Source organism: Copidosoma floridanum, unplaced genomic scaffold (genome assembly GCF_036245765.1).
Source record: "Copidosoma floridanum isolate Cflo_tuat_1 unplaced genomic scaffold, Cflo_Japanese_pri ptg000006l, whole genome shotgun sequence".
NCBI lineage: Eukaryota > Metazoa > Arthropoda > Insecta > Hymenoptera > Encyrtidae > Copidosoma > Copidosoma floridanum.
Window position 1 is genome coordinate 13743501 of NW_028321883.1, and position 72089 is coordinate 13815589.

The window sequence follows — 72089 nt, forward strand, 5'->3', positions numbered from 1 at the left end:
CATAATGTCATTGAAGATAGGAGTGGCATATGATTCTGTTCTAAATTTGATTACATCCAAAAAACTAATATGATCCAAACTATACGAAAATAACGAAAAACTATATGATTAGAAAAAACACGTATTGTGATGTCAGGCTTAGAAGTTGCACTTTAAAATTTGTCTAAGAAATTCACTCCTCTATCTTGCAGTGTCAGATACAATGTATTTTTCAATTATGAATGTACATTTTATTCTTAACTAGCAGCCCCCCGTCTCGGCTTCGCCCGAGACTTACTAAATAAAACACCGTAGTGTGTTGACATGTAATGTGAAACATTTTTAGTTAGAAAATTTTACACATATTCCCGATACATCTTAGAACAAAAATCTTCTTATTAAAATCATATTTTTTCGGAATCCATATAGTTCATTTGGTCAAATAATAAGGTGTAAGAATTCAAAAAAATAATTATGCTGAAAAGTACCGTGCGTTCTTTATGCCATAAAATAATCGATGGCTATAAAAAGTTGTTGATTTACAGTTTCTTCTGTGTATTTCACGAAAAGGGCTATTTTTTAAAGCTGTTAAGATTTTAAACCCCCAAAAAATTTATATTAAAAAAAAAATTTTTTTTCTCATATCTCACAATTTTATTACCAGAGCAACAAAGTCCTGGACCTTAAACCCAACATTTTTATTGCCACAAAAACAGAAATACATTTTCTACTTATTTAAAAATCTGAAGTAGGATCTTTAAAGATTTCAGAGATTGCTGTGAGGGTACAATGAAAAGCTGATCTCTCACGTAATGGACTCTTAAGTTGACGATTTTGACGCTGCTGTTTCAATCTCGATAAATTTTCTGCGTCAGTTTCTTGACGTCAAAGTAAAATTGTATTTATTAGATACATTTGAAGTTTTTCTTTCAATTCACCCTCTTGCGACTTTTGGCATGCTTTAAATTTTTGTGACCCCTAAAGGCTGTTTTATGTCAACTTTGTTAAGTTCTACTATATTTGTTGGCAAGGTAGTTCAACGTCCGATGGCCCTAAAAACGACCGGTGAGCTTCTTAAGTTAACTCTTTCTTCGGGAGAAAAATTACAAAGTCCAAAGCTTTGGGGCTAGTTGTAGTGCTCTTTCCCAACGTCTCCCGGTATAACGTCGAAGACGTTGGTGTCTAAAGCACCTTTTTTATTTCCAGATTCAGTTGTTTTGATGATCTTAGATGGGGAGAGTGGTTAGTGATACTTGTCCAGTGGAGGCTGTCCCATTGGCTCAAGTTTTTTTTCCTACATAGCTGTTATAGGTTTGCCCAGCGCAGACCTTGGAGAGGATCAGTGATTCCTGGTTGAATGCTTAGAGTCGAGAGGGTAATATAGAGTCGTCGGTCACCGGGTTTTCCAGCCTTGCGAAGAACAACTCCGCAGGTGACGTCTGCCAGTGAATAGCTGACTTGGTTTAATAGTGCCCGTCTTTAGTTAATATAGTCTTTTAGTCGACGAATCGCTTCCGGAAATGGTAATAAAAATGTATTTGTTGGCAAGGTAGTTTACACTTAGGTGGCCCCTAAAAAGAACCGATGAAATTGATGGTTAAGTAGGGAACGTAAATACTTATAATGGCCCTAAAAAGCGCCAGTGGTGAAACTTCCAGGCTATTCTTTATTATTATTCCTGATGATGAAGAGCTGGCTACGGGTTGCTTGATTCTTACCCTGGGAGTCTCGATGTACGGAGACTGTGATGGAGGGGGGTACGCCGCTGACCAAAGAATATCTCGTCTCGGGTCGTTCCCCGGATAACCAACTGCTCATCTTTAGACGGGAACATGTGGGTAAGCACGTTGGGGACGCGACGACCAAGAAAGTAGCCGTTGTGACTTCCCGTGCCCCTCAGAGCTGTTTTCCCTTGCTTACATATAAAGCCACAAATTCTCTAACTACACCAGGTGGGATGGTGGGACTGCCACACAACTCTGAAGATTTGGTGCAGATTGTGCTCTGGCTAGATGTGTCTCCTGGTATTCTGGCAGAGACAGCAACGGTTGGAATTAATTTTTTTTTTTTTTTATCGCACTCGGCGAGATTCAGGGTGAAGGGACACCTAGGTCCCTTCCCCTTTAGAGAAGAGTGTCGTCCGTAACCGGGATACCCAGTTGCAGGACTATCACCAGCATTCTCTGTACAGCTTGTTGAGCTGCCGAAACTCGACTATACGATAATCGATACGCTCCGGCCTATTATAACCACACTTATTTAATTATGTTGCAGGTAGCTTCGATTTTATGTCGACGCCACCTAGCGGATTTTACTGAACTAAAGTGAAAAGCTGGCGTATTTTTGCAAAACTTTGAGCTCATTTATTGCTATTGTTATTAAATTTTTTAAGATAAAAACTATACTAAAATCATCTAGGAAGTATCATGAATCAGTGTGCAAAATTTCAGCAAAATCGGTTCAGTAGTTTTCGCGGTTAGCGATTACAACGGTTTTAGCGACTTTGCTTTATATATTAGTAAAATAAGATTCAATGGTAAGAGGCGGAGGGGTTCTTAAGAACCCACAAGGAATTATTTATTAAAAAATTTTCTTACGTTTATTACTATTACAATAACATGGAAAATACTGACGGTGATAAATAAAAAAGAATAAAAAATTGTTTGCTTAGTGCAGCTTACTCTAATAGAACAAAGTGTGTAATAATTTCATGAAATTGCTTATTCCCTCTAAGCAAATACTAAAATAGTTTCTTATGTTGAGGCAAGAGATAAGAAAGGTAGTTTTAAACTTTTCTTCGTTACTAGTTGTACAATTAGAAGATTAAAAAATGTATGAGTAATGAACAAGAAACAATTACTTGTTTTATGATCCTTAAATTATACATATATTAACTGTGTACTATTGTTAACATATGCATTACCTCATACTAACAAAAAGTGATTTTTTTGGAAAACTCAAATTACCATTTCTGTCTCTTGGAGTAGCATTAAGCTAATTTATTTTACAGGAAGCGCTACTTCTACATTAGGTCCGAGCAAATAGGTGCTCATAAAGGAATTTCATCTTATCACAATAGTTTTAACAGTCCTGGGATCGTGAAAAAGAAGATTGTTGTATTTAATGTAGCGAAAATAATTTTTTAATAATAAAATTAATGCATTTGATAATTTTTAAGTACTTTTTTCTTCAAACTGTAATAATTTTCATTATTGTTATTATTATTATTATTATTATTATTATTATTGTTTTTTAATTTTAACAAGTCAGATTTTTTCCAACTCGACAGATGCTGACATATCTTTTCAAAATTTAATGTTCGTATGGTTATTTTATTATAATTTTTATAAGCCCAGCAGAATCTGTGCACTGATCGATGATATTGTAACTAGTTGTCTCAGTATAGTGTTCCTTTTCACACTATGTTAATGGATGTTATTACTTATGTTTAAGAATTTAGAGTTTTAAATTAGAAAAATTTGTTTTTATGCGAAGATAGAGTCTTAAAAAATGTTAGACTTTTTTTTAAATAAAATGTCGTTACCATGTTTTATGAACTTTTTTTTAATTGATTTAGCCGCATTTTTTAAAATAAAAACAAAGACACTTGGAAATCGGAACTGGGCTGGTTTTCGTCCGAGGCATCGATATATTACTGACACTTCTCAGAACAAAGATCTTATTAAAAACATACTTGTTCGGAATTTACACAGTTTATTTTGTTAAATAATAAGCTGTAAAAATTAAAAAAATATAGTTATGCTGAAAAGTACTGTTTGGGCCACGGCGGCGGCCCTCGGGTATGAGAGAGAGATTTGATTTTGATTTGAAAGCTCATTTATTTATGCTAAGGGCATTACACCTGAATGGCAATTTTTGAAGTACAAAGATTTTATAATATTGATATTTTCGACAGTATTAAACAAAAGTTACAGAATTTTTACAGATTTTGATTTAATTTGAACGGTGACAATTTAACATAGCAATCTATACATATATATATATATATATATATATATATATATATATATTCGTTAATTTACATTAGATTGCACTTAATTTTAGTTTCATTTACAGTATGCCCTAGATTTGAGAAAGACAAGTAATAATTAATCATAACAAAATATTTCCAGTCTTGCCATAATGACTTAGTAGAGCTTACAATCTTAAACATAAGCGTGCTTAGTAGTCAGTCCCCCTGTTTTTCTAAATACAAAGGGTAAAGAGTCGTCTTAAAGACGTTCAGCGAATCAACCTGCCTAATTCTTAGTGGGATAGTATCCCACAACCGCATAAGTCTCTGCGAAAAGGCTGATGCGTATAACGATAGTGATGCAGTGGGAATCATAAATGTCGGCCGATCCGCAAATCAGGGGAGTAAGTCGAACAAGTACGAAGGCTTATCCGAGGCCAAGAGTTTATAGGCAAACACAGCAAAAAAGTACTCCCTTCTAAAGCTTGGCCGTAACCAGAGAGAGAGAGAGAGAGAGAGAGAGAGAGAAAAGGCGCCGAGATGTACGCGCTGTGGTTGCAGCGGGACGGGCTGACTCAGTCTCGAGTCAAGAGCCATCGCACGCGCATACAAGCCAGAGGTTCTGCGAGTTGAGAGAGAGAGCGAGAGAAAGCTGTTTTCAGAACGAGAGAGAGAGAGAGAGAGAAGAGAGAGCTGCTATGTCCCAGTCGTCGGAGACCATCACCGCGAGGAGATCCAGGACAAAAGAGAGAGTGACTGCAGAACGGGGAAGAGAGAGAGAGAGAGTTAGACAATAGCTCGAGGTCCAGCAAGACGCCATACGCCTTTGTCACGAGTCAGAGAGCCGAGAGGTATCGTATTTTTTTTTTCTCCGTTTTTCGCGCGTCGTGCTAGGGCTCACAAGCGCTGGTAGGCCTTCTGGACGAGGGCCAGTTGTAGACAGAGGACAGGGAAAGAGAAAGAGAGAGAGAGAGACAGAGAGAGCGAGTGCGAGAGAAAGAGAGACAGAGAGAGCGAGTGCGAGAGAGAGAGAGAGAGAGAGAGAGAGATAGAGGACCAGGTCACGAGAAGTTGGGGGTGCATGCTCGGCAATCTTGTACGTTGCTACTCCAAGAAAATAGTCCTGCCTTTTACTCGGGCGCAACCAACCCAACCGTGCGTAACAAGGCGACATGGCTGCATCACAACGAAGGTTGAAAATATATCACAACACCGTATTATACAGGCGATCCAACTTGATGGAAAGATAACCAGAAAGACCCATGTACACCAATAACCCATAATGAGTTATATTCACATGCTTTAATCTCCTATATAGGTATATACGTATTGTCTAAGCTAGGACTTGCGTAACATAAGTTGTATGCACGAAATTCAAAATGTCGAATCCAATATGGCGGACGAAAATGTCTATATACAATGTCTAAATATTTAATTGGTTTGTAACTACAATTAAAGTTTTCTTTTTAATTGCTTATAGCGAATTTAAGGTCTGATCCATGTGTTACCATACATACGATTTAATATGGCCAAAACAATCGTAACATTGTTTGAATTTTAATACAAAATTTTAGGTTAAAGAAATGGAAGAATTACAGTTCGCTCGCGAATTTTTATCTATGTGGATTCAGATAAGAACTCAGGATCAGATATTGGATAACTTTAATCAATAACTGCCTTTCTTATTTTGCAGGCAAAATCAAAACATCTAATTATATGATAGAACATCAGTAAATTGACTTATTTTTTTTTTTTCGGTTACAGATGTAACATCCCTTTTTAAAATTAAATGTTGCATGTCCATGAAAATCTACTAAATTATATATTATCATGTATAACATACCAGTAATAGCATGAAGAGAAGTTCGCAAAATGATGAGAGCTCCTTAATAATTTTGTAAAATTTTGCTCTAGGCCAATAATAAGGTAATAGATTAAGAATCTAATAGACAGAATACTACTTAGCTGTTATCGAGTTAATCATATATTTTTCAATAAGTATTTTGAACACAAAAAAAAAGTGAGTTATATATAATCTTTAATAACATTCAACAATCTCTTTCAGCTTCAGTCTGTGAGTCAGTCATATCATCACTATATCTTTCATCATAACTTTTGTCATCGTCAACTTTCTCACTGAAACAAGAACTAATTAATACGTGATGAATTCAACGATCTTGTCTGCGAGGAATCTTCTGATATCCAAAGCTGCACAACCATTTTTCGATTTTCTCATTCTTTTGTCAATCAATATTAAAGAAATGAATGGATCACTACAGTATAGGGCTCGATTGAAAATATCTAAAAATTTTGCTTTCCTGGATATTTGTCGTGCGTGTGAGGTCTGGTTCTTACGATACAACCTGTGCCACGACTCGTTCGCGTCTTTGGAATAAAAAAGCATGGGTAGTGGAAATTGGCTTGCAATGACACAGCCATGGTTTAACAATTTGTAAACAGTAGGACTCATTCTTGCAAACGGATACGTTTTGTAGTATAAGTTATACGTTTCATGTGAAAATTATTCCAGTTCCTGCAAATTAAAATTTTTACAGCATTTAAAGGCTTATAATCTGAGAGCGATATTAATTACTATTTCCAGTAAAATTCCTAGGCATTCTGCAAACATTTCTGGATATTGAAAGCATCGTCTCACGAGTTACCAGTATTCGAAGTCCCACGACCTTGCAAAATTTGATCTATGCGAACGTGAAATTTTTCATAGATTTTTTCTTAAATGATGATACTTTCTTTTTTTAAATCGTCTGCAAAATAATGAACACACATTAAAACTTGTGGATTGCAAAACAATTTTATCTTAAGAACGGCGCAATGATAAAAATTTAATTAATATAAATTAACATTATTATGAAAATTCATTCATGGATGCTCTTTATTGTATATGTATCACACGAAATTTGTAATAATTATCTAAGGTCTTCATAATAATTAGGTAACAAAAAGATATTATAGAACAAAAACAAAGTTCATCATGAGAAAGTAAAAAAATACTTAATCTATTGTTACGATTCTTTTGACAATATTTTTTGGTCTTGCACCTTAATTGTGGACTTAGAGATAAAATTTAAGCTGTTAAGTAGTCGTTATACCTTTTTTGATTTTTGGAATGTCCCACAGTGACAGGTTCAACTGTATCCGTTCAGCCAATCTAATTAAATGCTCTAAGGATCGTATTTCGCAGTGAAATAAGCTCAACCCATATTTTAGTGACGATTCTGTTGGAGTACAATTGTCATCTAAGCTTTTAAATCCATAGCTACTGATTAAACACATTGGGCAGGATGATAATGACTTATTGCCGACTATTGAGTTGAGAGCTTTACCATCAAACATGGTTTTGAAGACAATATATGTCATTTTAACTGCTTTCCCATTTGTCAATAAAAAGATGTGTTGTTTAAGTATCTGTATCTCATTCTTCAGTCGACAATATTCCTGAACCGATGTTTCATCATCTTTTTTGATCGCCAATCCTAATGGTCTGCAAAATCTGTAACTTTGTGGGGTCGGGTTCCACCAAAAAATCTCTAGATATAAACATCAAGAAGTAAAATTGAACTTAATCTATAATACACATAATTTACATAATAGCTTGCACTTGGATAAAGTTTTAGTTTGCTCGCTTTTGTATCTAATTCTCGAAACAAGATGAAGAATAGACAAAAATAAGACAATACTCAGACGATAAAAAATGTGTTAAACTTAAAAAGTAAAGAAAATAATTTCAAGATCTTGTCAAACTTTATTTTTGTCTCAAAAGATTGCAATTGTAGAAGTGAACTTACGATATTTTAAAATATTATTAATTTTACTACTATTTTACATTATTCATGGTTTAACCAGTAATTTTATCGGAAAAAGAATTGTCAATAATGTTATGATTTATGGTTTTGTATATAAAAACATTATATTCGTCTAAATTAATACAGTTTCAAAGCTCAGAAATACCTGAATTAGTTGTACATTTTAGCTGTACAATAAGACAGCTGCTTAAAAAAAGAGAATACTGAGCTTGTAAGTTCTCATTGGAATTATTTTCAAATCTTTGATGACTGTTGTTGTAACCAGAGGAGCTATTAAAACTCAGAGTTACACGAAGCTCCTAGTTCTTCAAAGCATCTTTTGACCAATCCAAAGCCACGGAGTTACATAAACGCTCTCCAGTTTTATTAAATATGCTCTGCAACGGCGTACATATTTTTACTTCAGAAATACTGCATTCATTAGGTTTGCATGCTTTCATAGCAATGCTTAATTTATCGTAACTTGGGTAAATTTGGCTGCCATGCTCTTTAACGTCCTTCACTAATGCAAGATATTTTGTTTGCTGTAATCATGTTCGATGTAAAAAGCCAATGCAGATTAGTTTGAGTGCATGTCGTCTCTTTTTGTATCAGAAAGAATGTTTGATTCATCTTCAGACAAATTATCATTATTATGTTTTTTAGCTTGTTTTAAAGTTAACTCTAACACTGATATGTTATTCTCAGCTGACGTTGCAATTTTCAATGCACGTCGATGTACAATCATTCAAGACGCACCTTCGTTGCTTCTCCGTTTTAGACCAGTATTAATGCTTATTTTTGATTTTTTTCGAGGCCGGCTGCCTTTAACATTTGAGCTCATTGTCTGTTGTAATGTTTATTGACAATAAGACTAACTGTAGGCCTATGCGAATACCCAAAATATACGCATTTGTATTCATCTAAGCAAAAATCGTACATAAAATTTTAGAATCTGAAAGCCTAAGTCGATGTTATAAGTTTCATATCTTTTCACAGTTTAAACTATTACAGAAGCAGCAAGCCTTCCAGTTTAAACCAGCATTGAAAAAAAAAAAACGGAAAAATTTACTTGTGAAAGTAGAAACTAGTAGTAATGCATATTTTATTTGTAAAGAGTCTTTAGATTTAATTGAAGATATATTAATAAAATCCGAACTTACCAATATTTAATGCAGAGGTTGATAAATATTATTTGATTCATTTTTCGTCCTTATATTATATTATTTATTGTAAGAATATTCTGTTTGCATATCAACACGCAACGTAAGCTCATCACATAAGATTACATATTTGGTGCAAGTAAAATAAGAAACACCAAATGGTACAGTAAAACTTGCTTATTCCCACTCAAAATTTATCTCACTCTTTTTAGAATAGCAGCAAATTTTTACTAGCACTTACATTCGTTACAAGTTTATGCTGATTTTTTAATTCAGCATTTAATAAGATTCTATTAGCGTGGTGGCAGTTTGGGTACGTAGTTGTTAGAAAACAAATTTTTTTTAAATTTATTTGCTTTATGCACAGTCATATGAATTTTTTCTCTACTAATTTTTTTATGCACAATGATCTGGGCATACCAATATGCATGATTAAAATTTATAGAGAAAAAATACTTTTCACCAACAACCATGGTCATAAACTGCCACCACGCTAGTAGAATCTTATTAAATGCTGAACTTTAAATTGAGCATATGCTTGTAACGCAAGTAAGTGCTACTATATTAAAATTTACTCAATATAATTTGGGAATGTTAGTACATAGCTTTGAGATTCATCCTAACTTGTTGTACATTTCAAATAATAAAAAACCGCTTATAACTGCTTAATTTTGAAGTAAATTCTTTCGAGTTGAAAAAAGAACACTTATGAGCGCAATCAAAAATTCTATCTCAAAAAGTCAAAAAGGTAAGTTATTTCGTATAAAGCCGTTTATTCGTCATGTGATTGGCTGGGGATGCTTACATGACCATATTCAAGAGAAAGCGTGGATAAAAAAGATAATAATATAGCTAAAGTGTTTAGTTAAAGTTCTTACGACATAGTTATGTCAAAGTTCATTGTAAAAATTCGTATATTAACTCATTCTTGACTCAACAACAGGAATAAAATAGAAAATATGAATAATCCTTAACGCACCAGTAATGCAAATATATAGGTTACGTATGATGCGTGTTTTTTTAGCTACATAAATAGCCGGAGAACGTTTCAAATTTATAAAAAATATGAGGAGAACGCATAGAGCGCCTCTGGCTTGTCTAATGAGTGATAATGTGTATTTATTGATGAAAAATACATAAAATAAATTATTCATAGGATTTTGCTATATCTAACCCTAACTTTTTATCTGAATCCACATAGATAAAAGTTCGCGAGCGAACTGTAATTCTTTTATTTCTTAAACCTGAAATTTTGTATTAAAATTTAAACAATGTTACGATTGTTTTGGCCAAATTAAATCGTATACATGGTAACACATGGATCAGACCTCAAATTCGCTATAAGCAATTAAAAGAAAACCTTTGATTATAGTTACAAACCAATTATATATTTAGACATTTTATATAGACATTTTCGTCCGCCATATAAGATTGGACATTTTGAATTTCGTGCATAAAACTTATGTAACGCAAACCCTAGCTTAGACAATACGTATATATACCTATATAGGAGATTATAGCATGTGAATATAACTCATTACGTTCGTTTATTGATAAAAAAAATAAATTCATTTTAATTCAGAAAAATGCATAATTTTGTCAGCCATATTGAATCAACTATTTTTTTTGTTACTAGTCTTACCTTGAATTTGGTATAAGTAACTTAAACAATAACAACTTCAACAATTAAATTTAAATTTTTACAATATCCCCGACTCTTGTCCGCCATATTGGATCGGCCATTTTGAATTTACAAAAAACTTATCCTCAGGTTCATAATCAGAGACCATGAAAGCCTAACAATAAAAACTTCAACAAGTAAATTCAAATTTTTATAATATTCCCGGTTTTTTGCCGCCATATTGGATCGGCTATTTTAAATTTACAAAAAAACTAACCTTAGATTCGTAATTAGACACCCCAAGAACCCAACAATAACAACTTTAACAATTAAATTCAAATTTTTATGAAATTCTCGATTCTTTGCCGCCATATTGGATCGGCCATTTTTAAATTTACAAAAAGTATCCTCAGAATCGTGATCAGCGACTCCAAAAACCCTCCTGTGGTAAATTTCGAGTAAATTGTATTGAAAACAGGAATTTCATGAAGAATTTAATTTTTTTATAGTAATTTTTCCAATGTTTATGATAAATTATAATTGCTTATAACAATATTACGTGGTTGCCTATAGTTTTACTGTATACCTAGTCCAATGACCTGTAAGATAAAGAAAATCATAGTGATATCTTTATCCTATCTCGAGATTTACGATTTTGATACAAAAAAATGCGAATTCGCCCACTGTGCGCCATCTGGGTGCTGAAGCCAGCCCAAAAGCCCAACTGCATCAGCAATAACAAAGAGCCCTCCTTCAGATAATCATACACTCTACGTGCTACCAGGATATCAAACACCTTAGCCAAATGAGCCAGGTTGGCGATCGGGCGAGTGTCCGATGGTCCAACCGGGTGAGGCACTTTAGGAAGAGTCATGACCACCGACCTCTTCCAGAGCGCTGGGTAAGTGCATGTGGTAAACGACGTATTGAGAAGTTGGGTCAAAAAAGGGTTTGAAAAAGATAGTGATTTTTGAAGATATGCGAATGACAAGCCGTCGAAACTATGGCCCCTGGTTTTCCCGCAACACTGCATAATAGCCTGGTCAACCTCGACACACGATATGGGGGCAAACGAAAAATCAGTGGCATCAGGCAGCCGCAGCAGGATTTCCTGCAATTTTTGATCGCTACAGGGGGGGTGGGAACACGACACAGAGAAAAAGTACTGTGCCACCGCATCAGCAGATAGGGAACGCAGCAGCGACCTATGAGTTTGCTGCAGAAGACTATGTCTGTGCATAATCTGCCAACAACGGGCTGGACTTTTTTCTCTCTCCAAAGCTTTCGCCAAGAACCCATCGCGGGCAACACCAATGTCCTTCTTTGGATCGGCACGCAATCAGCGGTACGGTAGACGGTGATGTGGACTCCACTCCCTCATAGGCACATAAATATCAAGCGCCTCAATCACTGATCCATGAAACTCGTCAAGGCAGGAGTCAACATCCCCATCAACGCCAGCACCATGAGGCCACTCAGCTCACCCACGCCGACCATTGGCGACATATCTGTTAAATTCCGCCGCTGAAATTTTCGAAAGTCGTGGGCCATACGAGGCACAGCCCTTCAAGTGAGAAAAATGTTATAGTTAACAATCAGATAGTCATGGCCATTTATGAAAGGCGCATCAGAAGATTGCGAGGAGAAGACTTTACCATCCGTATCCGCCAAGATCACGTCCAATCAGGTGTGGGTCGTATCGCGGTGATGAGTTGCCTAAAATGGAACGAGATAAAACCAATTCTCCGCAATTAAGTTACGTAGATGAGACGAGTAATAATCCCGTCGTAACAGGTCTGAGTTCAAGTCACCGGCGACAATAATGTTTGAAAAACGAGTGGCAGCACCCTGGAGGGCAGTGAAGAAGTCCGTAAGCACGTCACCCTTCAGGCGCCGGTAGATCGAGGCGAAAAGAAGACGGCAGCCGTCCCGCACCGAAAGATCTAACACCAAATACTCAATCTCATTTATCCTTCAAATCTGTGGGGACACGACAATACGACAAGAAATATTCTCACGAACATAGCACGCAACTCCACCGCCCTGTACATACTCACGACGTCCTCCCACCGTCCTCAAACCCCTATCGTTACGGATAAGTCTATAATGAGGTATGTTAAGCAATGAGGTACATTGAGCGGGGGTCAGCCATGTCTCAGACATTGCTAGCACGTCTATATCGTAGCAATGGAGAATGTACTGAATGTCATGCAAGTGCTCGCGTATGGAATTAACATTAGAGTGAGCCACTCGTACAGGTCGATGGTCATAAACACTTGTGTGATGCGAAGAACGCAACAGTCACTGCAAGGATTCGAAGTCTGCCTCAGTGCTGATACTCTGTCAGACCGATTTTTCGTCACGCTGCACATAAAGCTCACAGCCTCGGGCCCAAACAAACTTATAATTAAGGCTTTTAGCCTTGGACTTGGCCTTCATTAGGAATGCGTGCGTTAAGCGCGGGAGAAGCTCGTAAAGCTTAATGACTTCGGAACCAGTATAATCATTATATAATTGTGAAAAACCTAATTTTCCGAAATTTTTAAAAGCCTTTAAAATATAATCGCGAGTTGCACCCGACTTTAGTATATAAGAGCTCGTGGCACCAACACCGTCACGCGCCCCACCTGCTTCTGGCGGAGTCGCTCTAGTTTTGTTAGGGAATGAGCACACCTTTAGCACGTCTGAAAGAAACCCCTGCAGCTGTAATAGAAGCAAGATTTTTTGCACAAATTTGAGCGGATTTATTTTACAATGTGTCGGCACACTCGTGATCTTAAGCTGGCAGGAAGCCGTGGGATCCCTCTGCACCTCTACCACGCGCTGAAGTGTGTCCCTGATAGGCCAATTAATCTACAAAAAAGATGAAATTAGTGTTAACAGAAAACAAAAAATACGTTGATATAGAAGAAAATAATTCAAGAAACATAGCGTTTTATTTTTTCGGTTATTCAGTGGCTGAGTTAACCTACAAAATTCGTGAAAGTTCGAAAATCACTTTTTTTGCGTTCGAAAAAAAAAATGACCTCCAATGCCAAAAAGTTATAAGACAAAGTTGTAGATCTTTAAAAAATCCATCGATTGACGCGCGTTGAATATAATTTAAATGCGTAGTTGCTGAGAAAACTTGAAAAAACCATCGAAAATCGTCTTTTTTAAATTTGTTAATAACTTTTTTTCTTTTGAGATTTTAAAGTTGGTATTCGGTCAAATTCTAAGTTTTTGGTTCACAAACCTTTAGTTGTTTTTTAAGTTAAAAATATTAAAAATTTTTCGAAATATTGCATTTTTTCGAAAAAAAACACCTTTCGTAAAAACTTCAATAGACGTCAGGAAATAATGCTGGAGCGATTTTTCAGGGCTTAATCTCTTCGTCTAGACTTATTCTATCATGCAATGTTTGTAGTAAGTAAAATTTTTTAATTTTTGATGCCAAAATTGGACTCCGAAAAAAGTACTTTTTTTTTCTATCGATTTTTTACATTTTTTTTATGTATTTTGATAATTGCACGTATATAACTAACTGCAATGCATTGTAATTATTTTTATACAAATTTAAACAAAAAAAATTTTCATGATACGACCATGTGGAGCCAAGTTAGGTTTTTTTTTTTTTTTAAATCCCTATGCGACAATGAAAAGCGTATAACTCTGAAACTTGCACACTTTACTAACAAATAACCATTTTGCATTAAAAAAATTATTCGCAATCGTTAACTTTAGCGGAACGATGGGTATGATAACGTTACAGTTGAGCAGCTGAATAAGGGGAGAACATCTTTCTCTCACCACTCCGACTCCATTTTGGAGCCGTATCGGAGCGCCCGAGTAGGAGCAACCAGCCAGACACACCTCATACCAGCGGGCAGTCGATGCGTGACGCGCAAAAAGACTTAACTGTAACGTTATCATACCCATCGTTCCGCTAAAGTTAACGATTGCGAATAATTTTTTTAATGCAAAATGGGTATTTGTTAGTAAAGTGTGCAAGTTTCAGAGTTATACGCTTTTCACCGTCGCATAGGGATTTAAAAAAAAAAAAAAACCTAACTTGGCTCCACATGGTCGTATCATGAAAATTTTTTTTTTTTTAATTCGTATAAAAATAAGTACAATGCATTGCAGTTAGTTATATACGTGCAATTATCAAAATACATAAATAAAATGTAAAAAACCGATAGAAAAAAAAAGTACTTTTTTCGGAGTCCGATTTCGGCATCAAAAATTAAAAAATTTTACTTACTACAAACATTGCATGATAGAATAAGTCTAGACGAAGAGATTAGGCCCTGAAAAATCGCTCTAGCATTATTTCCTGACGTCTATTGAAGTTTTTACGAAAGGTGTTTTTTTTCGAAAAAATGCGATATTTCGAAAAATTTTTAATATTTTTGGCTAAAAAACAACTTAAAGTTTGCGAACCAAAAACTTAGAATTTGACCGAATACCAACTTTAAAATCTCAAAAGAAAAAAGTTATTAACAAATTAAAAAAAGACGATTTTCGATGGTTTTTTCAAGTTTTTTCAGCAACTACGCATTCAAATTATATTCAACGCGCATTAATCGATAGGTTTTTTTAAGATCTACAACTTTGTTATTTAACTTTTCGGCATTGGAGGTCAACTTTTTTTTCAAACGCGAAACAAGTGATTTTCGGACTTTAACGAATTTTTTAGGTTAACTCAGCCACTGAATAACCAAAAAAACAAAATGCTATGTTTCTTGAATCATTTTCTTCTATATCAACGTATTTTTTGTTTTCTGTTAACACTAATGTCAAATTTAACATTGAGCCTTCGTAGATTAATTGGCCTATGAGCTGGACATTTTCGTCACGCAAACGGCCAAGCTCGTCCATATTAGTGCTAACCTGAGTCTCAATGCGGTGTAATCGCAGACTAGTCTCAGCACTCGATCTCATGATGGCTCTAAAGAGCATAGCCATATGTTCATCCAGTGACTGCGTATACCATCCCACAGGCAACCCATCAGGTCCAATCTCAATGTCCATCGGCAGACTAGCGTCGGATGCAACGGGCCCAGTTGATTCACCCTCATTTCCGCTGAGCATCGTATTCACTGAATCCACCCACAACTAGGAAACCCACAACGAATGCCCACCGGAAACCAAGTCAACTCCACGAACGCTGTCAAACAAGCGCGCACGCGATTCCAACTGCGATTGCAACTGCGGCTGCGAAGAACTACGCGAAGGTACGTCCCTAGACCGACGAAGAGTGTCACTGAATGAACGCGCATAGCAACTATTACTTGAAGTTGCCATCAAAAGTCGCAATACGCACTGGTTATGGAACTACTTCTGGCAGGTAGAGCAGGTCTTGCGTATATGGATTATAGGCCTTGTACACTTGCTCCAGGTAATCTGTGTATTGCTCATTGAATTTAATAGCAGAGAGACAAAATGCATTACGTCGCACGGATTACGACAGACAGCAATCGGGTAAAACTCTAAAATAGACAATAAAAGTACATTAACGTAATGCAATTACAAACGCGTTTGATAATCAAATGAATCTAACTATAATATAATATCTGTAGACGATAGCTACAACTGTGTATACGTAGACAGTGTAAACAAGCAATATATAAGTCAAACACACTTAATATCTACAACAAAATTATGGATACTCACTGGATGCATAAAAGCTATATACAAAATTAAACCTATTATAAGACAAATAACTTTTCTCCGGGAGAAATTTGCATAAAAGAAAGAAATGATGTCCTAAATGCAGCCTGCAGTAAGACAGTGATGTTTAACCATTTAGCTGAGACGATCGGTTAAGCAGGAATGGCACTAAGACTCCATTACCATCTACAGATGAAGGTACCGAAACTAAATCCAGCAGTCGGTAACTATAGTCATCCAACCTCAAGAAATCGACCAGGTAGGACTTGGCCCAGCCCAACTCAAACAGCCCCTGCAGGAGTCGACCCAGGAGAAGAATTATCTCCGGTCTCAGATGATTACAGGTGATCAGAGTGATCAGGGCTTTACAAAGAGTCCCAGGGCACACAGCCAGCCAACAAAGCACAGTGTAGCTTACCAATCTCAAGAAGCAGTGAGAACTCAATCCAATCACTCATGCACTAGCCTCCCAGCGACAATGTCAGGGCAGCCTCACGTCGAGGTCGATCACAGCCACCAAGCCACACGATTACGACAGCTTGCCCGACGTCAAAGTCAACAAATCAGCGCCAGCCGCACCAAGACACCAAGTCCAGCAGGCGTGTTGAGGTTAGGAAGCTACAGCTCCTTTTCAAATTGAAGATACCGGGCCCAAGGGAGAGAGTGAGAGAGAGAGTAAGAGAGAGAGAGAGAGAGAGAGAGAGAGAGAAAAGACCGGGACTAGGGACAAAAGAAAACAAAGGTAAGGTTACTGAGAGACAGTGAGAGTACGAGAAAGAGAGAAAGAGAGAGAGAGAGAGAGAGTGCGAAGAAAATTTTAATCGGACGAGAAGGAAAAGGCAGCGGTAGAAGGGAGTAAGATTGTGTGTTTGGCAGAGAAGGGACAGGGGCCAGAGGTTGCGTGTGAGGGCGTGTGCGAGTGTGCGTGTGTGCGTGCGTGACGTGGCCAGGAGTGCGTTAGGGCAGCGGCCCCTCCTGGTCTCAGGACTTTGAACGTGCGATCGCGGTTCTCACAGTGAGACGGAGCCACTTTAGCGCCGTTAAGGAGTTTAATTGTAGAGCAGTGTGGATAGCTGTAATAAGCAATTTCCTTAACTTAACGTTATAGCATTCTTCATACTTATTTCTCTTAGTAAAACGAGAGAAAATTTTAGTGCAAACTCCCCTTTTCAGGAGCAGAATCGAGGAGGACGAGGGACCCAAAAAACGCACGAGACGAGGTGTCCACTTTCTACGTATCCCTCCCCCCCCTTTTATTTTCAGGTACGAAGGCAGCATGACAGTTCACTTGATTTATAACGTCTGCTTTTATCTGCTTTTTTGTTTAAAACTTACTTGTTACCTACTACATAGTAATGTTATTACCACCAGTCATATTTCACGATTAGTTTTATTTAAAACTATAAATAAGCATCAGCTGGATCGTCATTTCTTATTCTCATTTATCAGAAATATTATTGTATAGTCTTGATTCATAAGGTATTGATTTCTATGGTTCTCGCGTTTTGTTTTCATAAGGCTTCCTCTGTTACTATTTGTCTTATAAGATAGAATGTATATTTTCCATTTATTTAATTTTTTTTCATAGTGGCAAACATGATTTTTGTAGGTTCCCACCTAAAATCCCACGTGGGGAGCCCGTGTAAAATTCAACGTGGGTCCATACATGGGATCCCAAGTGTATACTTTTCTTAAGGACATGCAAAAAGATTTTAATAATTAACTTTCTTAAATTAATGATATTAACTAGTTCAAATAGTACTAATATTGCTAGCATATTACATACACACATGCGCACAGGCGCACACGCACATACTTGGTCAGTAGAAGTAGGAAGTTCACACATTCACACTCATCAACTGTGTACACTTTCAAAGTTCTATCAATGATTTAGTAATTTATACTAAACACTATACATAAACACTGTACTCAGTCATACACTACGACATGACAATAGAAGTATATATAATACTACTTGCTGATCATACATATGTAACAGAATTCGAAGGCAAACAATGAGACTCAAGTTCCACCAAGTTTCAGTATACGTATGTATGTACATAGGTAATTACGAGCGATTCTAACATTTTGCTTCTCAACCGAAGTGTGCCTAAAAAAGTTCTCATTCCAAAAAATTTTACAGCAGACCACGTATCAAACCCTCAGAGCAATATAATCTTTAATATCAATAACAGTTTTAATAAAAAACATATGTTAAGGACAAATGATTATTTATTAACTTTATTGTTAAATACAATAAATAAATAATATAGGAACTCATCTCATTCAGCCAACATATTATTTTACATTATTCATTGAGACAAACAATCCATTCATTAGGCACTTATCGTCCTGAACAAATTTATTGATCTACTATACTCGTGTAAATGATAATTAAATAATTCTTTCTGGACTTTTCTGCTTCGAATACTTGTTGGTTTCATTATTAATTTTAAAAAACATGATTGTTGAAATATTTTAAGAGACTCAACTCAATAACGTTTAACTTTTTGAAACGCAGCACCTGTACAGTGTCTACATCAAGTAAAGGCACCTGGGCATGCAGTTGAGTGTCTAAACGTAAAAATGTGTAAAACTCCCTGTAGCAAACCTACTTAACATGAAGACTAGCACCTCTCCCCGACATAAATTCACCCAAGACTCACTAAATAGAGCACCATCGTGTGTTGACATGTCATGTAAAATCTTTAAGTTGTTGCCGTCTGGGGTATTGTTTTATCAATTATTAATTTTTTAAATAATTATTAAATTATTTCAATTCTTTAAATTAAATTGTTTTACATAAATTTAGTTTGAAACAATGCGCGCAGCCTTGATTTCAAAACTTTGCGTTTTACAGTACCACCAACCACCCGCTTGTTGGCAACTACTAGTTTCTGTCAAACATTGCAAGTAAGGAAGTTGCTTGTAGTACGTAAGAAGGGCTGCGCGTTTTCTCGTAATCATGCTCCCGGATCATTCGATCTAAGCCAAAGCTAGCTCCTCGCTCACTCAACGAGACCTACATTACGGCAGTAGTTAGATCACTAATTAATCTAAATGAAATACCTATGATTAATTCCACGTTAAACTCAGTGCAATGACTGTTACTCTGCCCACTCTCGCCATCACTATCCGCACTACGAGGCACTGTTGTCCAACTACTGAAAGAATTTGATATAGAATTGAGGCTTTTTTAAGATAGTTATTGCATCTCATATAAGATACTGGCTACGGGTTCTTATTGACTGCTGCGGGTCTCTGCCCAACCACCTACCAACAGCACCAGTTCTAGCGGTGACATTGGATTTCAGTAGAAGTGTTCTACCTTTTTACGCCTAGAGTCTCTAGCACTGGATGCTCATTGCTGCTCTATCTCAACGACTGATCGATACCATCGAAGACGACTCTGGCCACTCCCAGCTTACCCTCTCTGTTTGAAGCCGCCTACCCCAAAAAGGCCGTTGGTAACAATTTGGCGCTTGACGTGGGGCCATATTTAAAGAACTCTCTGTTGCTTTAAAAAGGTATCTACGAGCCAGAGAGTTTATCATCACTACTGACTGACGTACACCTAACTCGCAACCAACAATACTCTTTCTAAGTGGTAGAAATACCTAGTTTGCGCTTGACAAATCTAACCTACACGAACTCAGCAACAAGCATGAGATATATATGAACCTGAAGAACCAGCCTTTAAAACTTGTGAACACCAGCTACACAGCAGGTTTTTGCACTTTTCAAAGAGCCTTTAAAGAAAATGGAAGTGGGTATCAGCTTCTGCAATAATCACCGGTAACATAGCCACTTAAGTCTCTCGGACCCCGCTACTGTTAAAAAGCAACTTGTTTACTTAAGAAACAAAGAGTCAGCAGCTGTCATTGTCATCCTTCAAGAAATATGCAGAGGCCTTCATCAACCTAGATTAACCATCTCGTCAGGCATTTTGGTCTACAGGTTGTACTACCTGAAACTACAGTGCCATCGCCTAAGCTCGCGCGTACTGAGAAGACTAACGCTCCAATTTCATTTTGAACTACGCATCACCTAAGCGCGCCCAAACAGAGGAAACAAATCGCTGTCCACACACGAACCCCGTTTCGAAACACCAGCATCAGTACATAACATCACGCTAATACTCCTCTTCAGACCCTACGCTCCAACTCCACGTCTGACACCCGAACTAAGGGGACTGATCGCCGTCCATGCTCGAACACTCGTTTTGACAAACTGGCATCAGTACTTCGCATTACGCTGATAATCCTCTTCGGGACTCACGCTCTGACTACACGTTTGACGTAAGACTACCTAGGCGCGCCCACATAGAAGAGACTGACTGCCATCTACGCTCAAACAGCCGCTTTGATATACCAGCATTAGCTCAGAACTCTCGCAGTATTGCCACATTAAATAACGCAATGCTCGAAACTCGCTTAAACAGAGGATACCTGATCACTGTCCACGCTCGTTCACCCAGTTTGACACACCGGAATCAGAGCTTCATATCACGCCCATGCTCTTCTTCGAGGCTCACATTCCAATTTTACGTTGGACGACGTACCAACACGAACTCGCCTGCACAGAGGAGACTAATCGCCATCCACAATCTACCACCCTTTTTGACACACCGGCGTCAGTTCAAATCTCTCGCAGCAGTTCCACGTCAGATGACGTACCACCCCAAACTCGTCCGCATAGAGGAGACCGATCGTTGACCATGCTCAAACACCTGCTTTGACACACCAGCGTCAGAGCTTCACATTACGCCGATGATTCTCTTCGGGACTGATGCTTCAATTCCATCTCGGATGACGCACCACCTAAATACGCCCAAACAGAGAAGACTGATCAGCGTTCACGCCCGAACCCCAATTTGACACACCGAAATCAGTACATAACATTACGCCAATACTTCTTTTCGGGCCCTACGGTCCAACACCACGTCGGATACCATAACCAAGGGGACTGATCGCCGTCGCGCTCGATTATTAGCTTCGACAAACTGGCATTAGTACTTCACATAACGCCGATAATCCTCTTCATAATTTAAGCTCTTACTTGACGTCGTACATCACACCAGTTAAGATCGCCCACACAAAGGAGATTAGTTGCCATCCACACTTAAACACCCGCTTCGACACACTGGCATCAGTGCTTGGCATTGCACCGATGTTCTTCTCCAGGACTATTGCAGCAACTCCACGTCAGATGACGTACCACCCCAAACTTGCCCGAACAGAGGAGACTAAACTAAAGACTACCTCCCCAAAAAGGCCGCTGGTAACAAACTGAAAACGTTTAAATCTGTTCCTGACACTACAAAGTCTGAAGCGTTGAAGCTACTTGTAGAACTCTTAATCAATATTTTCTGGTGTTATATCAGAGACATCTTTTTTTTCACACAATTCAGTCGTTTTTGCCATCCAAGGTGAGAAAGTTGGTTTGTTATGCTTGTCTATTGAATACTATCTCGTTTTCTTATAGTGGCTTGGACGATTTTTATGGGCTTCATTAAGACCTCCGAAATTCTGGACTTATGTAACAAAACGCATGCCAAATTTATTTGTAATAACAATTACTGGTGTTGACTTAATTTTTTCGCAAATTGCTTCTGAAAATTCACCAATTCAACACCTACTTGTACGGACAGTGGTCAGAAAATCGACTATATCTTTGAATATCTTTGATCAACTTCAAAAGTTTAAAATATTTCTTGTGTGTTTCTTTACAAAGAATCTAACAATTTCTTAAAAATATAGGATTAACGACCTAACTTCAGAGAAAATCAGAAGAAAAGTAAAAAATATTAATCTGACTTGCCTTGCAACATCTCCTTATTTTCACAATTATAATTTCACGGTTCTTTTCTGGCAACTTCTTGATCTTGTACTTTGATTTTATTGAAATAACTATATTTATTAAAAAATAGCAGTTTAAAAACGTTGATTTTTAGGGGCCCTTATAGCACCACACTATAGGTGCAGTGAAGGCCGTTTAATTCGTTGAGCGGAAAGTATAGAATTCACTAATGGAAGAGGTTACATGATCGATTCGATTCAGCCAATGGAAATTTAATGTATGAATTCCCCACTCAACGATTTAAACAACCTCCACTGTACAGCTTTACTGATAGGTTCAGCCAGCGCAGATTTTGGCGAGAGTCAGTGATTCCTGGTTGAATGCTCAGAATCAAGTGAGTAGTACTATAGAGAAGTATAGGTGTCCAGGGTTCTCAGCCTTGCAACGAACAACTCCGCTTGTGACGTCTGCTAGTGAATGATCGACTAAATGCAATAATGACTGACTTAATATAAAATTTGTAAGTGGACTAATTGTTGCCAGAAATAGTAGTAAAAATGTATTTGTTGGTAAAATTGTTTAATATTAGATGGCTCTAAAAATAACCGATAAGATCTGTGATGGTTGTAAGACCAGGTGCGAGAGAGAGAGTCCAGGTTCCAGTACATCCTATCTCTATTGCACACGATTCTAAAACATTTTTGTCGCTTCCACTTCAGCTTCACATTACTACATATATATATATATATATATATATATATATATATATATATATATGAGTTTTGAGCGACCAATTACGAAGCATGAGCAAGAGAGACAGGATGTACAGGAACTTGTAATCTCTCTCTCTCACACACCTGGCCTTGCAACCAGTATATACGATGCTGCCTCCAAATATATATGTGTATGCTGTAAGGTAATTCCTTATCATTATTATTATTATTTTTTTTATTATTCTCGATGATGGAGTGCCAGCTGCGAGTAGCTTGACTTTTACCCTCAGAGTCTCTGTTTACAGAAACCATGTACAAGGGAACAACGATGCTGGCCGAAGAATATCTCATTTTTGGATCGTTCTCCGGATAAAGATCCGTTCACTGTTGATCGGGGAAGTGGGCCAGAAGAACACTTTCTCTGATTTTTGTTGTAGCAATATATGCCCTGGTAACACCAGATTGGTCAGAAGAACTTTTAAGTATTAGAGCAGATTGTGATCTAGCTGAAAGTTTCTTGGTATAACGCTTGAGACGATGGCGTTTAAAACGCCTATTATTCGTGGTACTCGTTAAACTAGTACGTAATGAAATTTGACGTAAAGACTCTTTCGATTCAAGTGCTCCAAGCGCTCCGAGCTATCCAAGAGTCATTAAGGCGTATATATATATTTTTAGTTTTTGCCATAAATACAGATGTATGCCGTAATTACTCTTGGATTGCTTGGACTTCTCGGAGCACTTTAATCGAACAATTCTCAACTCGCTTGTTCAGAGCAAAAAAATGTTGTCGGTTGCCAGGATACCCAACTGCATGACTGACAACTGTATTTTTGATATACTGCTGGTGAACAACTTTTGTAGTCGGTAATTTACTGGGGGATATTATTTGCTATGTGCATAACATTGGGACAGCACCCTCATCAGAACTAAACGATGTATTGTGCGTGATGTTAGTATATCTATGTATATTCAACTGATGTATATAGGCATACATATATAGATATACTAATGTCAAGCACAGTCTATCGATTAGTCCCGATTTGGGCGCTGTTCCAATGTTATGCACACATCGAATAACCAGGCCCACTTACTTCTATTGCAGGTAGCTCCGATTTCACTTTTAGCTATCTATCGGATGCTAATGAACTAAAGTAAAAAGCTAGTGAATTTTTTAAAAAATTTGAAATTGTTTACTCACATTGTTATTTAGGGGTTGGCGAAACCGCTACGGTCAGTGTGGTGCAACCACAGCTGAATTAAGAGAATGTACGGAATTCTGTACCCGAAAATTATAGTAATTATACTTTTATTGAAATTAATTTGTAAAGTTAAATTATAAGTTTTGTATCATTAGTCTTCTTCATTTACTTTTAATGTACATCATTGTAACAAGGCAAAATGGCCTCCATGTTTCAAAATGCTCTCGCTGATGCAACGTGTATACAAGAAGCAGAAAGTCGAAGCTGAAATTCAAAGTTTTTCCGAATTTGTTTGTTTTTTGGAAGCTGTATATACGCTGAAAGAAGGAGAAGAGGATGCCAATGGACAACCAGCTGAGTTGCAGAGACACAGCAGAGCCAGCAGAAAAGGACAAGGAAAAAGCGAAAGCGACTACCGAGACACAGCAGCTGCTATGTGGAGAGTGAGTGCGAGAGGAGATCCGTGGCAGCAGTGGCGGCGGTCATTAATTGAGCGAGAGATCGTGAGTCAGTCTGGAGTAGAACCTTGAGTGAGAGCTTCGGTAACTTTACGGGTTTTCGTGGCGAGAGTTAAGAGAGAGAGTGAGAGAGAGAGTTGAGCAAGTTTTCAGGAAAGGTGCGTAGAGTGTTGAGAGAAGAGAGAGGAGTGTGCGTGCGAGTCTAAAAGCTGCTGTGTTTTCCCAGGACAAGGAGGTCTGCAGGTGAAGGACTACGGCCGCTGAGAGAAGAAGAAGAGGGTAAGAGAGAGAGAGAGAAGAAAAAGGGTCAAAGCCGCAGGTCGAACGACGGAACGACCTGCTCGAGGACACCGGACGACATCGCGCCGAGTTGGACTCACGTACGCTTGACCAGGAGGTTTGGCTGGAGAAAGAAAGGAGTTGTGTGTAGCGTAGACAGTGCGACAGAGAGAGAGGGAGAGAGAGTGAGAGAGAGATTGTAGTGTCGACAGTGCGAGAGAGAGAAAGAGAGAGAGTATACTAGTGTGTAAGATTGGGGACGGAGTGTGAGTGTGTGCATAGTAGTGTCGGTCTAGGACGAGCAGGAGCCCCTCCTGGTTTAGGACGAGCCTGGTGAACGTGCGCTCGCGGCTGATGTGGTGCGAGGCCGAGGACGAGGTGAAGCGTTGTGTTGTGTATCGTTAAGAAAGATACTGTGTATTAGTGTTAAGTGTTTTAAATATAAAAAATAGTGAAAGTTATTTGTTTGTGCGTTAATTATTAGTTCTCTTCGTAAAACGGGACAACTCCCACGCCAATCCCCCTCTTTCAGGAGCAGAAACCCAAGAGGTGAGAGGAACAAAGGTGACGAACGTGATCAAAATTTGGCAATGCTGCATTGGTGCCTCTTTTCATTTCAGATCAAGGAGTAGTGTTACATCATATATAATATACATTTTCATTAACATAAATCTTTATTTGCTACCTTGAAAATTTTTTATTTTATATAATGAAAACGTATTAATTAAATAACAACACTTATTTAAACGATTCGTAAGACTCTCAGCTCCCATTGGCTGCAGCTAATTAGCACCCTGGGCGAAGTCATTTAAAGTTAAATATACTTTAAAACAGAAGAATTTTAATTTTGACAGACAAATTTGCAATCAGACGCATGCGAATGCTTGTCTCTCCTCTCGACTCTCTCAAGTTCGAGTTTATCAAATATAGCTATTGCGTATTCAAGGGTACAATCCCGATCAGAAATCCTAATAGGGCGCTTATGAGTACCTCTTAAGGTTAACCCATTAACCACTGGAGGGCCTAGCAAGGCAGTATCATCACTAACCAAAAAAACAAACGTTTAAGATTATTGTCAGTACTTCAGTGTTTTAGCCCTAGAGGAATATTAAGTGAAAAATAAAGGAATCAAAGAAATGAGGATTTTAAACAATTATTTCGTTATAATGTAGTTTTTCTGCTACTAAAGATTCTTGTTTAAATTCATCGATAATTGTATGAAAATTTTCACTATTATTTATGTCACTATTTGTTAATAAATCTTGTCGTTCGCGTTCAAGTTAATCAACATCCATAAAATAATGTAGTAGAGGATAAGCTACTGTAATGTCATCTTGCATGGAAATATCCATTAAGTCGAAGCTATGTGCTAGAATCACACTATTATTATATAGTTGAATACACTTTGCGTCGCGATATTTCTTAGCACTTTGTTTATTTAAGTTAAAAGACTATTTTATTTTATTACTCATTTTAGAAAAAAATTCTTATTTACTACTAAATTATAAAACTAATACAGTTGCAATATTCCGGACGCGTTCGAAAATTACAATTTGTCGGTAATTTTCGAACGCACCGTTTCTGTTTAACTGCTCCAAAAAATATATTTACATGTGATAAAATTAGGTTATTGAGGTAACCTCGTGAGGGCCTTCAATGCACCCCATGATGCACTTCTTGAGGCACTACTGAGAAAGCCTACAGAGGCCCTCTTGGACTATTGAGGTAGCCCCTTTAGATTTCTGATCGGGATATGGGTTATTCACTGTATATACATTGACAAGCTTTACCTCTCATAGTTACTTTGTATATTTATATGTGTATTATTCTCATCTTTTGATAGTAATAGTATACGTACTTAAGTGTGGTTAGTGTGTAAGTAGAGAGAAAAAAAGAGTATAAAGTATAAAGAGAAAGAGAGATCGATAAGTGGCTTGTGAGAGAGAAGATAGATCCAACAGCAGCGCAAGAACGTTTGACTACCGAACCATCAAATATTCGCTTTGAGCGCAATTCCGAAATTGCGCCCCCACTGGGAACTTTGAGAACGATTGGTCGTCATTAAAAAAGGACAGTACTATGCATTAATTTCCACATGCTTGTAGAAAAGCGATATTTAAGGTTTGGCCACCAGGTAAATGGAGCTGAAAGCTCGATTTCATAATAATTACCTTTTTTAATGACGACCAATCGTTCTCAAAGTCTCCAGTGGGGGCGCAATTTCAAAATTGCGCTCAAAGCGAATACCTGATGCAATGCTTGCTGTTGAAGTAGGATCGCAATCTTCGGAACCGTGCAGTAGTTTAGTTACAGATGCAGACGATTCAAAAGTCAGTAATTTAGATAAGCTCCTTAATAATATGACTTTTTTTTAACAGATATGGTCTTTATTTAAAATACAATTGTAATATCCATAATTTTGAATAAGTGAAATACTTTTTTTAGCAAAACCAAAGAGTCTAGAATCTTGGAAAAATAGATTTTATTGGGTTATTTATCATGAAGCGAAAAACGGAGTCATCTGTTCTGTCTGCTCTGAAGCTATTAAAAAGAAACTACTGATGTCCACTGATAAATCTATTAACGTTTCTAAAAAGGCGCTTTTGTTGACGATAGGTTTCGCACATATAAAAATGTGACCTTGTTATTTTCAGCTAACAAAAAAAGTCTACTCCATCGGGCATGTTTATCTCAATGGCTCTCGTCGAAGAAACAAAGTGTAGTTGAGCACTTAAGTTCTGCTAAGCAAAAAGAAATGTTAGACAGTCTTATAGCGCTAAAAACCAATTTTACATCCATCCAGTATTTGACAAGGCAAGGTCTCTCTTTGCGTGGCCATGACGAAGAAAATTTTAATCTGCACCAGCTTTTAGCATTGAGAAGTGTAGGTATTCCACAATTGAAAGTTTGGTTAAAATGAAATAACTATAACTGGCTGCACCATTCTGTTATTGATGAAATTGTAGCTTTGTTAGCTGATGAGGTAAACAAAAAATTGTAAACGAAATTTTGTTAGCTCATCATTATGCAATAATAATAGACGAAACTTCAGACACTATTAAACTTAAACAAATCTCTGTTTTTTTACGGATGGTTGATAAGGATTTAACGATTAACGAGTTTTTTTTTTTAATTTCATCTATACTCTGAATACGAAGTCTGAAACTTTGCTTGGCTTAGTTTTAAAGTTTTTAATAGACAATAACTTTGATATAACAAATCTAAGAGGACAATGTTACGATGGAGCAAGCAATGTAAGTGGACGAATTAGTGGTTTCCAAACTTATATTCACGAAGTAGAGCCACGTGCATTGTTTGTCCATTGTCCAGCGTATACATAAAATCTATGTATTCAAGACTCGCTGGAAGGAATCGTGGATGTCAGAAATGTTATATCAATTATAGAAGATGTCATTAATTTTACAAGGGTCTTATCGAAAAGAGTGCAAGAGTTTAAATTTATAAAGCCCGAAGGAATGCCATCGTTATCACTATTTTTTACGCCAGGTATGCGTATGTTATAAATAAAACCAATTATTTTCAAAGTATTAGTAATCAAAGTGGACATTTGATTAATGCTTATTAAAGTTTGAACCATGATGATTTCGATGTTAATAATTATTATGTTTATTTTAGGTGAACGATGCGCATAAAATCTTTGAAGTCTATATTTGGTGGAAATTATAGGGCTACTATAAATTATTTAAAGAATAAGGCCTGTGATCGTGAAATTGATGCGACTATACGTGCAAAATTGCAAGGCTACGTCATGAGACTTTAATTTTTTGATTTTTATTTAACGTTATCGATAATTATATATATTTTTGATCAGATTGAAATTATAAATATTCAACTCTAAAAGAAAGAATTTTGTATTAAGGAAGCACACGCGATAGTGCTAAATATTAAAGATAATATCCAAACAATGGGAAATGATAATATTTTTTCGAAAATTTAGGATAGAATAAAAACAGCAAGGACAAATTTAAAAATAGAGAAGCCATCTCAGCCATATGCCAAACGTAGAAGGAATGAACCTAAACGCTCAGAACAATATTTCCAGTCTGAAAGTCATGTTTTTGCTAGTCAAGAGGAGCGTTATAAAAAATTTTATTTTGAAATAATTAAAACTGCGATCCAGTTGTTAACAAATAGGTTTGATAGTAATACAATAAATTTACTAAACAAAGTTGAAAATTTCATCATCGGAAAAGAAGATGACGATTCTATAATTTTGAATTTGTTTGCATAGATAGCAAAAATTTGAATGGTAGTAAATTTAAAATTGAAAGAGATTTATTTTTAAGTGCTATGAATAATGATCAGAAATTTAAAAAGTTACTCACTGACTGGAAAACAAAAAAAAATCTCGAGGTTTCCAAGGTTTCCAAAGTAAAGACTAGTGCAGATTAAAGATTCCTTCAACCCAAAGTCAGCCGAAAAATAAAAATGAGTTTAAAACCAATTATTGCTTATTTAAAAAACACGCCACAGATAATAAGGCCAATATTTCCTGATTTCACAAAATTGATATAACTTTTAATGACAGTGCCAGCATCATCGTGTACTATCGAACGCTCTTTTTCTGCTCTAAAGCGTTTGAAATCATACCTGCGATCAACGATGTTACAAGAAAGGCTAAATAATTAAAGTATTCTTAATATACATAAAGTAATTTTAGAGGGTTTCAGAGTTAAAGTATTACTAAATAAGTTTATTGCTTAAAATAATATAAGATGTCAAACGTTTGCTATAATTCAATAAAGTTCTTTTTATAAAGTAAAACCATTCATTTTTCATGACAAAGTTGTAAGGCAACTATCTGTAAAAATTTATTTCACTCAACAGTTTTATTATACAAAATAAAAATAAACTCTTAGTCATAAATAAAAATTATGTTATTTCAAACTGAGGGGGGGGGGGAGGTTAAAGGATACTCCATACCTGAAAATAATGTAACTTGTCACTGCTGTCGTTATTAATTTTTAAAGATAAAAACTGTACAACACGCATCCAGATGGTGTCAAGAACCAGTATGCAAAATTTCAGCACGATCGGTTAAGCAGTATTTGCGGTTGGTGATTACAACGATTTTCGTGACTTTGTTTTATATATTAATAAAAAATAAGATAAGGTTAAGTGTTAATCACGCTAATGTTTTTTTTCAGCTTACTCAAAATGGCATCAGTTTTAGAATCCTGCGAGCCAAGTTTAAATATTTGATAAGACAAGTTAATCTTACACTTATCATAATAAATAATTATTAACTGGTTAATTTTCCATAATTTACCTGAACTTAAGGTACTTTGAGTCATATTCTGATGTTCAAGAAAATTACAATTTCGAATATTTGGTTTATATTCAAGTTTTTATTTCTCCACTAAATGTTTTATTGTATATAATTTCTGTTTAGCTATACAAAATTTCTCCTACGCGTATTTTATTGAAACACAACGTTACAAATACTTATTAAAATAAGTAGAGACCTTATAAAATTTCGTATGTTTTATTAAAATTAAAGGATTACCTTCAGCAACGTTCCTTTCCATGATCCTCTTGCTTTCTTGGATCCAGCGAGCTGTAAATCAAATATATTAAAAGGTCAATCAGATTTTTATGTACTTCAATATGCTTAAAAATACAATTATATTATTATTGCATACATTTTTCTATTTGAACAAAAAAAAACAGTCTAACAGTTAAGATGCGTTAAAGATTCAAGATAACTATCTCTTGACTTAGTCATGCTGTGTGCTCCTTTTTGTCGTTGCATTGGCATAAAAAGTATTTTGTAATTTACTTGCAAATGATAGTTCTCATTTTTCCTTAATATGAAAAAATTTCTAACACTACTCTTAATACAATAGTGTTAAGATTACTTTTTAATGTGGTCCTTAATAACACGCTAAATTTTAATCCATTAGGAAATTTGCTTTCGAATGACGGTGATTGTTGAGAATTGCGTAATCGTGTTAGCGGCCAAGTATAACAACAGGTTTTGACCCTGGCCAAGCACTGGTTTACCTTATAGTAATTTAAATATTTTGGTCACATTAATTTTTTTGCAGAGAATGCAACTTAATTGATGTAAACTATTTTTCTAACATTTAAAAAATATGTTATCACGTAGGTTATTTAATGACGATTTATATAATCTTTATTTAAGGTATCGAAAGCTTTTCTAAATTAAGATAAACGAAAGAAAAATTTTTGCCGTTGATCATAAACTGTTAAATAAGTTATGTAGCTGATAACTGCATAGATTAAAGCTATTTTTTTTAATATTTACAAAAAATTGTGTCCACTAATAAAACTTTTACTTTGTTTTAACACATTGTTTCAACTTTGTCCGGAAAAAACTTATTTAGTTGTTTTAGTATTGGACTGGCCAATTAAATTGCAATAAAAAAATGTTAGTGACGGAGTTTGAAAGAAGGAGATTTTTTTACACTTTATTGCTTATTCATTGTTGCGACTTGTTATTTTATACCACGCTCGTCAGTATGTTTTTTTTTTTTTTTTTTTTTAATCTTGCCTATTTTCAAGATAGCACAAGCATCGTAAAAGTAGCTGTGCAAGGCCATTTTATGGTTTGTCATATTAGGGTCATTTGGGGCGCCTATTTTTTCTCACTAAATAGTCAAATAGTTCCGTAAAAGAAGTGAAGCAAGGAGTAAAAGTTAACCAATTGTATGCTTTCAGAACCGAAAATTGATTATTATGAGAAGTAAAAAAAGTAATTTATGGATATTTCAATTGTTTGTTTTTCATTATGACAGCTGACAACAGTAAAAATAAATTTTTTTGATGCCATTTTTCTTAAAATAAAAAACAAAAAATCCTTTGTAGGTATTTTAACGTAAAATTTCGAATAGCTTTGCGAGCTTACTATTTCCTACCTAAGGCTTTTTCAAGAATCTGGTGTGCCCGTGGTAAAAAAAATAGGATTTGCTACATAAGTGCCGTAACTTCGTGCCTACTTTACGTCCCTTGGATATGCTTTGCAGGTCCCTCAAGCTGAAAAATAGATCCAGAGTCGACTGTACTTATCCAACAAAAACTGTTTTTTTTTTCTACAGGCACAGAGTGCAACCGCCACTTTGCACCTTTAGGCCACACTGTTGACAGAAAAGTTTTTTGCTTTTTTCAGGTAGTCTCTAGGGCTCGGAGAAATTAACTGTGTTAAAAGTGGGCCCAAGGGCACAAAATTTCACTTTGCACACTTTGAAAGATAAACATTATACGCGACTTTGGCATCGACATACAACAACCGTACTTTTTGAGTGTTTATGTTCGTACTTAGTGCCGTAGTAACATAATGTATGATTTTTTAAAATCTATTATTGAATAAAGAAGTTTATTAGATATTTTTCTCGTAACTTATGCACATTATTATTTTTCATTTTTAAAATTGAATTGAGTATATCCTGTTAAAAACAGCTGCTGGTGGAAAAAACATAAATCATATGCGTGTTTGTTTTAAAGCAATCCGCAGCACTTTTTTTCTTTATTGCGTATTTTTATTATCATTTCACATACGCTTAAAGTATATAAGTCTTTTTGTTTCTACCTACAGGACATAGTTGCCAGAAAAAACTTCCTCTAAAAATATATCAGGTTAAATTTTATGTAAACTAACGAAATCATTATTCTTTAATGGTTTTAAATCAATTATCTTTATTAGTTTATTTATTTGGTAATACTTGTTAAACACAATTTTTTGTCATTCCAAAAGATTTGATGTTTTAAATAATTTCTATCACTAATAAAATATTCAATAACCTGTCTTGAAATTTTTTAAAATTTTTCTAAGCCTTGTAAAAGTGAAAGAAATTGCAAAAATCGAAGACAATTGACAGTTTCTTATAAACCATTAAATAAAAAAATATAACCAATTAGTATCAGACTTACCAAGTTTTGTAACATCTTTAAGGATTATGTCCAATACCAAAATATCTTAGATTTTTCAAACTTAGTTAAGTTTCTAAACTTGATTAATTTTTTGATAAGCTTACATTTTACCAAATATTAGCATTAATGTACAAATGTCATCTAAATTCAAAACTTTGTTGACTTTTCCTTTTAATCAAATTTTTTTTGTTAGTTAAGTTTCTAGACTTGATTAATTTTTTGATAAACTAACAAAAAAAATTTGATTAAAAGGAAAAGTCAACAAAGTTTTGAATTCAGATGACATTTGTACATTAATGCTAATATTTGGAAAAATGTTTGCTATTACAGTTGTAACGGTGCCCCACCGTTAGGCCACGTTAGTAGGCTAGGGCAGGTAGAGAAAGGGGGAAAAAGAGTTCAAGGGCCCTAAGTGGGAAAGCGGAATGGGAAAGTAGGGGTAAGGGAAAAGAGAGGAAAGCCAGGAAAGGAAGCGAGGAGGGTCAGATTAGCTTGGGCAAGCGAGCGCGCGAGAAGCGGATAATTTTTGGAGTTCTCTTGCGATCGGTTTGTTTTCGTTTTGCACGATAAGTTTTGAGACGCGAGAAGTGCCTTTTGTTTGGTGTCTTTGGGTGCGACGTCCAGAGGATACCAGGTGTGTGCTGGAGGCTGCTGAGAATGCAGGCGACCCCGAGTACCACAAGAGGCGGAAGGTTTCCCCAGCCAGAGGGTAACACGAGGCTAGCGTCAGCGACCTCGACCTCCAGACGCTACCAGTAGGGACGCCTACTGGCCCCAGCGTTGGTACGGTAGCTCCTTGGAGACCGAGAGAGAGTCGTCCACCCTGCGACCGTGAGTACCGGTCCTTAGACGACCGCTTTATTGTAAGGGCAGCGGCCCTCGTTTAGCCCGCGTAAGTCTGCCCGGTCTGCGTTTTCGCGCCGCGAGCTCGTCGAGCAATCGCGCTCGACGAGCGTGATCTCACACGCACACACGCACACTACACACCCACGAATTCCTCTTTTTGTGTAATTATTTCATATTCACTGAATATATATTTTTAATTTAAAAATACCCGCGAGTGCTAATTCTTTTGGTGTGCCTCAATTTCCCTCTTTATTTATAATTGCAAGCGATCGTCGCAAAAAGCGACGACTGACACTTTACAGCAGCGATACCTGATTCCGCAGCGGTGTCTCGGCGAACGAGACCCGCGAAATATTTTACAGGGAGTGTCAACGTTGGGTATCCGGGCAACACAGGCCCGGTCGAAGTGGAGAGACTCCGCCTCGTTGATCCGCGTTGTACACCCCGTAACACAGTACACATCATAGTTTTTACGTTTGTAAAATTATTTATTAAAAACAAGAAATTAAGAAAAAAAAAAAAAATCAAAACAAACAAAGCAGGGGGTATGAATGGGTCATAAAATAAAATTATAGGAAATGAAATTTGAAAAATTGGATAAAATGAAATGCATTAAAAAAACAAGGAATAAAGATAATAACACATAAAAAAATACAATGGAATGAAAAAAAAAAATTAAATCAAAACTGGCCTACAAAAAAGAAGAATTAATAGAAAAATACAAAAAGAAATGTATAAAAAGAAAATACAAAAAAAATTTTTAAAACGTGATAAAATGAAATAATAAAAAATAATGAAATGAAACGAAGCAAAATATAAATTAAATATAAAAAATCATCGAAATGAAATATAAAAAAAAAAAAATTAAATTAAACATAAAAAACAAGAAATAAAAAAAAAAAATAAATTAAACAAGAAAAGAACAAAAAAAAAAAAAAAAAAAAAAAACAAACCAGGGGCTATAAATGGGTCATGGGACCAACGGTAAGAGTAAAGTTCTTTAAACATTATATAAGTATAAAGACAAACTATTTCTTAGGTAACAAGGGGGTTACAAGACCCATAAGAAGAACGAAGCTCTCTGAAAATTAGTACTGCATTTATGTAGTTCACTAAAACAAAGACTTAAAGAACGAACAAAAGAAATAAAAAAAATCGAGTTTAGTACTCACGATGGTTGAACTTTGTGAGTTCTGTATTTATGAATGACGTACTCTAGTAGTGCATGACGTACGTTCTTTGAGTTTTTGTTTTAGTGAACTATATGAATGCAGAACTTATTTCAATGAGCTTCGTTCTTTCTATGGGTCTCGTGACCCCCTTGTTACCTGAGAAATTGTGTGTCTTCATACTCATGTGATGTTTTAAGAAGTTCGTTCTTTCTGTGGGTCCCATGACCCATTTATACCCCTTGGTTTGTTTTTTGTTACTTTTTTTTTTCCCTTGTTTTATTTGTTTATTTTTTTTTTTTTTCATTTTTTGTTTTTCCATATTTAATTTTATTTTTTTATTTTTTATATTTCACATTTTGTTGGTTTTTAATATTTAATACATATCTTATTTTGTTTTATTTCATTATTTTTTAATATTAAATTTTATTACTAAAAAAAAAATGTTTATGTATTTCCTTATTTTTATTTCTTTTTATATTTTTTTATTTAATCTATATTTTTGTAGGCCATTTTTTATTGAATTTTTTTTTGTCATTCCATTGTATTTTTTATGTGTTTTTATGTTTATTTCTTATTGTTTTCATAATGCATTTTGTTTTATTTAATTTTTCAATTTTTTTTCCTAAATTTTTATTTCATTTCCTTTTTCAATTTTTTTGTTGCATCTTATTTTTCAATGTCTTTCCGAAATTTATTCCCTTTTTTTGATTTAATTTTTTTATTATTTTTCATATTATTTTCCATTTTATTTTTCTTATCATTTTATATTTATTTATTTTGTTTTTTAATAATGAACTTTTTTATTTTGATTTAATACCTTTTTTTTATTTTTATTTCTAATTGTTTATTATTGTATTTTGTTTGAATTTTTTTTATTTCATTTCTTTTGTCACGTACAGTATGTAACATACTACGTGGGATGGGCCTCAGCTATTAGTATTAGGAAGGAGCACAAGTAGGGAAGAAAGAGCATTAATAGGCCCGCAGCAGTGGCCACAGGGCTCTTGATCGTTGGGACTAGAAGGAGGATAGTCGCAATAAGTAACTCGGGACCGCAAAGTGCCTTTCCTCAAGGAATATAGCAATAAAGTGATTGATTGAGTTTAGCCGCCACGTTGTTATTAAGCACCCCGAACCTTTAGAATCCTACGTAACAGTTTTGGTGCTAAGTGTGGGGTAGGTTTTGTCGCGAAATAAAAATTTTTTCTTACACGTGATATTTCGGAATTTTCGGGCAACAATCGGGAAGCACACATAGTGCAGTGCAACAACAGGCGCAGAAAATTCAAGGCAGTCACCTGCAGCTACTATCGAGTAAGGAAGGACTAGAGTCAACATCCAGTTTCAAAAGGAACCATTGTAAAGAGGATGACTTGGAGTATATTGGCGCTTATCGTTTTGTGCCTTCTGTCAGAGTAAGTAATATCTCTTTTTATCCTCCCAAATATATACACTTATTGTCCCTCGGGGTTTTTTAGCTAAGGAAACGACGCACAAAATAAAATAATACTTAACCCGAATACGGCTAGTTCCGCTCGTTTTAGAAGCCAGTAAAATAGAAATACAGAATCGAAAATAAAATAGGGATCCTTTTCGTTCTATTATTTCTTCGTGCGTGGACTAAAATCAACTAATATAATTAAAATCACATCACTCTAATATAAAAAAAAGGGGGAAAGAAATAATTATGTCCGACTACGGGGAAGAGATTGATAACGGTAGGGATGGTTTAAACGAAACTTTTTCCATGACACAGGAAGATTCAGATACATAAACGGTTATGCTTGAACACGACCCCAAATCGTATGCACTCTATGAGAAGATGGATAAGAAAAATCAAGTTCTTATGTTAAAGATATTTAAAAATATAAAACTAAAAATTTAATTTAAGAAAAATCCTAATACAAAATTAGCAGAGCCAACGAATGAAACAGCAGAAATAGAGATGTTGGAAATTGCACCAGAAAAATCAGAATTAAAAGAAAATGCAATTAAGGAGAACATAGGGGTAGACAGGAAACGTGATCAATTAGGCGTGGAAGGGCTAGGCAAAACGAGTTGGCAGGAAAAGTATACCAAACGCCGAGATTAAGAAAATACAAACAGTGAACAACCTTTTATACCATTCTGCAATTGGCTACCTCTGCATTCAAATGACAAAAATTACAACTACTATACATCAAACAATAGGACAGATAGGCTGAGGTTTGGATACAAAGAAAATAATAATGAGGCGTATACAAATACAGAATACCTTTTCCCTGCATGTGACTGACCAACCGAGCTGCCGATAAATAATCAGGCAGAATTTTTTCAAAGGACACAAAGTAACATACGCGATAACCCTCAGCATGAAACCATGCAATTTTTTCCTAGTAATAGGCAACAAACAGGGGTACCGTTAGCCTTAGGCTCGAATCTTAATATATTAGGCTACCTAAACAACGCAGTAAATGGTATACCACTGTATAATGGAGACCCCGTGCAGTTTCCGTTATTTGAGCAAATGGTTAAAATGATAAAGGGAACAATACCTGTCCAGTATGAAAAATATTTCATAGGACTTTTGGGAAATAAATTGCGAGGCATAGCGGACGATCAATTCTGCACGCGATTATCGTTATTAAATTCAATTGACGAGCTTCTGTCGGCTCTGTCACGAAGATTCAATAAAATAGGAGGAATAGAGACACTTTCAGTGGAGCTTAAAACTGTCACGCAATGGAATAAGAAATTAATTATGGAATATTGCGGGCGAGTCCAGCGACTATACAATGGGATCATGATGGCACATGAGGCGAACCCATTCTTAACGCGGGCCGAGAAAGATGCGTCGAAAAAGAGATCAGACGGTCAATCAGTGAGGCAGTTTCTGTACGGATCAAAGGCACCGTATAAGTAGAACGTCGCAGGGTTCCAACCAAAAACGCTAGAGGAGGCTATTGAAGCTGCCATTACTGTAGATAATGAATTAAGCCTCCGCCGCTCAATGATAGTGCAAAAGAGCAGATTAAGAGCAAATAACGCCGAGAGACGGTATGACGCCATGGTGGGCCTTATCGGTAGCGACGCACCCGTGGGAAAGTCAGATACGGACGAGTGGGACGGTGTGGCTGATGTAAAGTACTGTTCGTATTGTCGAGAGCACGGCGCCCATTCTACTAGTGGATGTGAAAAATTGTGGCAAGATTCAAAAAAAAGAATAATAAAAAATCCTAACGTTGATGAAGAACCAAAAAAAGAAACAATAGAAGAAGAAGGATGGTATGATAGGAAAGTAGCGTATAATGATTATCACCGTCGGTATGGAAACGATAGGATCTTTGATCGACAACAAGGGAATAATGGTAAAAGGCCTTACAATCAAGGGAATCGCTATCAGGGAAGAATATATAACTACGATAGTAATAATTATTATAACAATAATAATAACAGTAACAAGTTACAATGACAGAAAAGTAGGTCATAATTATAATAGATATGACCACAGCAAGGACGATTATCGGGCCAGGCGAAATAACTAATACTCCAATCAGAATAATCAGGATAACCAGGATGATTATAGAAGAGATAATCTTAATGGACAAAGTGCGAGGGTAAACAGCTCGAAAACTGGGCATTTAAACTCGCAGTATGTTCGACGCGATCCCTAATCGTCGGGCATAACAAAGCAATAAATGAAGAAATTCATGAGAGAAAGTTAGGAGTGTTAGAGGAGGGTATGGATAATGACAAGCATAAGGTATCGGAGACTTATGCCACGACGCGTGAAAATTCTAAGGCTGAAGGAAAAGATGAGCAGCAGCTATCTCGCACAGTGAAAATAAATTTATCGAAAATAGGATACACACCACCCACAGTAATTCTAAAAAGCCCTTATATAAACGAAGGTGCGACGTTTTATGCCGATACGGGCGCGGAAATTTCAATAATTAAAGAGAATTGTCTCGATATTGGAGTAGCGGTAAATGGTAGGGAAAGATTAAAAATAAAAGGCGTAACGCACGGAGCTCGCCAAACTTTGGGATCTACAAGATTACCCCTAGAAAACTTTATGTGTACCCTACACGTACTCCCCCATGACTTTTCCATAGAGGTGGAAGGAATCATAGGATGGGATATTTTTAAGTTGTATAACGGTCAGATAAATGCCGAAGACAACACACTGAAGTCGAATGGAAAGAGAATTTCGCTACGAGAATCAGAAAGTTTTGAAATTGTGCCGAAAACGAGGCAAGTTATATATACGTATATAAAAGAGTCGCACAGGAAAATTAAAGTGGGCTGGGTCCCACTACAAAAGCTTACAGAAGGTATTTTGTTCGGTAATTTTATCGCAACGAAGAATAATGGTAAGGTGTATGCCGAATGTCTAAATATATCAAATGTAATAATTAATGTACCAGTCCCAGTGGTGGACCTTTTAGAGTTTGAGACGACGAAGAAAGCTGACTCATCGGACGTCAATGGGGATGACGTAGAAGCATTAGAAAGAGCCTTTGTACAGATGTTTCGAGGAACTGAAAACCCTGAAGAGAATGGAAAACTAGGCAATGAGATAAGAAACGATGCCAGCTGCACATGTTCGAAGAAAAATATCGTGGGAAACGTGGGTTGTGATAAGGACGGCCGTGACAACGAGACTACTCAAATACTTGAGGAAAACATTAAAACAGACGTCCTAAGTTGCAGGAAAGCGCGAGTCGACAAAATAATGGAGTAAGTCGACATATCGAGGTGCAACAAAGAAGAGAAAAAACATGTGCGAGGGCTTATAGAGGTTGACCCGTACGTTTTTGGACTCAACGGGGAACAACTGAAAGCGACGAATCTTTTAAAACATAAAATAAACACGACTACGGATAAACCGATAGTAACGAAGCGGTATAGATATCCGCCAGCTGTGAGAGAGCAAATGAAAGTTGAAATTAAGAAATTACTTGAACAAGGCATAAAAGAGCCTTCAGAGTCACCGTACAGCTCAAACATATGGATCGTACCTAAAAACGCAGGACCAGATGGCGAAAAGCGCTGGCGGGTAGTAACGGATTTCAGGCAACTCAACGAGATAACAATAGGCAGTTGTAATCCACTTCCCTTCCAGAGTGATTTACTGGAACATCTGGCGACAGCACGCTATATTACAGTGGTAGACTTGAAGCAGGAATTTTTTCAAGTCGAAATACATGAAGACGATGCTCATAAAACAGCGTTTTCGGGACTGGATGGGCATTACCAGTACAAAAGAATGCCAATGGGTTGCACGGATTCTCCGAACACGTTTCTAAGAGCAATAACGCTTGCACTGGCTGGGCTGCAGGGCCATGAGGTAGAGGTATATTTAGACGATATAATGGTGTTCGCGTCGAATCTTAAAGAACATTGCAAACGCTTTATAAGGTTGTTAGAGCGATTGTCAAGAGCAAACCTTACAATTGAGCCAAAGAAGTGCCAATTCTTAAAACGTGAAGCAAAAGTGTTAGGCCATATTGTAGGAAATGGTGAAATAAAAACGGATACGAAGAAAATCGAGGCTGCAAGAAAATATCCAAGGCCTACAAATGCAAAGAAAATTAAACAATTTCTTGGATTTGTTGGATATTATAGGAGATTTATTAAAGGATACGCTAAAATTGCTCAACCGCTGTCGAAGCTTCTGAAGAAAGGTACAGAGTTTAAATGGGAAGAGCAGCATGAACAAGCATTTAAAACGCTCGCAGATGCGCTTTGCAGCGAGCCTGTACTTAAAGCACCCGATCTAGAAAAACCATTTGTGGTGACAACGGATGCATCTGACTATGCCATTGGGGCAATATTGAGTCAGGGAGAAACAGGAAAAGACAATCCGTGCGAGTATGCCTCTAGATGCCTAAAGGGCAGCGAAATTCGGTACCCTACGTACGATAAAGAATTGCTTGCTACAGTATATGCAAAAGAGCAGTTTCGACCCTATCTATTTGGCAGAAAGTTTACAGTGGTTACGGACCATGAGCCTCTTAAACATTTTAACTCATCAAAGAAGCCAGATATAAGATTTAGTAGGCTTAAAGCTGAATTAAGGGGCTATGAATTTGACGTTGTTTATAGACCAGGAATAGCCAATAAGGCACCGGACGCACTGTTCCGAAATCCGATTATAGAGGATGGAGAGAAAAATCCTGAACTACCGCGACGAGAGTTATATGAATTTGCTGAAGAGCAGGAGAGAGATGGTCATGGTGACATAAATGTGCCACCCACACGAATATTCAAAATGCGGACAAGAAGAGAGAAAAACATAATCAGAAAGGATAAGAAATGGCAGATTGAATATTTCCGATTCAGACGAGTCGAACAAAAAGGTAGAAAGGAAAAAGCCTCGCAAGACGAATAACTCAGATGAGTTGACGGTCAATGAACACAGCGACGTAGATTCAGAATCAGAGTGGCCGGTGGCGAGTGAAAATATAGAGAGTAAAGGAGCAGAACCACGTAAGAAACAAGGGAAAAGAGGCAGGCCGCGTAAGCAGATAGTACAGATCGCAGAAGAGAATAAGGGGAAAAATATTCAAATAGGACCCTTAAACAATGGTGAAGAACAAATTCTATCACAGGGTCTGACTGAGGATAAATTAGCTTACATGTGCAAAGAAGAAAATTTGAAAAAAGGGGTGGAAATAACAAGCACACCGTATTTAGAACTAGAAATACAACCGAAGATGCAACAAAAAAATCGCAAAAGACAATTGGATACGCTGCATAGGCACCCGCCAAATTTTTCAGTAACACCGCAAATAGAAACTGTATCGAAGGAGATTATCATAGCGAACTGTGACTCACCGGTGGCCTTAAAAGGAAAATCCGAGCCTGTAAAACATTGGGTATTCCAACTAGCCGCAACTTGCCTGGCGAATGAAGAAGGTAAAGAAAAAGAAAAAACTGTAGGTACAGAGATCATCGACATAAATGCGAATAATGATAAGCACGGGGGACACCAGCAGGCACAGGCAGGCCTGGTTACAGAGTTGATCGGAAAGAGAGAAAGAATGCTTGACCCTATAGATACCATAGAGATGATGAGTTCGGATGCAGGTATGTCAAGCAGAAATGCGAATAAAGGAGAGAAGGAGAATGACCGATGGGCCCAAGCTCACGCGCAAAGTGTGCTCCAAGAGAGTAACAAGCAGCAACAGAAAATACCGAATACGGTCGAAGGGGACCGACCGACGCCGAAGGAAGGGGCAAAAAGCAGACCGTCTAGTGAGAGTGTAAGCGAGAAGCAAATAAATGAATCACGACGGGGTACACAGACGAAAGAAAGTCCAGAAAAAGGGACGAAAGTAAACAAAAAGATCGGAGCGTTACTTAATGACTTAATAGATAACTTCCAAGCGAAAGTTAGACTAGATGTTAAGCGCCGAGACTTTAAAAGCAAGCCGGGAATCAGAATAGACGCTTGGGAATCCGATACTATCACCGATCGACTTCTGAGTGATCCGACGGTAAGTACAGATAATGATACAAACATATCTCAACAGCCCTCGAAGGAGAGAACGGGCTCAGGGGATAGAGAGAAATTCTTTAGTGAGGAAGATACCCCGCGTGGATCACCACAGATAAATGAAAACCCATCGGGGAATAAAAGAATAAGAGGGGTAACGGACGATTATACCGATGAAGGTAATAAGCTTGAAAGTAAAACAGGAGGCGAAAATGTAGCCGAACGGAATTTAGAACAAAACTGCATGGAGTCGAATAAAAATTTAAAACTTATCGAAGAACTTCCGGTAGAAATACCACGTAATTGCTTATTTGACTCTCTTATTTTTTCCTGTGACTTGCAATTGCCGGCGCAAGAACTCCGGGATGTACTACAATGTTCGAAGTGGAAAAATATATGTGTTGACCTGGAGGAGGTAGAAAAAATCCTGCAGTCCAATACAGAATATGGTAATGATGATTGCATATTGTTGTTCGCACAAGAGTTCAGGAAGAATATTTGTATACATCTACAGGGCACTAAGAGGGGAAAAAAGTGTGAAATTTTCGAAAGTTTCACGATTAATGCCAATGAGGAATATATACACTTGCATCTCCTCAACAACCACTTCAGGCCACTCGTTGCCGCAACCAGGCATAGCGAGGAGGAACAAAGCCCGGTGGAAAGGGAATCGCGGGTTAGTGACAAATCGGGCGCCAATATAAATTGGAACAGTGAAGTAAACGAATCATGGAAAAAAAAGAGGAAGGAGTTAAAGAAATAGAGCGTAATAAAAGTGACTCCATGAATGAAAACGTTTATGAAGATGGAGACACGCCCCCACCTGATCCACCACCAACCCCCCGACTCTTCAAGTAGTTCAGACTTACTAAACAATGAGAGTGAAGAGGGGGCTGGTTTAAACAAGGCCAGACTGGAGTCGGAAAGTGAACCAGAGGAAGCAGACCTTAAAAAAAAGGATTATCAAACCTCCCACAACTAAAAAAGTACAAAGTATGCAGGACACGGTTACCACATGAGAAATCACCGTGGCTACCGGGAAAAGAAATAGACATACAGCTATTCCAAAGAATGCAACGGGCAAAGGATCACCCATTTCATTATTTAGATAACCTAGTATTCGCAACGGTAACAGAAAGCGTGCCTGATACGGAAATAATAGACGCCCTATATGAGCGCGGATACATAGATCCAATAGCCCTAAATAATGAAAAAAAGATAGTCGGTGACGTCATGAGAGAAAATGTGAGAAAGGTCGCGGTAATGCAAATGTATATTAAATCGCATTTTGAAGATACGGCGCTAAAATCGGACATCAAGAAATACATTACGTCACTCAAGGCACTAGTAATGATAAATAAAATAAAGTCCATAGGCGTGATACGTGACTTCGCAATACTCAACATGAGCCAATGGATCTACTTCGTGGAACAATTTGAGGAAACTTTTAAGAACCTCAAGGTCGCAGCGACCTTTTACATGAACACCTTAGTTATACCACCAGTGGATCAAAGATATAAGGTTATTAAGGAGTATCACGAATCAACAATCGGGGGTCATAAAGGAATGAATAAAACCTACAATAAGATAGCAAGGGACTATTATTGGAGGAACATGAGGGCCGATGTAAGGCAATTTATACTTGGATGCAGGTCATGTCAGACTAAGAAACTAGTGCGTGTAAAAACAAAGCAAGCTATGCTCGTTACAGATACGCCCAGCAGACCGTTTGAAAAAATCTCGATTGACTATTACGGACCAATTAATAAGCCTTCAACAAACGGCTATACACATATCCTGTCAATACAGGATTGGCTAACCAAGTTTATTGTATTAATACCGGTACAAAGAGCAACAGCTGAAGAAACGGTGAGGGCCTTAATGAATAAATTTTTAGCATACTTTGGAGTGCCAGAAAAATTATTATCAGACCAAGGAACGCATTTTATGAACAAAACGATGGACGAGTTTACGCGATTATTCAAAATCAAAAAACTTGGGAGCACGGCATTTCATCCTCAGAGCAACGGGGCAATTGAACGCATGTACCACGTTCTTACAGAATACTTAAAAGCCTACATTAGTGAGACCGAAAAATGGAACGAACTATTGCCGTTGTGTATGCTCGCTTACAATACATTGGAACACGAGAGTACAGGCTACACACCCTACGAGCTTATATTTGGTCAACAGGCAAAACTCCCGTCAAGCTTTGAGAAGCCAGAGATGGGTCAAACATATACAGAGTTACTGCTGCAAATAACGAGGACACTCGCGCAATTACAATCATTGGCAGCAATGACCCAAACACAGAACAAATACAGATCAAAGTACTATTATGATAGGGCGCTGAACACGAATTTTTTTATGGAAGGTGAGATGGTGTATGTACTAAAAGAACCATCTAAAGGGAAATTTGATGACCAATACGAGGGCCCTCACGAAATAGTTGGCATAGATAACAGGAACCATAATGTGAGGTTACACAGAAATGAAGAAATACGGGTCTCACATGTGGACAAAATAAAAAAAGCTTGTGTTTTGAAATCTCCGTGTCCAAGGGATGAGATTATAAGAAGAGGAGAAGAAGAAAAGTGAAAGGGACCAAGAGTTACGAATAAAAGCATTATAGACGAATAGGGGGTAGAAATAGATGTAAAAATAAATGCCACTTCTCTCGGGAACTCTTTTTCTTTCGCGGCCCCCGGACGCACCGCGAAGATTCATTAAATACAGGCATACGGGAGGAGACATGTAACGAAAGGAAATATATTACGTTCGAAATTAGCTCAGACTGAGGAATTAAGGAGAAGAGAGAAACATGCAATAAAAAAATAATAATAACAATTATAATAATAAGAGAAAATGAATAAATAAAGTGTATTATAAAGTGATATTCTATTTGTATTTTCTTTGTTACTCTTTACACGAACGATGTATGAGAGGTGGGTAAAAAGTGCGTGTGGCTCTATCTAACTAGCGTTAGAACCATGTCAATACAATTATTACACAAGTGTACACTTAGAAGACATACGCAGAATATAGGCATGTATACGTATATGTAAAAAAAAAAAAAAAAAAAAAAAACCTTTTTTGAGTTACATATTTGTACGGCCGAGAGGAGCATGGAGGAACGTTAAATAGAAATAATAAGGGGTAACCGCAAGAAAAAAATTTTTATCACACTTTTATCGTGGCCCACGAGTTCGCGAACTAAGACAGATCTTCCTCTTCCCTCTTCCTCCCTCCTTCATCCGCCCACCGTCAGGGACTATCCTGCCCCCGCCATAGTCACTCCTGGATAATAACAGCACCCGTAAACGGCGCACGCAGTCGTCATGAGACAAAACTGGATCGGCGGTCACGTCCTTGGCGACGAACAGACCGTCCACTGGACCGTCCACCTAAGGTAATTTTTCTTTACAAAAGCATATAACTGGCAACTATGACGAGAAGTAAATCAACTGATAGCGCACCTGGATTATCGGTCGGCTGTCGAGAGGATAGAAAGCAGCGTCGAACTGCACGTCAACTACCCCCACCATGAAGGCCCGGTGGCAAGTACATACGATAACAATAGTATAAGTCACCCCGGACTTAAAACTTCGACAGTATTTCTTCAGCATGCGGCCGTCGAATGACGTGCATGCCACCGCTTCCTCGTGGTCCTGGAAAACAAGGAAAAACGGTACCCCTAAGGGGCACCGAACCTCACAGGTTCCAAGACCTCCACAATATAGGTACCGCCGCAAGGGCAAAGGGGCCACGTTGTGAGACCACCCTTGCTCACACAGAGGCCTTGGTGCGCCAAAATAAGCGTACGGATCAACAACGAGCCGTGTACGCAACTAAAACAAATTTTTTCTTAAACTTCAGAAACTCGGGCAACCGCACGAAAATATCAAAAATCGCACTTGCACTAGTCATAGTAAAAAATTTTTTTGCGTTGTGTGGAAACAACAAGGAAGAGTACCGGACAAAATCATCGAGTACACAGCCGGGAGAGCAGCAATAAGAAAAGGAAAACCCAACAGAATCCCTTTGACATTCCCTCCTTGAATCCTGTCACATGAGAAAAGGAAAAGATAAGGTATATATTTATACATACAGTAATAAAAAAAAAGGGGACGAAAGGAGATAATGTATAAGTAAGGGGAAATGAGTGAAGTATTGGTCCCGACGTGACATACTGCTTACTACGGAAAGGCGCGATTATAGAATAATCTACTCCTCCAAGCTCATCCCAACCAAAATAGGGACAAACTGTAATACAACGCGAAACCTTCTAAAGGTGCAATAAACGAATAAATACACAAATGTCGCGAGAATCGGCGAAAACAACGCTGTAAACATACAGATACGCATGACCCTAACACGCGACGTGGGAAAGAAAACAGAATTTTAAGAGAAAAAAGAAACTCCTAAGGAATAAGATTATTATGTACCTTATGTTTGTAGTATACACATACATGGTGTAACAAATATAGATGTACATAAGTATAACATTAATATTATATGCAACGATATACCCTAAATATAAAGACGGAGCCACACTCGCTACTTACCGTAATAACCAGTCAAGCCCTAATACTAGATTGCATTTAATGATTATTAGGAAAATATGTGTAATGAATTGTATGGCATGGGCATTTGTATTTACACAGAACGTTAAAACAAAATAAAAATAAAGAAATAAAAATAAAATAAGAAGGAGAGTAAAATTTTTCTCTCTCTCTCGTAGTTGTTCTCTTTTTCCTTAATCAAGGGTAACCTAGGAACCTAGGAGCTTGCGATAAATGGGAGTGAGAACGAGAAAAAAGGATAACTATTTCATGTTTTAGGGGTGAAATAACGTTGGGGGCGGTTGCAGGATCGGTCGAAATATTAAAATGGGGGGCCCCACTTATACTAAATTTATATAGAATGTTTGCAGAAAGAAGAACCAGAAACAATGTCGCAAGAAATGAAAATCCGGGGAATTCTATGACACTACAGCCAATACTTATCCAAGTACGGGGTGAGCGGTGACAAGAAGATCAACTGACGGGCAGTAACAAACAGTTACCATAAGAAACAAACAAACTTAAGCTAAGTTAAACGTAGAGCCTTAATACCTAAGCATTGACGATGTCTAGTAAAGAAAAAAAAAAAAGGAAAAAAAAAAATCCATAGGTAAGAAAAAATATAAGTAAATAAATAGAAATTGAAAAAAGTAAGTAGATACGTAAATAAGAACGGTTAATATACCTTTTGGGTCAATAATGTGTTAAATGGATGAAAAAAAAAAGAAAAAAAAAAAAGAATACGTATGTAATAATGATGATAATAAAATAAAAATAAAAGATTTTTGTCATGTTGTGTGGAAGACGGTGCGTGAAATGTAATGAATATAGTTGAATATAGTATAAAACAAAAAAAAGAAATTAAAAAAAAAAAAAAGAAATTGAATACACAAAACAAAAGTTCTAAGTAAAATAAAACCGAAAGAAGGAAAATAATAACCATAATGATGAGAATGAATACGTATGAAGCAACTAAAAAAAAAAAAAAATATGTAAGTAAATAAGTAAATATTAAATTATATAATAAGCAATAAATGGTAATTGAAAAATCATAAATGAAAGTGAGACCCACAAGGGCATATTTTTCAATTTATTATGTAAGAGGGAAGAGCGCAAACATGAACAATATGTGTAATAACACAATTCTAAACTTGCGGAAAACTAATCAAAGCCTGTAAAAAAAAAAGAAACGAGGATGTTCATAGGAACACCTCATTAATTTTTCTTACATGATAAGTATACATTACAACACGAACAACATGATACAGACACTAATTAAACGATCATTCTCGAGGTGGTACAGAAAAGAACGTTGTCGAGGGCCAAAACAAAGCGGCCTCGGACGTGTCACGTACAGTATGGAACATACTACGTGAGATGGGCCTCAGCTATCAGTATTAGAAAGGAGCACAAGTGGGGGAAGAAAGAGCATAAAAAGGCCCGCAGCAGTGGCCACAGGGTTCTTGAACGTCGGGACTAGAAGAAGGATAGTCGCAATAAGCAACTCGGGACCGGAAAGTGCCTTCCCTCAATGAATATAGCAATAAAGTGATTGATTGAGTTCAACCACCGCGTTGTTATTAAGAACCCCGACCTTGAGAATCCTACGTAACACTGTATTTAAATTTTTTTCAGATTATTTTTGTATTTATATGATTATGTGACATTATTAAATAATTTGTTTGTTGAATTCGAAATAAGCATCCTTAAAAACTATGGATACGTTCTGCAACTCTATTGTATATGTTTATTTAAATAATTTATTTATAACACGCCTTATTCCATTTAATCGACAGAACTTTTGAATTGTAAAAGAAAAACATTCAAAGTAAAATATAAATTATTGTGAAAAAATAAAATTTAAATTCGTTTAAAAATTGATTGCTTGAAAGTGTGAAGGGGAATGGCGGATTGAATAGTTTTCTGCTCTAAAGCGTTTGAAATCATACCTGAAATCAACGATGTTACAAGAAAGGCTGAATAATTAAAGTATTCCTTATATACATAAAAAAATTTAAGAGGGTCTCAGAGTTAAAGTATTACTAAATAAGTTTATTGCTAAAAATAATATTAGATGTCAAACATTTGCTATAATTTAATAAGGTTCTTTTTACAAAGTAAAACCATTTATTTTTTATGACAAAGTTGTAAGGCAACTATGTATAAAAATTTATTTCACTCATCAGTTCTATTTTACAAATTAAAAAAAAACTCTTAGTCATGAATGAAAATTATGTTATTTTAAACTGAGGGGGCGGAGGGTTAAAGGAAACTCCATACCTTGAAATAATGTAACTTGCCGCCGCTGTCGTTATTAATTTTTAAAGATAAAAACTATACAACACGCATCCAGATGGTGTCAAGAATCAGTATGCAAAATTTTAGCATGATCGGTTTAGCAGTTTTTGCAGTTGGCGATTCCAACGATTTTTGTGACTTTGTTTTATATATTAATAAAAAATAAGATAAGTTTAAGTGTTAATCACGCTAATGTTTTTTTCAGCTTACTTGATATGGCATCAGTTTTAGAATCCAGCGGGCTGAGTTCAAATATTTGATAAGACAAGTTCATCTTACACTTATCATAATAAATAATTATTAACTGGTGAATTTTCCATAATTAACGTGAACTTAAGGTACTTTGAGTCATATTCTGACGCTCAAGAAAATTACAATTTTGAATATTTAGTTTATATTCAAGTTTTTATCCCTCCAATAAGTGTTTTATTGTATATAACTTCTGTTTAGCTATACGAAATTTCTCCTAGGAGTATTTTATTGAAACACAACGTTGCAAATACTAATTAAAATAAGTAGAGATCTCATTAAATTTCGTATGACTTATTAAAATTACATGATTACCTTCAGAAAAATTCCTTTCCATGATCCTCTTGCTTTCAAAAATCCAGCAATCTGTAAAGCAAATAAACAAAAAGGTCAATTAGATTTTTATGTACTATAAATATGCTTAAAAATACAATTATATTATTATTGCATACATAAAAAACAGTTTAACAGTTAAGATGCGTTAAAGATTTAAGATAACTAACTCTTAACTTAGTCATGCTGTGTGCTCAATTTTGTCGTTGCATTTGCATAAAAAGTATTATGTGAATTACTCGCAAATGATAGTTCTCATTTCTCCTTAATATTATAAAATTTCTAACACTACTCTTAATTCAATAGTGTTAAGATAACTTTTTAATGTGGTATTTTATAACACGCTAAACTTGAATCCATTCGGAAATTTGCTTTCGAATGACGGTAATTGTTGTGAATGGCGTAATCGTGTTAGCGGCCAAGTATTACAACAGGCTTTGACCCTGGCCCATATTAAAAAAATATGTTCTCACGTAGGTTATTTATTATAGATTTATATAATCCTTATTTGAGGTATGAAATGCTTTTCTAAATTAAGATAAACGAAACGAAAATTATTGCCGTTGATAATAAACTGTTGAATAAGTTATGGAGCTGATAACTGCATAGATTAAAGCTATTTTTTCCAATATTTACAAAAAATTATATCCGCTAATGAAACTTTTACTTTGTTTTAACACACTGTTTCGAATTTGTCTGGAAAAAACTTATTTAGTTGTTTTAGTATTGGACCATCCAATTAAATTGCAATTAAAAAACATTAGTAACAATGTTTGAAAGACGGAGATTTTTTGACATTGTATTGCTTATTTATTGTTGTAAGTTGTTATTTTATACTACGCTCGTCAGTATGTTTTTTTTTTTTTTTTAATCTTGCCTATTTTTAAGATAGCACAAGCATCGTAAAAGTAGCTGTGCGAGGCCATTTAATGGTTTGTCATATTAGGGTTATTTGGGGCTCCTATTTTTTCTCACTAAACAGTCAAATAGTTCTATAAAAGAAGTGAAGCAAGGAGTAAAAGTTAACTAATTGTATGTTTTTAGAACAGAAAATTGATTATTATGAGAAGTAAAAAAGTGATTTATGGATATTCCAATTGTTTGTTTTTCGATATTACAGCTGACAACAGGAAAAAAAATTCATTCAATGCCGTTTTTCTCAAAATTAAAAACAAAAAATCCTTTGTAGGTTTTTTAACGTAAAATTTTAAATAGCTTTGCGTGCTTACTATTTCCTACCTTAGGCGTTTTTGAGAGGCTGGTGTGCCCGCGGTAGAAAAAATAAGATTCACTACATGAGTGCCGTAACTTTGTTGCTACTTTACGTCCCTCGAAAATGCTTTGCAAGTCCCTCGGGCTAAAAAATAGCCCCAGAGTCGACTGTATTTATCCAACGAAAACTGTTTTTTTTTTTTTCTATAGGCACAGAGTGCAACTGCCGCTTTGCACCTTTAGGCCACACTGTGGGCCCACGGACGGAAAAGTTTTTCGCTTTCTCCAGTTAGTCTCTAGGGCTCGGAGAAATTGACTGTGTAAAAAGTGGGCCCAAGGGCACAAAATTTTACTTTGCACCCTTTAAAAGATGAACATTATACGTGACTTTGGCACCGACATACAACAACCGTACTTTTTGGGCGCTTATGATCGTACTTAGTGCTGTAGTAACATAATGTACGATTTTTTAAAATCTATTAATGAATAAAGAAATTTATTTGATATTTTTTTTTGTAAGTTATGCACATTATAATTGATTTTCAAAATTGAATTAAGTATATTCTGTTGAAAAGTTCAAATCCAAACAATCGTGAAATAGCCTGGCAGTGAAAAAGACACAAATTATATGTTTGTTAATTTTAAAGCAATCGGCATCACCCTTTTCCTTTATTGCGTATTTTTATTATCATTTCACATACGCTCAGAGTATATAAGTATTTTCGTTTTTACCTACAGGACATAGCTGCCAGAAACAACTTCCTCTAAAAATATATTAGGTTAAATTTTATGTAAACTAACAAAACCATTATTCTTTAATGGTTTTATATCAATTATCATTATTAGTTTGTTTATTTGGTGATATTTATTAATCATAATTTTTTGTCATTCCAAAAGATTTGATGTTTTAAATGATCTCTATCACTGATAAAATATTGAATAACCTGTCTTAAAATTTTTTAAAAGTTTTCTAAGCCTTGTAAAAGTGAAAGAAAACGCAAAAATCGAAGACAATCCACAGTTTCTTATGAACTGTTAAATAAATAAATAAAACCAATTAGTATTAGACTTACCAAGTTTTGTAACATCTTCAAGGATTATGTCCAATACCAAAATATCACAGATTTTTCAAACTTAGTTCATCAATAAATTAATCAAGTTTAGAAACTTAACTATTAAAAAAAATTTGATTCAAAGGAAAAGTCAACAAAGTTTTAAATTAAGATGACATTTGTACATTAATGCTAATATTTGGAGAAATGTTTGCTATTACAGTAAAAATCATAGTTTTTATGTTTGTAAAATTATTAATTAAAAAATAGAAATGAGGAAAAATAAAAAAAAAAATTAAAAGAAACATACCAGGGGGTAAAAATGGGTCATGAAATAAAAATACAGAAAATAAAATTTGTAAAGTTGGATAAAACGAAATGCATTAAAAAAACAACAAGGAATAAAGATAATCACATATGAAAAAATACAATGGAATGACAAAAAAAAATTCAATAAAAAATGGCCTACAAAAAAGAAGATTAAATAAAAAAATACAAAAAGAAATGTAAAAAAAGGAAATACAAAAAAATTTTTCAAAAAGTGATAAAATGAAATATTTAAAAATAATGAAATAAAACGAAGTAAAATATGAATTCAATATAAAAAACCAACGGAATGAAATATAAAAAAAAAAAAATTAAATTAAATATGGAAAAACAATAAATAAAAAAAAAAATTAATAAATAAAACAAGAAAAAAGAAAAAAAAAAATTAACAAAAAACAAACCAGGGGGTATAAATGGGTCATAGGACCCACGGTAAGAATAAAGTTCTCTAAACATCATATGAGTATAAAGACACACAATTTTTAAGGTAACAAGGGGGTCACGAGACCCATAGGAAGAACGAAGCTCTCTGAAAATTAGTACTGCATTCATGTAGTTCACTGAAACAAAAACTTGAAGAACGAATAAAAAAAATAAAAAAAATCGAGTTTAGTAATCACGATAGTTGAACTTTGTGAGTTCTGTATTCATGCATGACGTACTCTAGTAGTGCATGACGTACGTTCTTTAAGTTTTTGTTTTAGTGAACTACATGAATGCAGAACTAATTTTAATAGAGCTTTGTTCTTTCTATGGGTCTCGCGACCCCCTTGTGACCTAGGAAATTGTGTCTTTATATTTATCTAATGTCGAAATAAGTTCGGTCTTCCCGTGGGTCCCATGACCCATTTATACCCCCTGGTTTGTTTTCGTTAATTTTTTTTTTTTTTTTTTTGTTTTATTTATTTATTTTTTTTTTATTTCTTTTTTTTTATATTTAATTCAATTTCTTTTCTTTATATTTCGTTTCGTTGGTTTTTTATATTTAATTCACATTTTATTTCGTTTTATTTTATTATTTTTTAATGTTTCATTTCATTACTTTAAAAAAAATGTTTTTGTTCTTCCTTTTCTTTTTTCCTTTTTGTATTTTCTTTATTTAATCTTTATTTTTGTGGGCCATTTTTTATTAACTTTTTTTTCTCCATTTCATTGTATTTTTTATGTGTTTTTATGATTATTTTTTATTGTTTTCATAATGCATTTCATTTTATTCGATTTCTCAAATCTTATTTTCTGTATTTTTATTTCATTTCCTTTGGCATTTTTTTGTTGAATTTTGTTTTTTAATGTTTTTTTAGATTTCATTCTCTTCTTTTGATTTTATTTTTTTATTATTTTTCGTATTATTTTCTAGTACATTTTCTCATCATTCCATATTTATTTATTTCATTTGTTTTTTATTAAACTTTTTTATTTTAATTTAATGACTTTTTTTCTATTTTTATTTTAAATTGCTTATAACTGTATTTTGTTTAAATTTTTTTTCATTTAATTTTTGTATTTAAATTTTTTTTAAATTATTTTTATATTTATATAAATATGTGACATTGTAAAATAATTTGTTTCTCGAATTCGAAATAAGCACCCTTCAAAACCATGGATACGTTCTGCAACTCTATTGTATATGTTCATTCAAATAATTTATACATAACAGTTATTATTAGCATTATTTGAATACCAAGAAATCATCAGGTTTAAAAAAACTCGGTTGGAATTTTATGCATCAAACGCATAAAATACAAACATTTAATGTGTATTAACGCGCCTCATATAATTTAATCGACAGAACTATATTTATACAAATTGAATTTTTTGGTTTTTTAAATTTATTTTTTTTTTTAGAATTGTAAAAGAAAAACATTCAAAGTAAAATATAAATTATTGTGGAAAAATAAAATTAAAATTCGTTTAAAAATTAATTGCTTAAAAGTGTGAAGGGGAATGGTGGGCAAAGGTGTGTAGGAGAGTAGCGTGGCACGGTTGGCAGATATATGGTGGAGTGGAGGGTAGTGTGTAGGGAACTGTTGGTAAGAAGGACGGAGTGAGGGGAGAAACTTGAGAAGAAGAGACTTCCGGTAAGTCACTTTCGTTTCATCAAATCTGTTGGATTTATAATTCCAGCCCCCCGAGTACGCGACATAAGGAACTTCTGAGAAATCAATTGTGACAATGATTTGATATTCTTTTCTTTATTAAAATAAAAGTATTACCTTCATGCCAACATACGTCCATGCCATTCTTGGACTCGACGAACTCCACTCGTTCTAGCGTGGGCTTTATGAGATGTGGAAAATCCCATGGATCTGCAAAACAAATTCAAACAGAGATCAATAAAATTTTTTTTCAATAAAAATATACTTAAAAATTTATTTATATTATTAGGTGGAAGTATTACTACTCTATTATCTTTTTTGTACAGTGAGTTTCTTTGTATAGTACAGTCTTCATTCGTTGACTGGTAAAAATCTTTTTAAAACGGCTAAAAGCTCATGAAACTCATATGACAACATGTTACTTTTCTACATTATATTTAGAGGTAAAATTTTAAACAATTGTAAATCTTACAAAAGTACACATTATTGTGATCAACCATTTTTTAAGTTATTCTTTTGTAGTTGCATTATGCGTAAGAGTAAATAAACAATTTCACAATTGTAACCTCCAAAAAATTTGTGATGGAAGTAGATATTGCATGTTAATTCTCCTCTGCCCCCTTTTTTTGCCATTCTACACCACTTCAGCCCGCTACACACCATGATACAACAGCACAATACATATTCTAGATTTCATTAAATTTTATTTCACACTCTTGTATTCAGTTATATTTACTAAAAAAAATAAAAAATAAAATAAAAACCAGTGGACAGTAATTCTAGGGTACTTAAGTATGAAGTTTAACTTCTATAAAATTATATGGAAAACAATATAAGTCTGAGTATAAAAAGTATAAAAATACCATGTAAGAAATAATATTGTGTACAAAGGTGTGCACCCATCGTTAGAATAAGTATATGTGTACATTAATTAGGTCTGCTTTTAATTATTATTTTAATATTCACTAAATTAATAATTATATATAACGTAGATAAAAAAAGTTTCCATTGCAGATATGGCCACACGTTCAAACTACATTTCTTACGTTGTGCTTACATCTGACACATACACTCATACACTTATTCTTAGTCTATATTTAATGCCCAAAATATAATTGTGTCTAAGAAATTTTAAAAAACCATCCTCTCATTCCGGTTTTTTCAATAGCACAATATTCCATGTCAGTGGATGTTCTTTAGAGACGGTCATTACACGTAGGACTTTTTGATAGATACTATTTGAGCATTAAAAGTATACTCAAAATAGCATACGAAATACCTAAAACAATAATTTCATATAGTTCAAGTGTACGCTTTTCGACATGTTTAATAAAAAAAATCAATTTAACATGTTACCTAATGGAAAAATCACTTTAAATGGCTTTTCTAAGACCTGTACGAATCTTTCAATTTATTTGGTATAAAATATTACTTATAGATAAATTTATCAAATTTTTTAATAGATAAACAAGTTTGTTATTAAATAAAAGAAAAAGGGGACTAAGTATGCACAACGGCTCGCATGTAAGTATATCCACATGAGAAAAATAATTTTCTGTGTTGATGCACATATTTGTACTTCTTTCACTTCTCTGAACTGTTCTCCCGGTAACAATGTAAAAAAGTTCCTTAAGCCTTAAAACAGCAAATCACTTGAATCACGAAAAAAAAAAAAAAACTGTGAAAGAATAGAACACAATACAAATCAATCTTTGTATTATACACTATAAAAAATGTTTATTTTAATTTTTGAAAGTTTTGAAAAAATATGAAAAAATCTTATTAACAATCATTTATTAGTTATAACATAAAAAAATTTATTATGATGTGAAATAATACGTTGAATAGTAGTACTGTCGAAATTATTTATTATTTAACTTAAAGTCAAATTTGACTGTCAAAATAAAAAATTTTGTATTCTCAATGTATTGTTTCCAATCAAGTCACGCGGAAGCACGACAAGGTAAGTTTGAGAAAGCAGACGAAGCCTCAGCGACCGCGCTTCTTTTTACTTCAGATTTGTTTACTCGAATTTTCAAATACTGAAAAATAAGTATTTTTGCTGGTCTGCCTGATGTTTTTTGGTTTAATTAAGTCTCTTTTATCCTAGTCCGCAGCTTCACCAAAAAATATAGGTCAAAAAGTCGTGAGAACAACGAAAACGAGACATGTGTATCTCGAAATGGTCAAAACAAGATTTTTTTAAGCTCAGTGTCTAAGAAATGGTCTTATGATGAGGTTAGCTGCAAGCCAAATTTTTCCTGTGTACAGTTGAAGTAGGCGTGTTCTTAAAATCAAGCAGAGCTGCCAACAGTGTTATATCAGCTACAGGTACTCCCTAATTTCAACAAATTTACAGTGATGATAGCATGCAGTGTTAAGAGTTCTCAGTGGCTAAGATGGTAGAGCACTTGCTTCCCGCCTAGAGAGCTCGGGTTCGAGACTCCGTTCCCTCACTCCCTCCCGGGTAACTAGGTGGTATTTTTAATATGAACTAATTACTAGGATATCGTATATATAGGCTACTGGTATATAGCATTTCACCGCGGCATGCAGATATGCAGTTTATAGGAAGACGCAACGATGCCTCAGAAGGGGGAGGTGGTGGATATGACTCTCTCATAGTAAAATCATTCCCTAAATGATCAATAGTATAAATAATGAGATATATGTTGCAAATTGAGGTTAAATGTATTTGTGCGCACTTATAAGTATGTAAAATGTACCCAGCCATTCAAACAATGACTGACAAGATAAGGTGTTGTTAAGGTAAGACACCTACCCTGGGAAAATTTTAAAAACGAACAAAAAGGTAAATATCAAGAATACTTCAATATTTTATTTATCCTATCTCTGAATTTTGTGTGCCTTAAATGCGAACGCATTAATTTTAGTATCGAAATTAAAATTGGAAATAAATTTATTTGTAGTAAAATAGGAAATGATTCAATAAAAGCAATTCTTTTATTAACTTAGATACCACTTTTACGATTTTTGTACGTATTCTCGTGATAAATAATTTTTTACTGTGAAAAAATCTCAGGTATTAAATAACTGTAGTTTAGAATATTTGGATTTTATCATTACAAAAGAAAAAAAAAAGGTTTGAAGTAGTTAAATAAATGAAAAATTTAGGATTTTTAATTTTTATAATTACTAAGTAATTTATCTAAAAAATTTGGTCGAAAAAGTAGTTGAATTTATGTCATGAGCTTAAAGAAAAATTGCTAAGAATAATATGATAAAGTAGTTTAGTAAAAAAAAGGAAAAGAACCAATATCTTAGATAAAAATCCTGAAACTGTGTTTTTTTAGACAATTAATTTTATTTGGTTAATCAAGAAACTGTATCTCAAAATTGACCGCATTTAAATATACTTGAAAAATCTTTAAATGACCAAATTTCAGTAGAAATTTAGTTAGACTGAGAAATTTAGATCATCGTAGCTATGTTTAACATACTTCGTTTCTATCCAGTACTTTCTAATATAAGCAACATTTAATATTATTAAGTTTTTTAAATTAAACATTTAAGACTGGTATTTTCCTGAAACGTTATGATATCCCCTTAAAAATAGTTTTTTACAAATCTTAAATGTTAGGTAAGTTTGAAATATTGAGTTCATATTTCGTAAAAAATTTATGAACCTTTATACACACTGACAATGAATAGTATTTTTCCTAATGAATCTGTAGCCTTAACAAGTTCTGAAATCAAGATATAAAAACGGTCAAGTTTTTTTTTTGCGCAGCATACATTTTTTATGACATTCGTAGTATAATACTGTTTAGTACTCGTACTTAAACAAAATCAAACTAAGTGATATTGACTTTTGACTGGTATTTCTTGCAAACCTCACATCAAACACATTTATGCCTTGCTATGTAGAAAGCATATAAAAATGTTAAAGCAAAAGGCATTATAACTTAGTTTGATTTTGTTAAAGTACGAGTACTAAACAGTATTATACTACGAATGTCATACAAAATGTATGCTGCGCAAAAAAAAAACTTGACCGTTTTTATATCTTGATTTCAAAACTTGTTAAGGCTACGAATTCATTAGGAATAATACTATTCATTGCCAGTGTGTATAAAGGTTCAGAAATTCCTTACGAAATATGAGCTCAAAACATCAAACTTACCTAACATTTAAGGTTTGTAAAAAAATATTTTTAAGGGGTTTTATTGACTGTCATTCGACGCATCTTACAACAAATTTATTACGAGTTAAAGAATATTTTTTAATACATAAAAAACCTGCTTTGATAAAATTTAATAATTTCGAAGTTCTGAAACAAAACGTTCTACTGAATCAATTTTTAATCAACGTTATTTATAATTAGAACAAATAAATTAGTAAGCGGTAAATAAAAATTTATACAAAAAGTAAGTTACAAACGACAAGATAACATGCAGTAATCAAAAATATTGTACAGTTTTTTTATTGATTTTAAAAATTTTCAAAAATTAAAAAAAGTTATTTTTTATTTGATACAAACAATAATTGATTTTTAATGTATTTTGTCCTTTCATAATTTTTGCATTTGTGATACAGGTGATTTTTCGACTTAAGGACAATGAGCGAGAGTAAAGTTCAGAGAGGTGAGGAGAGTGCAAATATATCCAGCGTTGCTGATATTTATTTTTCTCACATGAATGCACTTACTTACACACTTCTACACATACTCGTCCTTTTTTTCTTGTGTTATTTAAAAAAATAACTGGTGGATCTCTTTGCAAACTAAATAGGTTCATCTTGACATGATGTTTCATAAAAGGAAAAAAAAGTTAACAGATCTCTAAAGATCATTTAAATGCAAGTGTACGTGATTCTTTCTTGATTTTATATTACTAGAAAAAATGATTCTACAGGATTATTTTTCTTAAATTCTTAGATAAAATTATACTTTTCACACTAAACATGGACTAGAAATCAGTGTGTGAGCTTATGAGGCAGGTATGAGCGTAACGACAGGGATGTGATCAGCGTTAGATTTAGATAGTTGATTCCAAATTATCGGAAGATTCGATGAAAGCACACAGTCTAATATTAGTCAGCCTAAATATTTTTATATTTTGTTGTGCTGTAATATACTCTTTATTATTGTTCATATATCGACGCCCAGGACGAAGATTATGTCCTATTTCGAAATCTGGACGAAAACTATGCTTTTTTCGTAAGTCCGGACAAAAACTATGCCTTTTTGTTTAGTCCAGACGAAAGCTATGCTCTTTCAGGATTTTAGACGAAGACTACTCCCTTTTGCAGAGTTTGGACAAAGAATATGCTCTTTTGTCTAGTCTAGACAAAAACTAGGCCCTTTTTTCTAGTCCAGAAAAAGATTATTCTATTTTCTTTGAGTCTGGACGGAGATGTTGGCTTTTTCTGGAGCCCGGATGAAGTGAAATTAATTTAAGCTCACTTTATATTTATGTTTGTAATTAGATATGTAGTCAAATATATTTATATCTTGGTTGTTGTCAACAGTTTTTATAATATTCACTTTACGAAATCTTCAAAAAAAAGTTTATTCTCTTTTTTTCCAAGCACTTATTCAAACTCTCAATACTGAAGCCGCTAGACCTACTAAGAATAACAATTACGTGTTGTTCTTTTTTACAAAAGCGTCTGTAGATACTTGGATACAAGTATCGCAAAACCTAAATATAAAATGTTAAATCGTTTTCAGGAGCTTTGTTTTCGTGAGCTTCTTACAGCTAAGCATACTAGTGGCTGTTAGCCGTTAAAATCATGAATAAGCAAATCTAGAGGGGTTTTTTGTTTTAGGAAAAGTAAAACACAACAGTGGTCAGTAAATAATATTTTGATTTTTTTGTACTTAGTTTTCATCTGGACGTGGGCATAGTTTTAGCCTAGACTCGGAAAAAATGGTATAGTTTTCGTGAGGACTAAAAAAAAAGGCATAGTTCCCTTCTGGACGCAAGAAAAGGGCACAGTCTTCACCCGGACTCGAAAAAAGGGCATAGTTTTCGTCTGGACTAAAAAAAAGGGCAAAATCCTTCCCCAGGACGTCGAAAGGGCATAGTTTACGTCCTGAGCCAATGTGGGCATAGTCTTTGTCCTTAGTGTCGATATTAAAAAGTTAAATAATAATTGAAACCATACCTAACTAACGTAAGTATACTAATTCTTACTATAATCGCACTACCTTTGTCCACAATATCATTTCATAAAAGGTATATTTATATTTATGATTATGTCTACCATATAATTTTATAGACGTGTAACTTAATACTGAGCATCCCTTGTCCACTGGTTGTTTATAATGTCTTCCTTAAAATTTAAACAAAAAAACTGTTCTAAGATATCCAAAAATCTATTTTTTTGCATATAATCATTTTTACGTTGTACTTTCTGGCCAAATGGTGATAATAAATCTTATAGATATTAATAATATGGACTTATGTCTGTTTGCCATCGATGTCCTCAGTAACATCTTAAAACAAGATAAAATTAAAAGCATTTTTGAATGACAGAAAAACTCATTTGTAATACGTAGTATCATTTTACTATTTAACATGGATGGATAAATATTATATTAAATTTAAATTCCACAGTTAAAATTCCGCTTTTTGCTCTGGAAAATTGTTTATTGGTCATGTCTTAAACGCAAGATCTGAAGTTTGTCGTAAAGTTAAAAATTATTCTATGTTGCCATCTCATTCGCAGAAAATGAATCCCTGAGAATTTGACTGAATTAAAAAAAAAAAAAAAAAAAAAAAATAGCTCATGTGGTTGATCTACTTTTGTCGTTTTAAAGTTCAAAAGTTCCATACACAAGTGAATTCAAACTAAAAGTGAGATGTCTTAAACAAAATTTTTCTGTTAACTCTAGCTCTAAACTGTTGGGCAGTGCAGATAATAACGTAAAAAATTATTTATTTGTATGTGTACATTTAGAAATATTTTTTGGTGGAGATACACAATGAGAAGAGATTAAGGAGAGCCAATGGCAGGCATACAGACAGTTACTAAAGACCTACATGAGTATTTTAAACTGCTTTTTTTAACACATACTATTTTTATACAGTAAAAAATCAAGTTGAATTGTAAATAATTAACAATTTATTAAATGTTGATTGGTAATAATTTGACAAAATAAGATTAACAATTACTTTTTGTAAATATTTTTGTACCAAAAATGGTATAGTGACATCAGCTTAATATGATGATCATGATATTTTGACTGATATTCATTAAAATATGATATTAATAAACAGCAAAATTTGTAAATTTTGTAAACAGTGATTCGAAAAACTTTCAACGTGATGTGATTTTTAATCATATCCAAAAAATACGGTATTTAATACCAGGGTTTAAAAAAGGAGTAAAAAAAGTGGATCTTAGCATATTTACATTTGTCATTAAAAAATCCAGAAATCCATAAAGCGATATGAAATTTGTTGTTATTTCGTGTTGAAAAAGAATCCTTGTGAAACATATACATTATTATTTTATGTTACACATGCTTTTTTTGCTTGTGATAATTGGATGTGCACTAGGTGGATACAGTCTTTTGTATGTAAGGGTATAATTAACGCTTGAAAGTACAAAATCACTTGTAGTAATGTTAAAATTTCTGTTGAAATTTTTGAATATCAAAAGTCGTTAGAATTAATAAAATAAATAAAAGTATGCAACTCAAAACAGGAGGGAAACGTCTAAAATATACAAAGCTCTTAATAAATGATTAATTTTAGTTGTAAGACTATGTACAATTCAAATGGTTTACTAACGGTTTTTATAATAGAATGCTCTTTACTAATAGTAAGTGTTTTTATTCATTAATTATTAAAATCGTTTAACGCAATTGAAAGCTACAGCTAAAGAAAAATATACTGTTCCCTTTAATTTTTATATCCTTACGTACTAAGAAATTACTTAAAAAGTATTCATTCTACAGTTTATACTTCATTTGTGCATTCTATTTACGTAAAATTTCACGTAGTATTAAGTAGTTATATATTGTTCGAATAGTTTATTCAGGTGCTTCTGACTGTTAGGTTCGATTTTGAATTTCCTTTTATTCTTTTGTAGTTTCCTTTTTGTTGAACTTTTTTCTGATTTATTGTTTAATTAAACTTTTCAAGTATTATCACTTATTCTGTCAGTGTGGTATAGTACTTCAAAAATTTAGAAGAATGAAAAGAACAACTTACTTGAACGATTTTTATTCATTATTATTTTTTTGGCTACGTGATAAAGCGTACATATACTAACCAAACATTTGGGTCAAAAATAGGTGATTTTTTCACACTCCAATCACGGCTGAACTAGCAAGTTATTGAACAAATACCGTTCCTAGCACTAAATATTATAAAATTTAACAGAAAAGAAAATTAAAAAAAACAACTTTTTAAATATTTCTTAAGCTTGAATTAAGTATTCTTTGGTGTTTAATTATTAATAATTAAAATTTCTCAACTAATTAGAAAGTATCATAATAATATTTTGTGATTATTTACATAATTATTGTAATATAATCTGTATTACTTCGCATGTGCAACTGCTTGTTTGATTTACAAATTCAATAATTAAATAAAGTAATGCTGATGCAATTGCCTTGAAATAAACGGTTGAACTGATTTAAATTTCAATTTTGCAATTTGCAAATGTGCAATTTACAGAAAATTTTTTTAGTTGAAGAAATACGTAAATTTGAAAAAATTATAATAGTAACCATTTTTGCAGGCAGTTTGGTGATGCCTGAACATTACTATGGGTTATGATATCAATATTATATGGAACAACATGAAGTGTCTTGGTACAACAAAGAAAACTAATGACAGTACAAGAATTTTGTATAAACTATGTAATTTGGGTCCCAAACTTGCTCGAAGCTATGGGCCTCATTTACATTATATTTGCAAATAAGATACTAGTTTGAATTTTATTATTCGTTGAAAGTAGTATAAAACAAAATTTAAGTATTGTCAAGTTACTTTTTTGCAGTTCAAATAATTCGTTTACCCTGAAAAGTTCGATTAAGTAATGGCCTTTTATTTGGTAAAACCAATCTTTACTGCAGAAATTGTAAATTAAAAAAAAAAAATTACTAAAACTAATAGCTCTGCTGCGTATACAACATTAAAAGACAAATTTTACTCAGTTTTAGTTAATTTGTTTTTTTTTCTGATATTTATGTTGTACTATGGATCAGTGCTACAAGCTTATGAACTGGAAATATCAGTTCCCCTAAAATAAAAACGAAAAGCCCGTATTACTGAAAAAAGTCATGCGTCTTTGCGAAGCGTTCAGTGATTGATACGTATAGTCAAAAGTAAAACTACTACAAAAATACGCTACTACTTCGAAGATCAAGGTAAGTCTTAAGTTTTGTTTTTAAATAGTGTACGTATCCTATATCTATAACTATACTTCAATTTTGTCAGGTAGTAAAAAAGCACTTGATCAAAAAGCTACCATCAGAAATACTTTACAAAAGTATAAAGAAAAAAAAAAAAAGAAAATTGAGATAAATTTGAATGAAATAAAGGTATGAATAACTACTACTAATATGTAATAAATGTAGAAGTTATAAAAATTATATAATAACATGTAGACGGATATAGAAAATAATTCAATAAAGCTGCATTTAGGGTAGAAGCACAAGAAGTGATAAAAAATCTCATCAATTAGTTAAAACGCTAATTGAAGATCTCAAAATGCTAACCATTAAAGAAGGCACAGGTGACACTTATGCAGACATTTTGAAGTTATGTGTCAATGCTTATAAAAATCAATATATCGAAGGATATTTCAATAACTCTAAAATAGAATTAGGTGATTTTAAAGGCTCAATATTTACATTCTTTGACAATGATGAAGGAGGAGATGATTTTTTTCAGTTTGCTAAGAAATTAAAAAAAAGCAATGGTCAGTACCATTTGTATTTGATTACTACTGAACAATGTAATACATTAATAGAAGGTACGTGTACTTTAGAAAGTACAACTAAAAATCTTTACAAAAGGCTTTTCCCAGTCACTCAGAAAGAAAATGTACTTTCAGTTTTACGAGCTTACGAAGCTGTTCCAACTAAACCGAAATAAGATTTATGTCCTGTGACAACTAAAAGCTGTAACAAAAAATTCTAAAAGCAAAGAAAATCCACGTCCTTCTGAAAAGACTAAGGATAACAAATATGCTTCGTCAAGTGATGAGTCTTGTCGTAAGATGCCAAAAATGGAAGAGCTGGGTCTAAGCAGCATTGCTATAATAAATAAAAGTGACTAAATTATAACCAACGGAATTGTGGGTAAGGGTGGTTTTCACAGTGTTCTGAAAGGCAGCTGGCTTGAAACCACGGTAGCAGTCAAGTTAATTTGCTTAGGTTTTAACGAGAGAAATGTTCGCCAAGAGGCGATGACATGAGAATATTATTAGTATCACTGCCATATCAATGGATTCAGCTTATTGCTGTTTTGTTATGGAGTTGTTTGATAGCTATGATTTACGTCAAATTTCATTTAATGATGCCGTTTAAAAGCAATACTACTTGCGTATAACGGATAAGTATTCAATCGCAAAACAAATGTGTTTGGCTGACGTATACCTTCACAGTGATGTAAACGGCATTGTTCACGAAGATCTCAAACCTGAGAATGTCCTTCTGAATTTAGATCTAGAGGTTAAAATATGTGACCTAGGTTAAATTCGTACAAACGCAATGCATTCCGCAATACTTAATACTGCTGGCAAATATAACAGAGGAACGCCAATGTACATGGCGCCTGAGATTCTCTTAAATTTAAAACCACTATCTCTTCCCTCTGACACGTGGGCAATGGCGTGTGTAATTGTTGAATCACTAACAGAAGAAGAAGTATAGAATGCTGTTGATACAGAAGGTATAAAAAAACTATATTTAAAAAAAAAATATCCAGATGTAAGTGGTATAGATAATGACATATCAAAGGTACTACATCGTTGATTTAGCTATATTTTCGATGAGAAGCCAGATAGTGCTGTTCTTTTGAGGTGTTTTGAAAAAAAAAGAACTGTCATATGGAAATTCTCGTAGCAGTAGTTAAATAATTTATTAGTGCAAGTAAGAAATACAATAACATTATTGAAACCAAGTGATCTTAAGACACAGTATTCCATTCATCCTCGAAGCCATATTTAACATGTGAGTGTTGTTGTGTAGGAACATGATTTGTTAGTAAATTAAGCTAAGATTATTGAAAACTGTGTTAACTGATTTTGTATGAGATTCAAGACTGTGATTCAAATGTTAATACCTACAATGTAAAGATAGTCCTTGAAGTCTAGGCCTTGCTAAAGTCAATAATGTAAGAAAATCATGAAAAAAAAAAAAGCAAATGTTTGTTACAGATAAAAAAATAGTGTTAAATTATCACAAAATAAAAATTAAAAAATTAAAAACTTTGTATCGTAAGTCTTGTAAGAATCGAATTCACATAAAAATGTAGATATTTGTAATTCATTATCTTAATTTAGAGATTCACGTGTTATTATTTATTCATTACATTCGATGCATGAAAAAAAACTTCTATATAGTCATACTTTTTTTACAGTTTAATGAGAAGCATTGACATTTTTATTTGTGTTACAATTCATCGAAAGAATTACTGTTGGTTCTGATTAATGTGCACGCTTACATAAACCCCTTAGTTCAATAGGACCTTCTCAAAAATTCTGGCTTTGCTCTCACATCCCCGTTCAAAATTAGCCAAATTATTTGTTCCTTAAGTAACCGAAAAGAACTAGACAGGGATGGCATCAACAACAGCATCTTCCAAATTCTTCCTTGGAACTACTTAATAGCTATTTGCAATATAGAAAATTGAACTATGCGTTTTTGAGTCTTCTTGATAGTGTGGAAGCAAGATACGGTCATTCACCTCCTAAACCCAGTAAATCACCTCATCTTTCCTTAAAGCTATAGATCCATCACTTTTCTTTCTTGTATTGGCAAAATAGTCAGAAGCGTGATTTTACCTCAATCTAAGAAGCACGTAATAAAAAACAAAATCAAGTTTAAGATAATTCAAGTTTCCTCAGTTTCTTATTAGTATAGTAAAGTCTTTTCTGTTGGACTAATCTCTCAAAGTTAAAGTCAGAGTTGCTATCTCAAACGGCTATCCCATCATCGCTGGAGTTTCCCAGAGCTCATAGCTCCCACAAAATTTTTTGCCACGACTTCCTCCAGTAAGACGGCATTAACACCTGCGTGTAAGCTGGCGATTAGCTGTCAGTATCACAAGCAGTCATGGGCTTCTGTCTGAAAATTCCGTACATTTCAATAAGAATCTTGTAGTCTTGCACGACTGGTACAGCCTCTGATGACTAATTATTTATCAACGAAACAAAGACCGTAGCCATACTTTTTTCATAGAAACTTCTCAAGACAAAGTACAGTGTCATGTTTAACAGTGTGATCAATTTCATGAAGTAACTTTAACAAATATCTGGGGATCACTCTAAATTGCCAGCTCTACTCGAGTAAACACACTACAAACACCCGCAATCCTATGTACAGCTGAAATTCTTTTACAACAAAGCCGTAACAAACAATACCAAGTCACGCGTTTACTTTGCCATCACAATGGAGTATCAGCACCTACACAATCTCTATCTGGGGATTTGCTAGCAGAAAGCAGCTTAAGGACATTCAAAGTTCGTTAACGAGGATGATCAGATCGATCTTGTATATTCCCTGGTTCACTAGAAACTACCTACTCCTTAAGGAAACGAACATAACAACTTCGGTTCAGGCTGCTTCCTCTCTTTGCTACGAGACTCTGTTATTTTATTACAACACACCTAAGTTCCTCTATTTCGGCCTTAGCTTATTACGTTCCCTACAACTACGATCTCTTTTAACGTCCTTAGTCTCTTCTAGGACATCATAATAACCTGTCTGGCAAAGGGCAGCCTCAGTTCTCGGATACATAGCCATACACTAACACAAATATGCTAACAGTCACCCAAAATAACGCGTTTTTCCACTTGTTTCATATACACACACACATCTACTCGTAAGACCACAGAATCTAACAACACTAATTCTCACACAAGTACGCAACCATCTACTCAGTACACCACGTACTAACTTACGCTAGAGGATATCTTCTATACATTAAGAGCTATATCTTATATTCTTTGCCTACAATAAATACCCACAACCACACAATTTTTTATCCCTATGTTGCACCGGCTTTTACCATTTTGATAGTTTTACCTAGTAGCGTCAGTGCCCCTTTTCTTATTCCTTTGAAAGTGAGCCGGCCACCGAACATCAACGTGAACTCTCTGTTTTTTTTTCTCTTCCCTCTCTTACTTTTTATATAAGCTTCTAAAAAAAAAAAATCCTTACAGCTTGGTCTAAAGACCAATAGGTTAAATTTTAGTCAGTAGATGGCAAGTCTTTCTAGTAATTCCAACATTGTTCTAAATTTTACCTGTTCATCTGTAAAGATTTTTCTCGTCTTGTTTCATCTAAAAAAAAAAAAAATAAATGAATAAATAAACCACTAAATTATTCCATGGCCATCATAAGTCTTGACGTTTTTTAGATATAATATTGTAACATCGGTGTATCCACATTAATTTTTTTTCCCTTGCTTTAAAACTTTCCGTGCCGATTTTAAAATACTAAGCGCAGGGGCCAATGTGCATCTGAAAAGAGGTGAATCACCTACAAGATTGCTCGTAGCTAAGATACTACGCCCATGCATGACTTACATACATGCACGCTGGCCCATGCTGACCGGAAAAGAAGTCAGATGAAATACTTTTCAAAGCGTAAAATAATAAAACAATTTTAAAGTTACTAACAAATGCAAAAGGTTAACTGGGAACAGCTGCGCTGAGGTTTAATATATATAGATCAAGTTTAAAAAACGCGATGTTAAAAACTAGAATAACTTAGAGTTAAGACCCATAGACTAAGCAAGAATATTAGCAAATATTAGAATTATTACATATGGCTAATACAACTTGTACACGCTTCACCATTAGCCAGCAACAATATTACAAAAACCTACGAAAGCAATTTTATTGACTTTCAAAGAATTATCCGATTCTTACCATTCATGTTCGCAGGCTCATGGTTAACTGTACAACCCTTTTGTATCGCGTTAACAATTTCATAAACATACTGCAATAGCCCAAATTGTAATTTTGTTAAAAATTGTCACTGTTTCAAATGTTAAGGACAATGGGAAAGTCATGGCACTTCCCCCTTTTCCTGACGCAGAGATGTCGAGAGAGCCTTGCCCCCAACATGGGTAACGGAATTCCCGATTTCCCAGGGCACCCTGAGCCGACTTCCTCTCCTACGACAAGCAAAGAAAACCATAGTTGACATAATGCTACTAATATTTCGAAATACATTTACAACTAACAACGAATGGAAACTATCGGTAAACCTAAGTAAGTTAACAATATAATAGTTCACTAATAAAGAAACAATAGTCTTTAAACCAATACACACACAATAGTGTTTTAACCACAGAAACCGCTGTTGTTAATTAATCATTCATGATTATTTATTAGTCCGATCAATACTCACGTGTACAGGCGTAACTAGCGGAAAATGTAGCAATTATTATAGTTATTAATATCTCAAATTAACTACTACTAAGACTATTATCAAAACCACGAGATGCTGAACATCTATTCAATGAAGCCTAAATATTAAGCGATTTTCACCGCTCTTCTTGCATTGGGCTCAATTGAATGGATGAACAATATTTATTATTCGTTAATAATAATAATACCACATCTTAACGTTGATATTAAGTTATGATAAAGTCTTGTAACTTTTTAATGTAAAAGAGAAAGAAAGGGCATGAGTAAGTGAATCACCTTCCTTTCTCTTGACGCATAGAGGAGAACAAACTGGATGTGGGATGTGCCAATTTCTGAGTGGCTAAACTAGAGCAGTTCTAGCAAATTAGATTTTCGGCTATTATCTTTTCTTCAAAATTTTTCCCCGGCAAGTTTTCCTGCGATTTTCGAGCCAGTGCAAGGTCTAGGTCCGCTACTCCTTATAAAGAGGGCCTGAAGGCCCAGGAAAAACAGTTGAATTTCACCCTCGAACGGTTGACTAGGCAGCTAGAGTTCGCCTCTGCCATCTCACGGTCCTCCACGAGTACTGTTTCAAATCTTCGATCTCGGACACCTCGCGCTAATTCGCTTCGCTGTATACTTTAAACCAGAAAAAAAAGTAAGTCAAATTGAAATACTAAAGTGAAAGTTTTTTTTCTTTTTCTCTCGGTTTTAAATGCGCACGTGTTTCTGTTAGAGTTTGAAATTCGATATCAGTAAATATGACGTTAAGAATTTTAATAGACAAATTACTCCTCACGTAAAGTCAAGCACAATCACATTTACCCCGGATGGTACTGGTGGATCCTAGACCGGTCGCGAACTTAAACCATTTTGTCCCCTTGCTTAACCTCTAGAGTGTATCTACCTTTGCTCGTTACGGTTTTGGAAACCTCTAGATCTCGCGATACGGTACGACACATCACACCAAGTATCTTCGATAAATCCGAGGCACGCTGCGAACAAGTGCATCGCATTATTACTCTACAACCGCTTCGATTTAATCAAAACGGTCGCCCTCACCCACTTTTAAATACTCAGACAAGAAAAATAACTACCTTTTAGCCCCGCGTCCCACCTACGCGCCCAGTGCGAGTCCCGAGCTATTGAGCGAAAGCTTAGGCTCGAAAAGTACGTTGTGCCGACGTAACAATATCTCATCGAATTTTTTTTAAAAACGTCTCGATTCAAACTATCTTGTCAACAAGTACACTTTTGCAATTATTTTCGACAACGATTCGTCCACCAAAAGTTTTCAACCAGGAGTAACCGATCCCCTGCGAGGTCTACGAAGGCTGAGCCTAACAGTGAATTTATTGAGAAGAAATAATGTTAAGCAAATGAAATAGTCTGCAACAGGCAAAAGTCACGAAATAGTTTCCCCATCTTCGATCACCAGAACAACTGAGCTCAGCGAAACAAGAAGGTGCCCTGGATAGCAACGTCTCCCGTGAGAAGAACACCAGGAGACGTTAGAAAATAGCACTGTACAACAAGCTCTAATGCTACAGAGCACGGATGTTTTCCTCTTGATCAGTCTATTGCTACAACAGCAGGCCAGAAAAGATCATCCTAAGATATTCAGGTAATAACGTCTGCTGGAAACTTCAGTAGAGAAAGAACTTATCTCACCAGTCTTTTTTAAAATCATTGAACAGCAAACTACCTTGCCAACAAATGTATTACAATTAACAAAGACGATAAGAACAACCCTTTAGACTCACGGAAGTTTTAACAATGCCTATAGTCACAATAGGGAGAGTTGGAGAGAAAATTTGGAATGCTTTAAATGTTTGCAATTTTCAGCGTCAAGAAATAAGCACAGAACATTTATCGAGATCAAAACGGCAGCGTTAAAATTGACAGATGAAAAATTCATTACGTGAAAGATCAGCTTTTTATTGTACCTTAACAGTATAGTTTCTTAAATCTTCTAGATTTTTGAATAGGTAGAATAATGTGTGTTTCTATACAGTGTGGCAATAAAAATGGAAAGATGAAGCTCCAGGACTTGGTTGCTGTGGTAACAAAGTTGTAAGATTTGAAAAAAAAATTTTCAAGTATATGTTCTTGAATCAGTTTTAAATATTTATAGTAGTAACAAATAGCTCTTTTTATTTATCATAACGTGAAAAAGTGAAAATCTTAAGTTACATGGACTTCAAACAAAAATTTCTTTGAGTAGGACTATGTGTCGACACACTATGGTGCTCCACTCAGTAAATCTCGGGCGAAGCCAAATATGTACATCATATTTTTGCCGGCTCTTCATATTTTCAACGGTTAGAATATAAAAAAGCCTACTATTATTAATTTTGGATAAACAGGCCCTAATTTGTAATTAAATTTTCTCTTACTTTGGCTTTTTTAGCTTGACTGAATGTCTGGCAAAAAATCTGGATTAAAGTCTGGGTTAATGTCTGGCCCAAAGTCTGGCAGAAAAACTGGCTTAATGTTTGGCTGGAAGTCTGGCAGAAAGTTCGGCTGAATATCTGGCCGGAAGTCTGGCAGAAAGTCTGGCAGAAAGTCTGGCTGTATGTCTGGCTGAAAGTCTGGCAGAAAATCTGGCTGAATGACTGGCTAGAAAACTGGCTGAATGTCTGGCTAGAAATCTGGCTAGAAGTCTGGCAGAAAAACTAGCCGAATGTCTGACTGGAAGTTTGGCTTAATGTCTGTCAGTAAGTATGTCTGGAATCCTGACTTGATGTTTTGCTCAATGTCTGGCAGAAAGTCTGGCTGAATGTTTAGCAGTGAGTCTGGCTTAAAGTCTGGCTGAATGTCTGGCTGGTAGTCTTTTTAAAAGTCTGACAGTGAGTATGGCTAAATGACTGGCTAGAAGTTTGGCTTCAAGCCTGGTCCTAAATCTGGTAGTATGTATAGCTGGATACCTGACTTGATGTTTTGCTCAATTTTTGGCAGATATAATGACCGAATGTATGTCTGGAAGTCTGGCTCAATATCTGGATATAAGTCTGGCTGTATGTCTGGCTAAAAGTCTGGCAAAAAATCTAGTTGAATGTCTGGCTGGAAGTCTGGCTAAAAGTCTGGCAGAATGTCTGGCTGGAAGTCTTGCTAAAAGTCTGTCAGGATGTCTGGCTGGAAGTCTGGCTCAAAGTCTGTCAAAGAGAATGGCTAAATGACTGGCTAGAAGTTTAGGGCTTGGATCGGTCCAACGGTGAATAACATTAGAGCGGGATTGTACTAACGGCCAACCAGGGGGTACAGGTTCGCCTAATAATACAAAGTAAAAGTATAGTGTACTTACTATAATAATTATTTAAGAGTAATATATAGAAACTTATCAGAGT